This window comes from Manis javanica, chromosome 1 (genome assembly GCF_040802235.1).
Source record: "Manis javanica isolate MJ-LG chromosome 1, MJ_LKY, whole genome shotgun sequence".
In the NCBI taxonomy this organism is placed as follows: domain Eukaryota; kingdom Metazoa; phylum Chordata; class Mammalia; order Pholidota; family Manidae; genus Manis; species Manis javanica.
Window position 1 is genome coordinate 336,050 of NC_133156.1, and position 66,691 is coordinate 402,740.

At 42.7% G+C, this 66,691-nt stretch overlaps 1 long non-coding RNA gene across 1 annotated transcript; it reads left to right on the forward strand.

The window, feature by feature from the left end:
- Positions 1-30,203: 30,203 nt before the first annotated feature.
- LOC140844376 (uncharacterized) lies at positions 30,204-47,693 on the forward strand. Its single transcript, XR_012123301.1, has 3 exons — positions 30,204-30,706; positions 44,468-44,522; positions 47,290-47,693. It is a non-coding gene; the product is annotated as an uncharacterized lncRNA (long non-coding RNA).
- The last annotated feature ends 18,998 nt before the right edge of the window (positions 47,694-66,691 follow it).

Genomic DNA, 66,691 nt, shown 5'->3' on the forward strand with positions numbered 1-66,691 from the left:
GATTGGGAGGGGGGCGAGAGGTGATTGGCAAGGTGCTGGGATTAGGAGGGGGGCGAGAAGTGATTGGGCTTCAGGTGGCGCTGGCGGGAACCGAGGACCACGAAGAGAAGCCAGAAGTTTGCCATCTTACTGGTAGAGGCCCTTCATTCCCCCCTTTCTCCTCTCTGGGGTTGTGGACGTTGCTTTCTCTCTGACTGCTTCCTGCTGAATGGGGGCAAAGAAGGCAGTGAGGGCTTGAGGATCGGGAGGAAAGGGTTGATAGGACTCCCCACAGTAAGGACAAGTAGATGTGGACTTCTTCAGGTTGGAAATCAATGAAGGTTCCCTGTAACTATAGGACGAGGATGTGTTGATTCCAATGGTGCCAAGAGGATATGGGTGTCAGGAGCCAGGCATCTACGGCCATTGTTTCCAGGAACAGTTTCCAGTGGAGAGAGGGTCCATTTCAGCATGTGGTGAGGAGGTCACGTGAGGGTGAGGGATCTTCTGTGGCCAGAAGCTGATAGTTCCTGAATAAAAGCTGGGTGAAAGCTTGATTAGAGATTTTTCCGACTTGGGATTTGATGAACTTTATTATACAGGGTAAGAAGAGACAGACGAGAAGAATGACTATTATGGGGCCTGCAATGGGCCAGACCAAGGTGAGGAGGGGGTTTGTTAGTATTGAAGAGAATGGGTTGGAATTGGAAGCAGAGTGGAGACTGGAGGCAAGGTCGGTGAGTTTGGTGTTGTCAGTTTCTACAATGCCAGATTTGTTGATGTAATAGCAGCACTCTTCCCGGAGGAAGATGCAGGTGCCGCCCTTCTCAGCTGTAAGCAGATCTAGGGCCCGCCGGTTTTGAAGGGTGACTTTAGGTAGTGAAGTGAACTGTCTTTGGAGAGAGGCTAGGGAATCGGCAGTGGATGTCAGGGCTCCCTAAAATTTGGCGTTGAGATCTCTAACTGCCCATAGTGAGTGACCCAAGGCTCCTCCCGAAAACCCTGCCCCAATGGCTGAGGTGATGAAAGAGATATACTGACCAAGATGGGAAGGAAAGCAGCCGTTTTTGTGCGCAAGGGCAAGGGAGGATGGAGCTCAAGAAATTCTGCCATGCTGTAATGTGTAAGCTGTGGGATTAGGGTGATGAGAATGCAGGGTGTATCGTAGTTGAGAGGCAGTGAGTTGAAAAGACTGCCATTACACCAAAAGAAGTGTCCCGGTTGCATAAAAGTCTTAGAGCCGGAGGTAGGAGTGTAGATAGAGAGGCAGTGAAGTGCACTGGGGGGGTGGAGTTGGGCCTACACAGTGGTGGATGGTGAGATTATCTGCATATTCTGGTTCCCATAGGGGTATGTCTGCCAGGGGGCAGAGGGGTTGTCCTTCTGCATGGAAGGAGTAGTTGGAAATATTAAGGGGCACGGCGGCCAGCAGTGGGCGCTGTAGTGAAGCACACAAGAAACAATTGGCGGTGTTGAGGGTGTGGTTGAGAAAGATGGTGGTGTCTTGAATGAGCTGTAACCAAGAGTAGGAGGAATAAGAAGACAAAGAGGTGCCGTCAAGAGTTTGGATAATGACTTTTTCGGAATGTCTGATATCTGATGCAACTTGAGAGATCTGGGAGCGAGAGGGAACATACTCTCGAGAGATATGAAGGGTACCGTGGGGGGTCGAGAACCCCCCATAATAAACTGAGACTGTGACTCCGGCGGCCCATCGAGAGTCCCAGGGATCTGGGATTGATAAGGAGAATGAGCCGTTGGGATATTTCATGAAACGGTTGGAGGAGTAATACTGTGGGTACTGGAAGTTACCCATGTAGTGAATGGCGCAAGACCAGTAGGGACATCCCCTGCAGGTGTCTGGCTATCGCCTGCAATAGGCTTGTTTTTGGTCATAGAGGAAGCAGAGGTAGGGAGAATAAGGGTAGCTGCTAGTGAACACTTCGGTGGAGGGAGGAAAGTGGAGGTATAAAGGCTCAGAGCAGCTTTTCAGAGGGCAGTCTGGTGTGGCAATGAGGGCAGTAACTTTTGTTTGATGCTGTGTGTAAGTCTGTCTGACTTTGAATCACCACACAAAGGAGGCTGGGGTGGTGGGGAAGACAATAGGAATGAGGAAAAAAAGCGAGAGAGCAGTAAAGGAGGAAAAAGTCATGATGGCAAAGAGGGTGAATGGGATTTTGGAGGAAAGAGGACAGTAAGGTCAGGAGTCTGGAGGGAGGGAGAGTCCGTAAACTTTTGTAGGTTAAGAGATCTTTTAGGTGAAGTGGGGATAGAATGGTAAGGGGTGCCCTGAATGTCAGTTTATGAGCTTCTTTCTGCAATAGCTGTCTAGCGGCTAATGCTCATAGGCAGGGGGCTCATCCCCGAACTGTGGGGTCTAATTGCTTGGAGAGATAAGCTATTGGGGCAAAGGATGGGCCATAATATTGGCCTAGGACTCCTAGAGCTTGACTGGACCTCTCATGAATGTATCATGAGAAGGGTTTCAACAAATCAGGGAGATGGAGAGCTGGAGCTTCCACAAGGGCTTGACAGAGCTTAATGAAGAAGTGTCGGGGTGAGGATGATAATGGTTCTTCAGGGGGGCCCTTGCTGAGGTCGTATAGGGGTCTTGTCAACAGGGAGAAGTTAGGCATCCATGCTCTAAAATACCCAGCCAGGCCTAGAAAGGAAAGGATTTCTGTCTTGGTTTTGGGAACGGGCAGGTCAGAGAGGAGTCATTTTCTGTCTAAGGTAATAGACTTTCCTTGTTGAGACAGAAGGAATCCAAGGTAAGTGACAGAAGGGGAAGAGATTTGAGCTTTGACGGGGGATACCCGGTAACCTCTGGAAGCTAGAAGGTTAAGTAGAGAGGCAGTGTCAAGTTGAGACTGTTCCCACGAGGGACTGCAGAGTAGAAGATCGTCCACATATTGTAATAAAGTGGACTCGGAGTGATCATGATGAAACTGTTTGAGGTCCTGAGCTAGGACCTGTCCAAAAAGATGGGGACTATCTCGGAAGCCTTGTGGCAAAACTGTCCAAGTAAGTTGTTCAGAATGTCTCATGCATGGGTCCTTCCAGGTGAAGGCGAAAAAATCTGGGGAGGAGGGGTCCAGAGGGATAGAAAAAAATGCATCCTTGAGATCTAGGACTGAGAAGTGGAATGCCGAGGCAGGGATCTGCGATAAAAGGGTGTATGGATTTGGAACTAAGGGATGGATAGGGACAACGGCCATGTTGATGAGGCGAAGGTCTTGGACAAGGCAGAAAGATCTGTTGGTTTTTTTAACAGCTAATATGGGGGTATTAAATGGGGAGTGAGTGGGTCTGAGGTAATTTTGTTTAAGAGATCTTGAATGATGGGTTGGAGGCCTATGAGGGCTGAAGTGGTTAGGGGGTATTGGGCCTGACAGATATACTGAGAGGGGTCACGTAATTTGATAGAGGCAGGGGGACATAGGGCCACGGAGGGGCTTGTAATGTCCCAAACTTTGGGATTTACAGGGTGTATGAGGGTGGAACTGGAGCTTTCATTGGGTAGAGGGGGGTCATCGGCTATGAAGGCCATCAGAAAGGGAGTACTGGGGGCTGTGGGAGTGGATATAGTTATGGAAACGTGGAGAAGAGAAAGGATGTCCCGTCCTAGTAAAGGAATGGGACACTGGGGCATAACCAGGAAGGAGTGGGAGAAAGGTATGGGATTGTCTTGGATTGTGCATAAAAGGGGGGGGTTTAATGGGAAAATCTGTTTACCTCCTACCCCAACTATAGGAGTAATGGCTGGCGTGGTAGGGACCTGGTATTCTCACAAGACTGAGAAGGTGGCTCCTGTATCTAGGAGGAAGGAGATGGGGCGATCGTCTACTATTAAAGTAACCCTGGGCTCCTGTTTTGTCATGGAAATGATCGGGCAAGAAGCGCCCAGGCCCCCTCAATCTTACTGTACCAGACCCACTACGGCGGGCTTAGGATGGGGGTTGTTCATCCAGCCACCCCTTTGGGTGGTTGGGCAATCAGACCCCCAGTGGCCCTTTTTGTGGCATCTGGGGCATGGGGTGGTAGAAGATCTGAGGGAGGGTCATGCCTTTGACTGATGTCCTTCTTTTCCACATTTGAAACAAGCTCCTGGGGGCGGCTTGTTTGTAGAGGGGCGCCCAGGTTGTGGTTTAATCAGCTGGGCCAACATTTGGAAATTGGCCTGATCAGCCTTTTGTTTATGGCGCTCTTTCTCCTCCTCCCAGTTATGGAAGACTTTGAAGGCTACTGTTAGGATCTCAGTCTGTGGGGTAGCGGGGCTCTGTTCTAACTTTCTGAGTTTAGCTTTAATGTCGGGGTAGCTTTGAGCTAGGAAGTATGTCGTAAGGACATGTCTTCCATCAGGCATTTCTGGGTCATGGCTGGTATACTGTAATAGGGCTTGAGTGAGTCTGTCTAAGCTACGTCCTGGAGGGGGGGGGCGATAATTTTGGGAGGCCCTCAGGACCAAGTCTGAGGGGGACTGAAGGGTTCTGGCTCAGTCTGTGGGGGAGTGACGCGGTCTAGCTGCGCCTAGTAGAGCAGGTCTTGAAGTGCAGAAGGGGGGCAAACAAAATAAAGATAGAATCGGACTCACGTGTCGCCAGCCAGCAGCCTAGCTGCTTGCCTCTGCCACTCTAGTTGGGCTTGAGCTCATGACTCTGAGGTTAAGAGTCCCATGCTCTACTAACTGAGCTACAGCAGGGCTCCAGTTAATTGCTTATGGAATGCGTAAACAGAATGTTCTTTGTTCTCCATTCCTGCCACATCGGCAAGTGGGGGAAGGGCATACCTAGAAGCAGGGGCAGTGTTTCTACACATCTTCAAGGTCTCCCTATTTTCAGAGTGAGGAGTCTTGGCTCATCTTCAAGGACAAGATATGTTTTTGTGGACAGAAAACTTCCAAGGACTGCACCGGTTGTTCTCAAGCTTGTGCTTTCCCATGCTGTGTTCAGACATAGGGGAAGGTGCTTTCCCATTCTCCCTACAAACATGTGAGAAGGCAAAGGTGGTCCCTACCATGGGAGAAACAGTTGATGAGGGCAAAGACGGAGAGGCCCCCGGGACCTAGTTAAATGGGGGCTGAAAGGCTCAGGCTTAATCTGTGGGGGATGAAGGTGGAGGAGGTGAGATGGGGGAGGAGATGGTGGGGGAGGAAGTGAGAAGGGCTGTTGTAGGAGAAGAAGGGGAAGGGAGTGAACCGGAGGCTTGCAGGCTAGGACAACTTGGGAGGGGGCGTGGGGAAGGAGGAGGCAGAAAGCTTCAATATAGGGAATCTCCTTCCATTTTTTCAGGCGCTGGCAATAGTTAAAGAGATTGCGAGTGATGTTAGGATCAAGAGTTCCCTCTGTGGGCCATTGGTTGTTATTGTCTAGGGGGTATGTTGGCCAATATTGGGAGCAATATTTATGAAGAAGTTTTGGTTTTATATCAGGCATCAGGGAGAGGGTAGCCAGATGCTTAAGCAGCCATTTAAGAGGTGAACTTTCAGGGAGGGATGAGGAGGCTCCCATGGCTAAAGGACAGAGAAGGAGACAAACAGGGGAAGATGAACGGAGATCCTCGGACTGGAAGCAGACTGCAAGGAGACAAAGGGCATCCCCAATGATCCTTGGTGGTCTGCGGAAACTCGTATACGAGTCGGAATTTCTTAGGAAGTGTGGGTCATCACCCAGACTTCCCTAAGAAGGCAGAGTGCCGGAGTCACAAGGTACCTAGTACTAGGAGTTTTCGGCAGACAGAACAGATTTCGGCGGATGGAACAGAAGGATGAGGAGGGGGAAAGGGAGCGTTTTCATCTGCAAAGGAGTCACCTCGTTTATGGCTGTTGGAGGGGGAGCCTGAGGGTCTGCTGCAGCTGTGAAGGCCTGAGGTGGGGATTTATGGCTGTTGGAGGAGGGGCCTGAGGGTCCGCCGCAGAAGTGAAAGTGAAGGCCTGAGGTGGGGAGAGTTCCCTCCTCATCCCCGAGCATCAGGGCCTTGCTGGACGATCATGGTCAATGGCACTGCAATAGCTCGGGGAAGAGTGGCCCACTCTGGGGGGAAAACTTACCTAAAGGCCAGAGAGGAGTGGTGAGTGTGATGAGCCAGCGCCAGAAAAAGAGGACGAGGGCAAGCTGCTGCTGGTGTCGGGGGGGAAGATGGGGCCTAGTTGGGGTGTCCCGTCTCCCGGGTTTTGGCACCAATGAAAGGAAAGGAGCGACACACAGCAGCAATTCACTGGAGAATTCCGCTATATTAGGGAAAGGTGCTGGGTTGTATGGGAAGGGGCATGGGGTGATTGTGGTGTTACTTCTACGGGGCTGGTGGCTGTTGGCTAGGTGCTGGGATTGGGAGGGGGGCGAGAGGTGATTGGGCTTCAGGTGGCACCAGCGGGAACCGAGGACCCCCCCAAGAGAAGCCAGAAGTTTGCCATCTTACTGGTGGGGGCCCTTCAGTCACAAGTCTTTGACCAGGACACAGCTGGGGGGCAGGGCTCAGGGGTAGGCAACATATTCTGTTGGGGACCACCTTTGTCTTCTCACATGTTTGTAGGCAGAATGGGAAAGCACCTTCCCCCTTGTCTGAACGCAGCATGGGAAAGCACAAGCTTGAGAACAACCGGTGCAGTCCTTGGAAGTTATCTGTCCACAAAAACATATCTTGTCCTCCAAGACGAGCCAAGACTCCTCACTCTGAAAATAGGGAGACCTTGAAGATGTGTGGAAACACTACCCCTGCTTCTGGCTATGCCCTTCCCCCACTTGCCGATGTGGTGGGAATGGAGAACAAAGAACATTCTCATTACGCATTCCATGAGCAACTAACTGGAACCCTGCTGAGCCTACCTTTGCCCGGCTACCGCTGACGTCAATACTGTGCTTGATTGTCTATTGGATAATTTTGTGTCCTGGAATCATGTAACCCCACTGCATTATATAAACCCTGGACCTTCAATAAAGTGTTGCTGGCGACGCACGGGAGTGTCAGCCCTCCCAGCTCTTTCTGTCTTTCTTTCTTTTCTTCGCCCCCCTTCCGCCCTTCAGGACCTGCTCGACTAGGCACGGATGGACCGCGTTAAGTGGTGCCCGAACAGGGACCTGAAGGAGAGGGAGAAGGTGAGGGCCACCACGTCGAGAAGAGAAAGCCTTGGCCATGGTAACCAGAGAAGACATGCGAAAGAGGCGCGCACACAACGTGGACGTGATAAGTGATTTTTCTGGGAGTCCAATATGGGACAGGCAAAAAGCAAACAGCTTTATGTCTGCGGGTTGAAGAAATTATTGGCTGTTAGGGAAATTAAAGTAGGGAAGCCCCAACTAGAAAGATTTTTAGACTTTATTAAGGAAGTCTGCTCGTGGTTTCCAGAAGATGGGACAGTAGACATAGATTTATGGAATAAAGTAGAAGAGGAATTACAAACTTATTATTCTACCCATGGTCCAAAAAAGGTTCTGGTGGACACATTTGGCCTATGGACCTTAATTAGAGACTCTTACATGACTTAAGGCAAATTAATGCGTTTCTTAAGCCTATGGAACCTTTACTACAAGGCCTCCCTTTTTCCGGTTATGATTCCAAAAGACTCGAATATGTCTATCATTGACCTTAAAGATTGCTTTTTCACCTTGCTCCCCATTCAAAGCAGTCCTCTTAGACTTGCTAGACTTGCGTTACTTCCTCCTGTGTAATGTAAATAGAGCCTGTGATTAAGCTGAACCCTCAGATCAACATGTAAATAGCTCTATTCTATTAACTGCTTTCCTTAGAGGCAGTTATCCTGGAGCTAAGCATTTCCTCCTCAGCAGCCCCTGAAGCCAAACAAGCTTGTGACTCAGATCAGGGCTCTAGTAGTGAAAAGTCACGCAGTCCCTGAATTTATCAGACAGGCAGGGGCCTCTTGAGGAATGACTAAAGCTTGGGCAGAAAAAAACTAGGAAAACTAACTGAGAGCAATTTGATCCCTAAACTCTAAAAAGAAGTATCTTATCTTCTGCACACAAACCTGGGCCCATTACAAACTCTCTGATTAGAGAGGCTTGGCCCCTGAAAGAAGTATGCAATATAGTGTTATGCAGCTAAATATATTTTGCCACAAGGGAAGAAAATAGTCAAAAGTTCCATGAACTACTACAATATGGAGCTAGTTTTCTAAATTCTTTTAGTGAACATCTATTCTATTTATTAAGTTCATCATTATCTTTGAGAATTGAGAAGTCTTAAACTAAACTCCCTGAGATAGAAGAAATTTATCTTTGAAATACAGCCTGGCTTTAAATTACTGGAGCTAGAATTGTACTTGCACTTCATTTCCAGCCCCCTGGACATAGACAGTCCCTATCAGTTCAGAGCCTTCATCGGCCCTGTTAGTCTGGGGCCGTCTAAACCTTAACCCAGTTATGTAAACTGCTTGCCTTTAGAGTGTATTCTTGAAAACTGAAGTACTTTTAATCAAATAAACTAAGAAGAAAGAACACCATTGAGTATTAGAAACTCAAATCTTTATGTCAGTTTGTGTATATGTATTTATATGAAAAGTGTTGCTAACTGTAGTCATTATGTCTCAGTCTGTATGTTTGTGTGTCTAAGTGTGTAACAAAAAAATATTTTCTACCTCCGGAAGGTATTAATAAAATTGATTTAAAAACAAGTGCTTGTGAAAATTGGGCATTCTAAAACTTCCAGAAAATCTAATAAAAAATATTATGCATTAATGTTAATTTAAGCTTAACTGATATGGACATGTCCTTATAGTTATTATCTGCCATAGTTTACTTAAAGTCATGTAAGTTGATGTCACCTGTTAAATATTTCAAGAAAATACTTAAAGAAAAGCTTGACTTTGTCTAATGTTTGGTAAAAGTTTTGTAAGTAATTTAGCATGGTTGCTAAAAATAACTAAACAAGTGTAGTAAATAGACCTTTTAATAATAATACTGCATTAATGTATAACAGTGTATATATCTGCAAACAGCCTGAGAATTTTTGTGGTAACCAAAATTCTTAAAGTTTGCTAAGCTATATAGACATATTTTGTACTTAATGAGAAATTTTGCTATAAGGCACATTTCCAAAAATGATAAAATATGTTCATAAATGTATCAATCTGAAGAATGCTAGTGTAACAGTTTACAATGATATATTTTTCAGTGTTCTCTGAAAGTTAAAGTATCAAATAGTTTTAAGTTCTAATGAAAACTACTTGATATAATAAGGAAAATATTTTAGTATGTTAAAGATGTGTGTTTTAATAAGAGAAAGTATAAAAAATGGAAATTCATTTTGTTGAGAGTAAAAGAAGGTTAATTGTTCTAAAGTATAGGTATTTATTTAAAGGGAGACAGAGACAAAGAGAGAGAGCAGTGTGGTGCCTTTTGTTGTGGGGTGATCTGCTCAGCCTGTTGCTTTGGGGGAGGGTCGGGATGTTTAGAGATAAGGCGGGATAAACCCAGCCAAGCCCCAGGCAAGCCCAGGCATAGTTCTCACGGGCTTGTGTGCTTGGGACCATAGGGCAAATGAAGAATAAATTACGATATTCTTACATATGTAATCATGCTGTGTGAAATTAAAGCAAGTGAGTCTTAATATCGAGAACACAGCAAAATTGGACTTTTGTTTTCAGTTGGAAAGACAAAGTATTCTTTAACTGTTAGTCTGCTCTTAATATTGAAAGATTGCAAAGGGTTCTCTAATTGTTTTATTAAAACAGTTTCTTATGCTTAAAGTCTTAATGAATTGTCTGAGTATTTAAGAAAATAAGATCTTAATATTAAAAAGACTAAGCTAAGTGTTAACAACTATGTAACCTGCATTTGCTTTTAAACTTTCTTATTATCATTCTAGTTAAATAATAAGTGTTATTTAATAACTATAATTCTATTTAGGCAAGTGCCTTAAAAACTTTTGACAGCTTCCCAAAACCAAAATTTAAAAAGGTATTTTTACCTCTCAATGAACTCTGATATTTTCCAGAGGGCCCCTGGAACATATCAGTAGAATTTCTTCTCCTCATCAAAGAAAATATTTGACTAATTTGGCTTATTTACCTGGTATATACTTACCTAAAAAGTGCTGTCAAAAGGAATAATCCTCGATTTTATTACTGAGTGTTTTATGTTACATAAATATCCAAACTTCCATATATCAACTATCTTACAGTAAGTTCTCATCAAATATTTAACCATTGTCATTTGTAAATCTTTTCTTGTTTATAATCACTGTTTAATTACTACTAAACTAGTGAAGAATTAGATTTCAGCAAATTGAGTACTGGTTACTTAGGATTGAGTAAACTATGGAAAAATGATTTTCTAGCTTCTTGTTTCAAGTGTTGCTGATAAAATGTTTTAAGCTTTATCTCTTAAGCTGACTGACAATGCTCCAGTTTACCTCTCCTCTGTGTTTCATACATTTTTTCAGCTATATAACATCACTCATAACACAGGCATTTCAGACAATTCTACAAGTCAAGCTCTTATTGAATATTGTGATCTTATTCTTAAACATTATTAATACAAAGAGGGGGGATTACTCCCTGATATGATAAAATTAGTTGCAAGTTGATGATTGGTGCATGCTTTACATATCCTTAATTTTGATCTTCTGGAGGGTGATAGATGGTCAGTGGTAGAGGTACATTTTTCTGATAATATTTTCTTTTCTGAAACAACAACACTTCCTGTGTGGTAGTCTTCAATGAGTTCTTCACTATGGCATAAAGATCTTATCAAGGTGTGGGGCAAGGGGTTTGCTTGTGTTCTTACAGAGGATCAATGCTTGATCTGGCCGCCCAGAAAATGAATTCAGATACTATATGAAGGAGAACTTCCAACATCAACATCCTCTGGAGGAGTCATTCCAGAAGGTGAACATTAAAAAACCTCAACAAAAGTCTGCATGTCAAACACGGAAAACTGAAGCCCACTAAATAATAGTATTTTTTTTTATTTCCAATGGCACTTATGTATGTACATACTACAGAAGAATTGTATAGACACATGATAGATGAAAACTTAGATAGAATGATATTGCTGATTGGTCTGTTAGAAATGGTGATCATTATGATATTCATGAAGCAGTTTTGTCCCAAGAAGATATTGGCAGTTATACTTGTGAAAAGTTTCAAAAAAGAACTCCTGTCATATTGTATAAGAGTAATTAGGTGTATTTAAATATATCACTCATTCCAGAAAATCATTTTTCCTCACCTAACTTGTAGTTACAACTCGTGAGCCAAAAGTTGCACAAGTTATCTTTTTGTGTAGCAAGAAATTCCTCTATCAGTGAACTGTTGAAGAAGAATTTAATAGGCATAAGTCTTTCTCCTATGGTGTTTACTAATATCTCAGGCATAAACATCACTCTTCCCCCTAAAGTGCTTGCTCCTGATGCCCAATTAAATTTACCTGTTAATATTACTATAATTACTGATTGTGTATGTATTAATTGTACTCATGTAGCCTCTTACTGCAATTGTGCAATCATTGTAAAATGGTCTTCTAGATAGAGACTTCCAAATAGTTGGGTATTTTTGTGTGATAATGAAACATATTAAGCCCTTTCTCCACACTATCAAGGTGTTGGTAGTGTAAGACGCATTCTTCCTGCTCTAATGGACCATCCTGAATATAAGCACAAGAGACTTCTCCAAGGTCTGCCATCTGACTCTGATGAAAACTTGAAACTTTGAGGTCCTGCCGCTGTTGCAGTTGCAGCTGCATTCCTCCTGCCAGTTCCTAGACTTGTCATTGGAATGCTAAAGGAGATATCTAAGCTAGCCTGCACTTATAGCAAAACAAACTTGACTGCTTCTGTATGATCTGAACTCAACCAAGAACTGAGAGAATTGCGAGCTGCAGTGCTTCAGAATCGCACTGCTGTGAACTGTCTGATGTTAAAAGAGCATGTAAGATGTGATCAGTTTCGAAGAATGTGCTGTTTCAATTTCTCAAACTACCCAAATTCAATTCGATGATATCCCTCATATTGTCAGTAAGTTTTTACAAATACCTAAGCTATCTAACTAGTTTTCTTAATTTCATGAGATATAACTAGTAATTGTAAGTCTGCCTTTGTTATGTATCTGTATACCTATTCTGTTAATGTGTGTATGCAATTTAACTAGTAGTTTGTCAAAACCTATATATATATATTTAAGTTATGTCTGTCTTTCAACATGTTCAATCTCAGCCATGTAATGCATATTTCCCACAAAACTGGGATACCATATAATCCACAAGGCCAAGGCATTGTGGAACATGCCCATGGCACCCTTAAAGCTCAATTGGAAAAAACAAAAAAGGGGGAGTTATATCCTCAGTCACTACAGAACCATTTAAATCATATCTTATTTGCAGCTAAAACTGCATCTGATATATTAAATCAGATAAAAGACATGTGCAAAGAACCCCTGAATAGTCCATGGCACGCAGTCACACCTCTCTTAACCCTAAGCATTTTATGTCTTCTGTTGCTGTTACTAGGGCCTTGTGTCCCTCACAGCATGTAGAAACTCATCCAACAAGCCTTGAGACCTGCGTTACTTGAAATTGCAGACGGCCTACCCCCACTTGAAAATCATAAGTTCTAAAGTCAAGTATGGTAGCCAATGATGGGTAAGATAGAGTTGAATTGTAAATACCAACCTAAGACAGGGAGTGGTCAACAGAGGACTATGGCCCCATGATGGGTAAGGATTTACTTCAACCATACAACCTAACACAGGTACATACCTTGACCCAGTCTGAGTTAGGCTGGTTGTTTTATTAAAGAAAAAAGGGGGAGATGTTGGGGACCACCTTTGTCTTCTCACATGTTTGCAGGCAGAATGGGAAAGCACCTTCCCCCATGTCTGAATGCAGCATGGGAAAGCACCAGCTTGAGAACAACCGGTGCAGTCCTTGGAAGTTATCTGTCCACAAAAACATATCTTGTCCTCAAAGACGAGCCAAGACTCCTCACTCTGAAAATAGGGAGACCTTGAAGATGTGTGGAAACACTGCCCCTGCTTCTGGGTATGCCCTTCCCCCACTTGCCGATGTGGTGGGAATGGAGAACAACGAACATTCTGTTTACGCATTCCATGAGCAACTAACTGGAACCCTGCTGAGCCTACCTTTGCCTGGCTACAGCTGACATCAATACCCTGCTTGATTGTCTATTGGATAATGCTATGTCCTGGAATCATGTAACCCCACTGCATTATATAAACCCTGGACCTTCAATAAAGTTTTGCTGGTGACGCACGGGAGTGTCAGCCCTCCCAGCTCTTTCTTTCTTTTCTTCGCCCCCCTTCCGCACTTCAGGACCTGCTCGACTAGGCGCGGCTGGACCGCGTCAATATTTGGGCAGCAGAAATTCCTGACTAGAATACAGCCAGATGACTGGATTCTGAGTCCTGTGGAGAAGAGGGAACGACAGTTGGTCAGGAGAGAAAAGGACCTGGGGCTGCTGGCGGTTGTCTTTTAAGTCTGAAAAGGGTTAGACAAACTAGGTTTTGTCTGGAAGGGAGAAAAAGGAAAGGAAGTTAAAGAAAGCTAGATAACAGCTTTATATTGGGGAGAATTTTCTAGAAAAACAACGTCCTTAAAATAAAAGGGGTTGACTGTAACGGGGTTTGTGGGGGGGGAATTGGTGTAGGGGAGAGCCTAGTAAACATAATATTCCTCTTGTAATTGTAGTTAATGATAAAAAAAGAGAAAAGGGGGATTACTCCCTGATAGGATAAAGCTAACTGCAAATCAATGATTAATGCATGTTTTACATATCCTTAATTTTGATCTTTTAAAGGGCGTCAGATGATCAGCTATGGAAGTACGTTTTTCTGATAATATTCCTTTCTCTTAAAAAGAAAAAAAGCAGTTCCTGTGTGGTGATCTCCAATAGGATCTCCACAATGGTATAAAGGTCATATCAAAGTGTGTGCAAAGGGTTTGTGTTTATACAGAGGATCAAAGCCTAATTTGACTACCCAGAAAATGAATTAAGATACGATATGAAGAAGAACTTCCAATATCAACATCCTCTGGAAGAGTCATTCCAGAAGACGATCATCAAAAAACTTCAGCAAAGATCCTGGTGCTGTTGCAGTTGTAGCTGCATTCATCCCACCAGTTCCTGGACTTGCCATTGGAATGAAGAAGGAGATATCTAAGCTGCCCTGTGCATATAGTAAAACAACAAATTTGACTGGATCTATACTGTTGGAACTCAACCAAGAATTAGGAGAAGTGCAAGTTGCAGTGCTCCAAAATCGTGCGACTATAAACTATCTACTGTTAAAAGAACATACTGGATGTGAACAGTTCCCAGGAATGTGTTGTTTTAATTTGTCTGATTTTTCTCAAACTATTCAAATTCAGTTAGACAATATCCATTATATCATTGATAAGTTTTCACAAATGCCTAGGGTACCTAACTGGTTTTCTTGGTTTCACTGGATATGGCTGGTAATTGTAGGTCTGCTTTTGTTGTTAGCTGTATTCCTATTATGTTAATGTGTGTACACAATTTAATTAGTAGTTTGTTAAAACCTATACATGCTTATGTTACTGTACAAGAACATATGTCAAAGAAATAATCAATCTTCCCATGTTTTCTTCCATCTCCTACTTCTATACCTTTTCTTCTTCCTTCCTAATTACAACCCTTTAGTAGAATTAGTGCCTCATATTGAAAATTACTGAGTATCATAATTCTTCCAAGTGGTAAAGACACCTCAAGACAAATGCTGGGCATAGAAGCCATAGGGCATAAATCTGCAAAGAAGTAAAAAGCTAACCTTTTCAAAGAATATTTCTTCTCTCTCACTTACGAACTTTACATTTCCCTGTATGGCCCTGGAATATGACTGGTTAGCCAAAGACCAGTAAGATTCCTTATGGGAGAAACAACCTAAGATAGGCACAGTCACAGGGGGGCCACCAGGTGATAAATTGGGGATCAACAGAGGTGAGGCTTAGAACCTCACCCCCCCCCCCTGTTTTGAGGGAACTCTTCTGCATCTGTGGATGTTTTGTTGCCCTTGTCTAGTTTGGATTAATACTTAGTCTATAGGCACAGACCTGATCATCTACATTTGCCCTCTTACAGCACTAAATTATGTTTTCTACCTTTAACTTGCATCTACCTACCACTTCAGCATTTTATTAAAAATAATAATAATAATAATAATGGAAAAATGTAGGATTCACATATAAATCAAGTCTAAAAATCAAACGAATAAGCATATCTGACTTGATTGTTTATAGTTCATGATGCGTGATCAAAACTGAAAGTTTCTGTGATATGACTGCCCTTGCACTGTTCACCATGTAAGAACTTATTCACTATGTAAGAACTTGTTCACCATGTAAGAACTTGTTCATTATGCTTCAGAAGATTGGAGACTGTTGAGAATTAGGCTTGGGGTTGATTAATGATTGTGCATCGAGTCTCCTATACAGAATATTATTGTTGTTAACAACCATTTGATCAATAAATATGAGAGATGCCCTCTCAAAAAAAAATCAGATTCACCATTCCTTCTTGAAAAATAACATTTCATGGATTTGTGGTTATGCTATATAATGAAGAATTTTCTAATTTTCCCTCAAGTTTGTAATATTTTCATTACTTATACAAATGAAAAACATTACTTTCGACTGTTCTAAAAATAAATAAAAGGGATTGATTTGTGAGGTAAGGGATACCTGCTACCAAAAGTACTTTAAAAGAAGTTTGCCGTGGGAAGAAGGGTTTCTGTTTGGGACGAGGATGCACTTGATGCTTCTGTGGGTCTCTCCACCTCCCAACATTCTCTTTCCCTGCCTTGTAACTGTTCGGCTCACAGTACTTGAACCCTCTTCCCAGTGAATATAGAACTTCTCGCCTTCATGCCTCTGTCTTTCAACACTTCTTAAGCTGATTGTTCTCTTCAGTTACGATTTACACTTTTACTCCTGTTTTCCTTTGAGGGCAGAGACTCTTTCCCCTTTCCCAGCGCCTAGCCCAGTCCCTTGCATCTAAAGGTCACTGGATGGCTGTTTACTTACTGTTCAACAACATGCTGACTAATGAGCTGACTATCCTGCCTCCAGGCACCAGGAACTTAGTAACATAGGATGGCAGGGTTCTGTCAGAAATACCCAGCTTCTTAGATGACTCTGTCATTTCCAGTCCTCATTCATGTCCCCCACTCTGTTTGCGTTCCCACTTTTTTTTAAAGGAAGAATTATATTTTGCTGAAATTAAACACTTTTGTATGCATGTGTGTGGTCAGAATCATAGACAGGACGAGAACAGATGGCAGAGTTTTAAGGAGACAATTCCAGGCTGCTGAGGCTTAACAAAACTAATAAAGGGTAATTTACCAAAGACTTAGAGAATCGCCAGGCATTTGAGATTCTTTAAAAGCCCCAATCCCACTGCCCTTGCCAACATTCACCCACTACCCTCCCTCAGACCCTCTGTCCTCCCACAGATGTGAGGTTGCCAGGCTGCCACTGATGTTCCATTCTGAGGCTCTGCTCTCCCAAGCTCATCTGCTGGGCTGTCTGGGTAACAGGCTTGGGCACCATTGTCTTTCAGCTGATGATCTTGGCAGTGTTCAGCTGCCCAGGCCATGGCCCTGTGCACCTGGCTGGAATCCCAGAACCCCTGGAGTGAGAGTTGCACAGACAGTATAATGCAGCATTGGCATCTGTATTTCGCTGTGGGTGGAAGGCCTTGTTTGGATTCTCATTTCTTTTTTTCTCCTCCCAAAAGACCCAGATTGATGGTTCCTACATCTGCTCCTTTTAGCATGTATATCCAACACCTTCTTTTAATTCTGTTCCTGATTTTCTTTGAACAGAACACTTACAGAATGGCCCCATCCCATCTGCTTCTCTGAGACTCTGTCCACAGAGGCAACCAGGGCCTATGTCAGCCACAAGGGCCTGTCCCTTTGCTGCTCTGCTCAGGCTGGGATTCTCCCAGCCACAGTCACCCTGCGTGGGGCAGACACCAGTTCTGCCATGACAAAATGCCATGTATGCTTGTTTTCCTACATTAGGGAGAGAAATACTGCAAAACATACATGACTCACTACAGAATATCCAGGGTCTGGAGGGACACTCGGAGCCCAGGTTGGCTGAAGAAAGGCAGAGGAAACATGAAACCAGTGGGGAGAGGGTCTTAACTGCAGGGGGCACTCACTTCATCTAATCTCTTTTGGTTTCACTGATGAAAGGTGCTGCTGTCTCCTGAGGAGGATATGGCTTTAGAATTATGCAGACCCAGCCTCTGAGCTAAGCCCTCATGTGGAAGAGGAGACGAGTTTATATTTGGTTACAAAAGAGACAGACATCAGCATGATGTGAGGATTGATGGTTACGAGGGGGTATGCATGGGAAACTGGGTGCACACAGTAGGGCACTCAGCCCACCTTCTCGAAGAGATGATTTCTAAGGTTGGACTAGAAATCAAATTCCCATCACTCAGGCAATCCAGTGGGAACGGGACTTCAGGACAGAGGAAGGACACATGAAACAGGTCATCTAAGATCCAGAATCATGACCCAGCCTGGTGGGTGCAGGCCCCAGCAGCCAGTTTGGAATTATTAAAAGGTAGAGAAAGGCAGGTTCATATCACAAAAGGCCTCTGAGGTGATTGAAGGGGCTGTAGGTAATGGGGCACTGCTGAAGGTCTTCAGTGAGCAGTGACAGGATCAGGTTTGCAGGTTGTAAAGTTGACTCCCGCAGAAGGATGGACTTAAGAGGAGAGAGGGTGCTGGACAGGGGGAATGCAGGAGTAGGCAGACCGCTCAGGTTGCTTAGCTCTCTACTGTGACTCCTCTGCTTCTCTCACCACAACCCAGCAGTCCTTGCAGTCTTTCCAGGAATTGGACTGGCTTTACGTTCAAAATGTTTCCAGAATCTGTCCTTTCTCACCACCCCAACTTCTACCCTATTCCAGCCAGAGCATCTCTCACCTGCATTACTGCTACAGCCTCCTACCTGGTACCCATTTCTCTCCTGGTTCTCCTCAGTCTGTTCTCAACATGGCAGCCAAAACGATCCTTTAACAACACACATCTTTTTGAAACATACATCAGGTCCCAACATTCCTCTGTGCAAAACCTGTCAGTGATTCCTGACCTATTCAGAAAAAGCTGAAGTTCGTGTAAGAGACTCTGACCCCATTTCTGACTGCACACAAAAACCTCACACACCCCCAGCTCCGGCTTGCTCCATTCCAGCTGTGCTGACCTGGCTGCCTCTTAGCACTCCAGTCACTGCCCCACATGAGGGCCTTCCCTGCCCCCAACACACATTCCCCCCCACACACTCCCACCTCCTCCCCCACTGGGTCTGTAATTATCTTATCAAACAGGCTTGCTCCAGCCATACTATTTTAAATGGCATGCTGCAGCCTCCCTGCCTCCATTCCTCCCAAAGCTCCTGCTCTACTTCCTTTTTTCATATTATTTTTTTAATTTGCTACATAATTTATGCATTTATTATGTTCTTATTGTCAGCCTTCTTCTCCCCACTAGAATGTAAACCTTCATGGGCAGGGATATTTGTATATTTTGTTTGCTACTTGTGCCCCAAGTTCCTAGAATAGTTCCTGGCCTACAATATATCTTTAGCAAATATTTTTTATCAGTAATTATCAATAGTTCAAATGAGAGATGATAAAGGGCAGAACTTGGACAGTGATGTGGGGCAGAAGAGGACAAAGAATTTAGGTACATTGATGAGACTTTCTGACTGATTGAAAATGCTGGACGAGAGAAAGGGAATGGTCAGGAATGAATGTCAAGCTTGGATGAATAATTGGGGCAAAGGGTGACCCTGGTGTCAGGAGGAAAGGGAAGATAATTAGCCCCCATTCAGGACATTTTAAGATGGAGCTAGCTGTGGAATACTCAAGTAGAGACCCAGTAGGCAGTTAGAATTCAAGCAAAAAACTCACTGGAGAGATCAGAACTTGGGTGCAGAATTTGGAGTCATTGGCATTGGCACTGACTTATAAATAAGCTAACTCACTCAAGGGACTACATTACCGATAGCCAGAAAAACCTGTGCATTCTCTTATACACACACACAGCAGAGCGAGGGTCCAGGTAACCTTCAGAACCGTATGCAAAGGGGATGGCTAGATTCATCTGTAGTTTCAAGTTTCCTTCTCAAAGGGGAGTTTTCCCTGTGAGGCATGATCTCTCATGCCCTAAGATGAAGCAAAGCTAAAGCTGAAACATTGTTAGGGTAATTATATTTTATTCAACTGAAGATGCTAAACACACACACAAATAAACTGAATTGCATTGTTTATCTCAGGTAATTACCTAATGTTGCTGAAAGGGCAAAATATCATTTTTCCCTCTGGATAAAAACACAACTTCTGCCTGGGAATCTCACAGATTTTTAAAAGTCATTTTATCAAGGCAAATAATATTATTGCCCTTTACAGAGGGAGTCAGGTCACAAAAAGGTTAAGATAATTCCCAAGGATTGTACAAAAAGTCAGAGGGCAACTCCTGGAACAAATCTTAAAAATCTTGGATCCCGGTCCAGGGTCTCCCAAATTGAGGTCATCCTTCTGGTCACAAAGTATAAGGCAGATTCATGAGACAATCAGAAGTAGCAATGATGTAGGATTCTTGGTTTGAACACTAATAGTTCACTGTTTTCTCTGATGCTTAAAAGCTCATCTTTCACTTCTGTCTTAAAAAAAAGAAACCTAAACCCTCTTCTATCTGCATCTTGCAGTCCTGGATCCTTCTGACACAGAAGGATGGGGACCGAGGATGGAGCGGTCTTCACACTCTCTCTGTCATGGGAAAAGTACTCCCAATTTTTTTCTAACAATGTGAAGCAGTGGGATCAAAAGCCAGGAACCTGGAATTCTGGGCCCAACTCTGGCCCTAAGGATCTGATTGTGGCTGGGAATATTGGCCCTATAGGACCCAGTTTCTTACACTGCAAAATGAGGGAACTGAACACCATATTTTGAAGTTGTTTCTTCCTCCAAAAGTCCATAACTCTATGTTAAATTAATAAGTCTGCTTGAATGGTATATCAAAATGTAGCCAATTCCATTCAAGTCAACCAAAATGACTTAATCTATCTCGGTCACTGTTAGTTTTGTTTTCCAGAAACCTAGGGATTCCACTGAGCAGACTGAACACAGTTGAGTTGCTTCCCAACTGAAGGGAGAGTGCGGGGTGAGGCCAGGGAGCCTGCAGTCATGGCAGGGTCAACATGCAGTGGGGAAGGTCATTCATCTGGTAAATGGGCTTTGGGAGGTGTCAGCAGAGAGACGTGTGGTACACAAAGGGACTTTTCTCTATGACACCATAAAATACATGAGAGATTATATTTTTTATGAAAAATAGAGAAAGGGCAAGGTTTTATGTTCAGCTTTTGATCCCAATTTGACTCAAGGTGGTACACCAAAGAATCCATGGACTCAGAAAATAGAAACAGAGGAAAATGAAAGGAAGATATAGAATTGTGAGGAGGACTCTGATGTGCTCTAGCCCTAGAATAAGAGTTAGAATCCAGATTTACCTAAATTCTTGAGGGGCAAGGTGGCCCTGAGTGATATGTAATGTCATGCAATGCATTGTATGTATGTAATACATAAAGAAATATTTTAGACCAAAACTCAGAACTCTTTGCCCAAAATACTAATATAAATACTGTACCCAAGAAAACTTGAGCCCCAATTTAAACATAAAGTTAGGCAAAATAATTAGTATTAATCACTGCAGCTTTGCTCAAACCTAGTACTAAAACAATGAAACATATATAACGTAAAACATCCCTAAAATCAAATACATGAAGTTGTTAAAAATGTTTATGTATTTCTGTATTTATTGACAGGGAAAAACTACACAAGGTAACGTTGAAAAAAGAAAACCAATACAAAACCAAACCCAGATGGCATTGCAATTACTGTGAATCTATTTTTAAAATACTTGTGTGTGTATTTGCTTTGGAAAAATATTGAGAAGGATTTATAATATATGTATAGTAGTGTCTGTCTCTGCATGATAGGATTTCAAGTTCTATTTTTAACAGGTTATCAGCATATTTTAACATTTTTACTATGTTTATGTTTAGTTTCAACAAGTTCATTGCAATATGAAATAAGTAAAGTTGAAGGTAATTCCTCTTTACTGGCTTCTTTCCAAGGAGGCAGGGAAAACCTTCTATCCCAGCACCACTGCCCTTATAAGAACACAGACAATTCCTGAAGCCAAAAGCCTACAGCTTACAAAAAACACAATATAACCTACAACAGTGTCCACAAAGAGTGAGGAGAGGGGGCCTCTCTGGCCCCAGTTTTTCTTTTCCTACTCGGTCCCTTAAGACTGTAGTTCCCTGCTGGGGACTAAATAAAGTTCCATGTTCCCCAGCATCTCCAGCAAACATCTTGGTTTAAGTTCCCTCGTACATTAGAATCTGTTCTTCACAATGAAAGGAAAGGAAGCCACAGATGGGAAAACTGGATGAAGGTTGTGGATAAAATAAGGATGTGTCTTTGGAGGAACATGGAAAGATGAAAAATAATGCAGCCTTTCTCACCAGATTTTGAGATCTCTCAAGGTCAAAGTGTCTCATGTGCCTTCATGGAGGCCAGGACTTGGGCTTCAAAGACACTGGAAGCACATGTCTTATCAAAACAAATAGAACAAGTGTGATTTGGGGTTATTTCAGGGCTGCAGCAGGGCCAGTAGTGATCTTAGATGAATGTTCCATATGGCTCTCACTTCAAGCAGAGCTAATCCACTTGGAATAAATAGTCAAGGGAATTTGTCAGCAATCAGTGAATATTTATCAAGCATCTTGGACAGAAACTGGCTTTCTGGTTTAAAACATGTATGGAACACTCTAAGGCTTCATCAGAAATGGGTTTCAGAAGGAAATCTCTAAGTAAACGGGGAGATGTAAAAGCAGCCTCAACTCAGCCCTACCCTCAAAGCCTACAGAAGTTTATTTTTTCCCTAAGAATTTCAATTACTCCTACTATCATAAAGCCTAACTCCATCCCTTTAACCCCCTGGTTAAGACTTGGACAAAAATGCCTTTTCTTGGTTCCCTCAATAAAATCTCGACACCCTGATATTGGCAAGAACAACTTCACCAAATATGAACACACAGCAAAATACATTTTATAGCAAGTTCACCAGAGAAAAAGTGGTCATGACCCCAAAGGGAGTCAGTGAGACCACAGTTGGCAGGCACAGCTCTGGAGTCATTCCACAGGAACTTCTTCCCTCCTGCTCCCTGTCAGCAGCCTCCGGCCGCCGCCGAGCATTCCTCGGTCTGCTGCCCCGGCGATGTCCAACAGCCCACTGTTCTTTTGCTTCCATGTTCTATTCCCTGGGGAAGCACAGGGCCTTTTTAATTGAGGCCGTGGCAAGTGTATGATAGTTTGATACGTATTAAAGAACATCGGTCTTGCCTCCTGGCCTTTCTCCTCATTTTTAATGTGTTATACAAGCTGAAGATGGAGATTAATTTTTGAAAGAGGATAGTTGACACTTCTAAAAATCTTAGTCCAAGCCAAACTAGTAACAAATCCTAACCTCAGATAGTATACATACAGTTTTTGAATAGTAGGAATTGAGTTCAAGTCAACAATTTATATAGTAACTGTTCTGTGCTGAATAATGTATAAAAATAGAAAGGCTTCTAAAGATAAGTATAACATAGCTTTGTCCTTTGAGAAATTTATAATCTAATCATGGGAACCTGACAAGTGTTGGCTTCAGTATAACAAGATGTGAGCACCGAGAGTCCCGTGTGTGTGCAAAAGCAGCTTAAAGGAAGAAGAGGAGACACCCAACTGGAAGTGGAGGGAGGACTTCTGAGAAGAATCAGCCTTGGAGTGAGCACTGAGGGATGAGTGAAGAGGAATGAGAGGCAGGAATATCATTAGCCACAGCCCAGGGTTGGACACGCATGGCAGGACTCACGCCGCTGGGTGTGTATGGGAGATTAATCAAAGAAGCATCTGGAAAGCAGATTCAGAGAAAAGAGTTTGCACTTGATTCCACAAGCAGCAGTAAATGGCTGAGGATTTTGGAACATGGGAATGCAGTGATCTGAGCTGTGTATTAGGTGAAATAACTGAACATAAACATATAGGACTGACTGGATGGAGGCAGGACTCAAAGCCGGGCAGTCAGTTGAAGTCAATTGCAATGGTCTAGGTGAGAAGAAATAAAAATCTACAAACAAGGGAGGTGTCAGAGGGCACGAGAGACGATGAGCATGAGGGCCCAGGACAGATAGTAGCATCTGCAGGACTAGGAAACCATCATCACATGTGGGGGGCAAGGCAGAGTAAAAAATCAAAATGAGCCCAAGGTGCCTAGTCTGAAAGGCTGCAGGAGGTTGTCACCAGTCACCCTGACAGGGAAATCAGGAGAAAGGACCCACTTGAATATGCTTTGCTCTTTTTCATTCTATGCAGTGTTCAAACACTGAAAATTTCCTGATTCCAGTACCTTCTGCAGGGGGGAAGCTGGAATGAGACCTTGTAATTGGTAGTTGCCAAACATTCTTTCCATCTGTGATCAGGTTTGAGGCTCTCAGAAGTTTTGATTCTCTCAGTTCAGCTGTAAGGATCCTCTAATTGGTGAAAAAGGTGAAATGCAACCTAGAGATTGGGGAAACAGAGTATATTTAAGAAGTCATTGATTTAGAATCTTTTGTAAAACAAATCCACTGGGCAGAAAGTTAATTTTCAAATAGAGTTCTTAAAGTAAGAGTCCAAGCAGAGAACCAGGCAGCGTACAGAATGCTCCAGATTATGTGCTTTGATGGTGTACTGGTAAATGATGGCTGCCTTCCAGAATGCTCCAAATTCTTGCTCTAAAGTCTGTGATCTAGAAAATAAGCCCCTGTGACAATTTTACAGAGAAAAACTGTCCTCCCAGTGCTCCTTCCTAATATCAGTGACAAGCAGGGTACCAGATGGTCAGGCATTCAGGAACGTCTTTTTGCAATTACAGCAGAGAACACTTCCTCTGGGGCAGCCCCAAGCCAGTACCGGTTTGTGTCCTTAGCATCTCCTTGTCTCATAGTTGCCTTCAATTACTTTCCCTCTTATTCAGACCACCTCAGTTTTCCTAGGACCACCCAGGTTTGGGCCTTTATCCCACATCATTTTTAAGTTGAAAGTTACATATGGGAAAAATACAACCCTTAAGTGTCCAATTCCATAGGTTTTGAAGTATGTATCCATCTGTATAAGCAATAACACAAGAACAAGATATAGAACATATTTCTATGATCCCTCAAAGTTCCCTTATACCCTGGTCCATTCAACCCTCCCAGCCCCGCAACCCCATGCCACACACACTCGTATGTAGGCAACCACTGTTATTATTTTTATCACCACAGATTCCTTTTTCCAGATTTTGGAGTATAAATGATCTTCATATAAATGGAATCACAAAGATTGTACTCCTTTGTGTTTGGTTTATTTCACCCAGCATAGTGTTTCTGAGATTTATCCATATTGTTTTTAATTGCTGGGTATATTTCATTCTTGATAGGCAAGTTCACTGTTTACAGTTTGGGGAAATTGTGCATAAAGCTGCAGTAAACTTTTGATACAGTCTTTCCAAAGGTATATCTCTCATTTATCTTGGATATATATACCTAAGAATGGAATTACTGGATCTCAGGGCAGGTGTGGGTTTAAGTTTTCTTAGGAAGCTGGCAAACACTTACCCAAAATGAATGTTTCATTTTATACACTTACATGTATCATATAGCAATATGTGAGAGTTATAGTTACTCTACATCTTAGCCAATATTTGGCATTATCAGGTTTTTAATTTGGCTATTCTAGTGTGTGTACAGTAGCACTAATTATAGCTTTAACTTGCATTTTCCTAATGACTAATGCTATGTCTATGAGTATCCACATTTTTTAAATGAAACGTATTTTAAGCTTTCGTCTATTTTTAGTGGGTTGTTTGTTTTTATTATAAATATATAGAAGTCTGTTACATGTTATTGATTCCAATCCCTTATGAGATATTAATGTATTGAAAAAATTATCTCCCAATCTTTGACTTAAATTTTTGTCTTCTTAATACTGTCTTTCCAGAGGCAGAAGTTGGTTTGTAATTTTTATTTTGAAATACAGAAAGTTACAAACGTAGTATAGAGATATCTGTGTACTCTTCATCCAGCTTCTCCCAATGGTTACATCTTAAATAACTATAGTGCATACTGAAACAGGAAATGGACATTGCTACAGTGTATGTATAGTTTCATGCCACCTTTATCACAAGTGTAGATTCCTGTAACCACCATCACAATCAGGGTACAGTACTTTTTATCATCACAAAGATGCCACTCATGCTACCCAGTCACACCCAGTGACCCTCACATCCCATCGCTATCCCTTGGCAATTTGTTCCCCATCCTTATAAATTTTTCCTGTTAAAAATGCTATATATAAATCAGATCATATAGTGTAGGACGTTTTGAAATTAGACTTTTTCACTCGGCGTAATGTCCTTGAAATCCATCCAAGTTGTTGGGTGCACTGACAGCTCCTCCTCAGTAACATTCAATGGTATAGGGGTACCAATAGTTTGGCCTACTGAAGGACATTGTTGTTGCTCCTAGTTTTGGGCCGTACAAATAAAGCTGTTGTCAACATCCACGTACAGATATTTGTGTGGACAAAGTTCTTATCTCCTGGATAAATGCACAGAGTATGGCTGCTGGGTTGAATAGGTCTTAAAGAAATAGCCAATTTGATTTCTGAAGTGCCTGCACCATTTTACATTCCCACTAGCAATGTATGAGAAATCATTTATTCACATCATCACTGGCATTTGATATTGTCACTGTTTTTAATTTTAGCTGTTCTAACAGATGTGTAGTGACCTGACACACCTAGTGTTGTGATATTAAAATTTTCATGTGCATCTTTGCCATTTGTATATCTTTTATGATTTTCAAATATTTTCTCCTAGTTCATAGCTTGTACTTTCATACTCTTAACGGAGTCTTTCACTGAGCAAACATTTATTCTTGATCAATTTCTTATTTTATGGATCTTGTTTTTGGTCTGTAAGAACTCTTCACCATCTCTGGTTCTGACAGTTTTCTGATGATTTTTCTCCTTTTAAAAGTTTCATAGTTTTATGTTCTACATTTAAATCTATGATCCATTTTGTATAAGAGTTACATAATGGAAATAATGAGGAGCTAGTGTTCAGTGGATGCAGGGTTCCAGTTTATGAAAATGAAAAAGTTCTGAAGATGAATGGCAGAGATGGTTTCCCTTGTGAATGTGCTTAATGCCATTGAACTGTGCACTTAAAACTATGTACAATGGTCAGTTTTATGTAATGTATATTTAACCACATTTTAAATCCTGTGGTGATCCTAAAAGTGTGGGTTTATTTCTGGATTTCTGTTTTGTTCCATTTGTCTACTTATCTATCCTTATGCCAATATAATACTCTCTTAATTACTGTGTAATACATGTATTTGTGTAGAAGTATGCCAGATAGTTCACATATATTATTTCACTGTATATGTAATATATACGTACATATATAAAATATGTGTGTATATATATATATATATAAAAGTGGAAAGCCTGCCAGGGTTAATCCAAGATAATAACTGTCACTGTGATAAAGACTTATCGCAAATGTCTCATTGAACCTTCACAACATCCCTACGAAGGGATTTCTCTTAGCCCAGGAAAGTGAGAGAGAGAGAGAGAGATCACTACCTTGCCCAAGGCCAGGCAGCTGGCAAATGGCAGGACTGAAATTCAGATCCCCAAAATATGACCCTAAAACATTTGTTTTTAACTGTGATGCTTAACTTCCCATCTCGTTATGTGGAAAGCAGATAGAAAACAATACAAGTTTTTCATAGGAATGTGATCACAGGGATGCAGGTGGAGGAACCTAGATCTCTTATTACTTTAGCCATTCACCTAAGAGCTACCATTTATTGAGTGCTAACAGGATTTTCCTGAAACACTTTACATACTTGCCTATTTTTACTCCTGAAACTGGCTTTTTCCATTGTCTGGTCTTACCTTACTGACTCTGAGCATGGCTTCAGTGCCATCTGTGGCCCATTTGGTGGAGATGCCCCTACTGATGCTTATACTGAAGATTCAGCACATTCACAGTTTCCCTGCTTTGCTCACTCCTGGGTTTCTGAGAATTGTACCCTTCCCTGAGGACAGTCCAGTCCCATCCTGGGTCCTGGGAACCCTGACCACTTGCGTGGCCAAGACTGAGCCCTCAACAGTGCTGGGGAAGCAGAGGGTGAGACAGTGTGTGCCAGCATCTTCAGGAGCATGTGCTGGAAGCAATGTCTGTAAACATGCACGAAGCATTCTGAACTTTGTGCAATGACCTTGTGCTCCTTTCTACACCAGCTCTGGGTGGAATCTGGGTCACTACCAGGTGGGGCAGCAGCCACACATCCAAGCCAACCTAGAAGAGCAGAGCACACACACACAAAAAAAAGCAGAGCACAAAAAATAGTATTATTCAGCGGGGTTATGACAATATAGCCAGGTGCCGAGTGGAGTGACAGAGTCTGAGGTTTAGGTGAGAACCAAAATTCAGGTCCTGAGTTAAATTCATGACTGATAAAATTTTATACCGGTGGGTGACAAAGAAAAGAGAGCATGAGATCACTCAGTGTGCCCGAGATAGAAAACTCGCCAGCTGGGACTTCAGCATCATTTTGTCCCTGATGTAAATTTTATTATCTTGCCATAGTGTGTCTTTATGGATGATTAGAGGCCCCTAATAATGGTTTGCAAACACTTTGTAAGCTGAAGCTATGAGCGGGAAAGTATGTCAGCAGCAGCCGATATGATTTCTACATACTATTTTAGGATTCTTCAGATTATAGTTCCTCGAGCAGCATGCCTGAGTCTCACTTTCACAGGGAATTCTCTCTGAAGTGTTTGTGGGCTCCTTGTAAATTGATAGCACAGAGACATCATGACAAATCAGCCCAATGATTTAGGCACCTTCAGATCCAGAGCTCCAGTAAATGGAGGCTGAGGGGGTGAACACCAGACCTGCCCCTGTCCTCTGGGCAGAAGCTGATTTTTTCCCACAGTCTCCTGGCCCAGACACAAGGCCTTTAGAATGGAGCCAGGAATGTTTCCTGGAGTTTAATGCAGCCTGGAGGTCATGGGTGTGATGTTGCACAATGACTAATGACAGGGAACACTTAGTCAGGATTATATTTAATTTATACTTAGGTGTTGGCAATGTCTCATAGAAAATTATTTCTCCAGAACATCTCTCATCGCCCCTGAACCATACGACTGTTACTGCTCCATATGTACTTGGGATCTGGACCTTCAGGAATAGTTGAATGAAGACAAGCAGGACTGCCAATGTGTCCCCTGCTGACACCTGTCCCCTATTTTTCCTGTGTTCCTCTCTATTGTATTTCCTCAAATGGTGCCACTTTCCTCTATTTATAGAACTGTTCAGCTAGTTGAATTCTATATATATATAAAAAAAAGCATAACAGAACAAAGGGAAAAAAATCAGTGTCCTGCTTTATCTGTGTTCAAAGTCAGAGTGTGAAATGTGCTCTGGGATTGAGTTACTTTACCTTAAAAAGCCATTCCTTGACAGTTTTAGACTTGGCTCAAAATGTAGATAATAGTATCAATCCCCTACATTTAAAAATAAATTTTGATATAAAATCTGAATCTCTGCTTTGCCTTAAGGAAACTGAACGTTTCCCTATTTACTGAAGTTAACTTATTTATTTAAGTAAATAAGCAGCAAACAAAAAATCATGTGGGAAAAATCACTCTAACATGATCATTTTGGCTTGAAGATGGAAATCCTGGGACTTCTATGAAAATATCTGATTAACATATACTTCTATTGTGTTAAATTGTTTCATCAGATTTCATCATCACAATGCTACTATTTTTGGGTGAGAGACCAAGTTGAATGAAACCGTGTGGTGTGGCCGTGATTTATCAGGTTCCTGTGAAGGCCTCCTTTCCTTATGCACATGTGTTGATTGGATAGGTGATCTTCCTCTCAGTGCTGTGGCCAGGCAATGTCTATAAGAATTTAGTCACACACAATACATCCTCTCTTTTATCTTCCCAAGCTCATGCCATTACTTTATTCTCTTAATATAAAGAGGGTAATCTAGGATTAAACTATAATTGATTTAGCTGTTTCCTTGTTCACTGACCTATGAGTGGAGAAAAAAAATCAGTCTCTAGAAACCTGAGTCAAATGTATCTTATCATCTTCTCAGAAGTTAGGTTTGGATCCAAAGCCCTCCTGCATGTGTACTACATCCCGGGGAAAATAAGGCCAACTCTATAGAAATTAGTACTTTAAAACTGGCTATTTTATGCTTGAGAAGAGTTAATTGTCCAAATAGTATCCTAGGCTTAATTCTGAAATTAGACTCATTATCATTATTGAAACTGGAATTTCTGGATTAATTTTAAGCAACTTATTTTAGTGTACCTTGCGCCATGAAAAGATAGACATTGCCCTACTATAGAAAAAATGGAGTACATCTCAATTGCGTTCAGAAACTGGCATATTAGGCAGAGAATCCACAGTACACTGGAACATAAGCAAGACTGCCAAGGTTCTTGGAAAACAAAAGAACTGATTTTTGTTTTTACTTGTGGCCTTGTAGAACATATCTGAGTGATTTAATTAACCTCTCTAAGCATAATTAAAAAATAGAGCTAACTCATTGTTCATTATAAGGATTAAATAGGAAGATGCTTGTACTGGACATATGGTAAGCACTCAATAAATATTAGCTATTAATATTATTTAATGAGGATAGATCAGTTTACAGCACTATGAATAGATTTCCTTTCTCCATTCCAATCTGTCACATATAGGGGTGACTCAAGTCATACCATCTCCCTTGAAATTGAGGGTCATAGGCTTTTATTCCAAAACTGCCTGAAAGCCTTGTAGACTGAAGTCAAAGGGCCATGAGTTCTCAAAAGATTTTGGCCTATTGAAAATGACTCAGCGTGAGCTTTCTACTGAGTCTTGGTAAAGAAAACCTGATCTAAGTTAAGCAGCGATCCATCACAGCTAAAGCTTACTTGCTACTCAGTTCTAAGGCACATTTTTTGTTTTAGACATTTTAGCATTTTATAGATCAGTTTGCCTTAATCAATATAGCTTTTAATCAGTTTTGCCTTTAATCAGTTTAGAGCTTTTCTCTTCTGCCCCACCCTGTATTTGAAATGATGGCATGCCCTAGAATCAATGTTGATGTAAATTAAGTACAGTATGTGGGCATATGTTATCTTTACATTTCTTTATAAATTTTATAACTTCTTTAAAAGTACCAATTTCTTTTGTAATAATAATTCAGAGATTATTAGCACTTATTATGATGTTTGTTATAGTACCGAGTCAATTCTGATGGAAAATCTTAATTGATTACATTTTGGTCCACCTTTGCCTAGTTATCCATGGAAAACTCATGTGGATGAGCTGGGTCAGCGCTTTTCTGAATCACAGGAGTAATGTCTAGGGGGGAAATCACACTTCTGAAATGAAGCCTTGCAGTCCCTGGAATGTTTCTCAGTGCCAGCTCAGCTGATGACCCATTATGACCTCACCAGCTGCTCATGTCAACTCCTGCCAGGCAAAACCCCAGCCTGGTGGGGGACCTTCTGGACTCTGCTTCTGCTAATCCCCTTATGCTGGGGCCTAAGAGAGTGAGATTGGTTTTCCATGAAGGCAAGTATATGAGGACAGAGCAAGATTTCTCTGGCTTAAAATATTTACCATTCCTTTCTTTCAGAATTAACAAATCTTGGCTTTAGATGATAGTAATATGTATGGGTAAGAAATGTATTATCAATGTAAGCATCTTGATAAATATTAGACATAGCAACTGAAATATATCAACTCTGTATATCTAATATATTAAATAATATATTTATATTACTAATATTATAGTAATCACATGTTTATTTTTATACCACCATTAGCAAAGTCAACACTAGATTCCAGACATTACATGGATGGGTGCATTTTGGAATTATAGAATGTTAATTATATATATCAATATATATATCCTTCATCATTTGTCAATTAAGTGAGGGTCTGGCTTAGATTTGTTTTTTTATTAATTTGAACTCAATTTTGAAAGTGAAAGGAATTAAAATTATCATTCAGTATTAAAATAAGAAATATGTTTGAGAATATTGCTCTTATTCTTGACTATAACCTTTATAAGTGACAGGCTGGCTAATTTTATAAGGAGTACAAGGCCCTTGTTAGAATAGAAAGGAGACACCCTTCCTATTCCACTTGGCTTAAAATTTTCACTTTTGGGAGCAGTGCCTTGGGTGAGGGCAAGAAAATTATGGATATGGAAAAGTACTTTGATAGAAAAGTGTAATAAGGGTAAGAGATAACAAAAGGAAAAACACATGTAATGGTCAGTTCATATATGAAAAATGTAAACTTAATAACCAGAGCAATGCAATAACAATTATAATTTAAAAGTATAATTTTTGCCTTTCAAACACAGATGCAAAAAAATGTATTTGCACCTGATGAAAATATTTTTCTTCATGGTAAAATAGACATTCTCATACAGTCTCTAGCCCCTTCTATTTGGACATTTTACAATGATTATTAGAAGGCTTAAAAATCTTTAGGCCCTTTGACCCAAAAAATCCACTTCTAGAAATGTATACCAAGGGGAAAACAAAAAGAGATGCATGTAAATATTTAGATGCATGTAAACACAATATTATTTATAAGAGTCAAGTACAATATTATTTATAAGAGTCAAAATTAGAGGAGTTAACACATGTCCCACAATGGAAAAACAAGCAAATTATAGATAGCATCCACCTGTGACATAATATATAGTAATTTATTATCACTTTTTCAAATATTATTTAATGACATGGGAAAATGTGAATCATTGGTGAACTGATATTTATGTGAAAAAAGCAGGGATATGTACCTATCATACACTCTATTTCAAATTTACTAAACAAACAAGTACCCACAAATTTGCCTGGGACTAACACTGTGGCCATATTTTTCAGGGACACGGGAATTGTCACACAGGTCATATCCCAGTTCAAAAGTCCAGAGAGGCTCCAGGCCCCACTTCAGGAGGACAAAATTGTCGTCCCTAACAAATGTATTCCAAACAGTTTAGGTTTAATAACAACAGCAAAAATAGCTTCTTATTCTTATGAAGCACTTCACAGTTTATGAAAATTTTCAGATTTTTCCCCACATAACAGGGAAACAAAGCATTCCTTTGAGGTTGGCCATACAGTAGCATCTCCATATTACAGATGAGAAAATAGAGGCTGGGGGAGCTGCAGAGCTGGCAAGACAGCTGTACCATTATGCCCCCCACCTTCCCCCCCCCTCCCGCTTTTCTGTATTAGCCATTTCCTCTGGAGATGTGGTTCATAAATACCTTCTGTCACTGGTGGAGCTAGTTTCTATTATGAACGCTTCCTCTTGAGAAAATGCATCACTTACATTTGGTCTGTCATTTTTATTCTAAAATCGCCTAGTTACAGTGTCCATGGTAGAGAGTAGTTGTATAATTCTATAATGTACAATAGACATAAAGTGTAGTAAGGGTGAATCTAATTAGACCAATCACTACCACCAGCAAACATGTTTGAAGCCCCCTCTCTAAGGAACAGTAAGAGGGATGGCAGGAAAAACACCCATTTAAGAGAACTTGGGCTCAGGAGAACTTCCAGGAGAGCACTGAGAATCAAGAGTCCTTGTGAAGATGTGCCCGCTAAGAGTTATAAACCAAAGCTGAATTCGGCCTCGGTATGAGGCACATAGGACGTCTTTTGTCTCCCCTGGTTATTCTGTCCCACCCCGTGGCTGTCTAGGTCAGGCTTCTCAAGTTGCATTGTGCAGATGAAAATCACTTTGGGATCTTGCTGAAATGTGGGCTCTGATTCAGTAAGTCTGGGGTGGGTTCTGGTCCAGACCAAACTTTCAGTAGCAGGATCTGGATTACCAGAACCTGGCATGTTGAAACTGAGATTCCACTTGGTTCTCATTCTGTAGGATGCTTTTCTGTAGCTAATTCCTCTTTGTTATCCTGGTATTCCTTTCTAGTGATTCTCAATCTTTACATTATAATCACCAGGCAAGCTTAGTAAAACTTTGATTCATGGGTCACACATCAGTAAAACTAAATCAGAATCTCTTGGGGTATGATCATGGTTAGCCCCTCATCAGGAAGATGAGTCAGATGGAGAAGAACCCCATAAATTTGGCTGCAATTTCTAATGGATAGTGACTGCGATGGGGTATAGGGGGCGACTTGATAATATGGGTGAATGTAGAAACTACATTGTTTTTCATGTGAAACCTTCATAGAGTGTATATCAATACTAACTTAATTAAAAAAGAATTTGACTGCAGTCTAACTGCCAACATTTTTAAGTCTGCACCTTTCCTTTATCTTTAATGCTGTCCCGAAAGTCAGCTGGAAATAATTCCCTCAGAAGCCTATTTGCAAAGACAAATTCTCTTCTCTAGAAACAGAAGGTCATTTCAAGAAGACACCAGTAGAGGAAAATCCCTATGGGAGGCAGAAGACTAAATTTTTCCTTATTTCTCTGAGTTAGAACTGCATCATAAATTCATTCAGGATTTACCTCTCATTGCTATATGGACCTATTCGTTGAATCATTTTGGAAGAAATGAATGATTTTGTTTTTCTTTAAGAAGGCACAAGCACTTTAAGACAAAAGTCCAACTAATCATCCAGGTAATTAAATCATCACAACCCTTATAGATACCCAAGGAGCACCATGACACAGGGTTTCCATAGATGAATTATTAAGGAGAGAAAAGCCCTTTGCCTTTGAAGTTGGCTCATTCATGCAAACCAGAACAACAGGGGCCATGTTATTTTAAAAGCAAAATTGAAATAAGGAGTAGTTTAAAGAAACATAAAACCATGATATTTATCACAGTTTTCTATCCATCTTTGCAAGTATCTAATGATTCCCTGATTATTATGATTATTACTGCTTGCAAAGAAAAAGAAAAAACTCCTTTTCTCCAAGTCAACCCATATGTGATACATACATTAAATTCCTATAATTTGTTTAGGAGTTTTGATTCTTATGACCTTCCAATTTTTTTATAATGTTCTCAAGATATAGGTACCTAGGACATTTGTCCCCACATAACAGGGAAACAAGACATTGGTAGGGAAACAACCACACCCAGGCTGAAAAAAATAGGCTCATCTCAAGAAATTAGAGGAGAGTTTGCAGCTCTGAGCCAATGTATTGTTCAGCCCACTAAGCATCTCTAGCGATGATTGTCACTTGATCCTTGAAAATCAAGTTTTCAGAAATGCCCCAGAGCATATTCACTCTTTCATCCATCCATGCATTCATTCAACAAGTACTTATTGAGGGCTAATTATGTTCCAGGCACTCTTAGAAACAAAATAGAGAAGTCATTCCCTTGTCCTCAGGAGCATAGAGGGAGAAGCCATCTTAGAAAAGCAAAGAGGCAGTGTGGGATGACAATGAAGAAAGCAGGCACAGTGGTTCCGATAGACGGATATTTGAATCCCAGCTCTGCCACTTTCTTAGCTGCCAGATTTTAGGTTATTTACAGCCTAAGTTTCCACAGCTATAAAATCCAGATAGAAGTACTTACATCAGAGTGTTGTACTGCAGGTTGAATGAAATCCACCCTGTAATGCCTTTTAGCCCGGTACCAGGCATATACTAAGTAAGCCAAGAATGTGAGGCCATGTACAGCTCAGTGGTAGCACACACACAAACAGGAGAGATTGATCTGCCTGCATGGACAGAGACACTTCTATTTCGAGACTTTATGAATATAAATAATAACTGTGTTGAAGCCAGCTATGCAAAAACAGGGGGAAATGTCTACAGTAGCTCTGTAGCCACAGAACATTAAACTTAAGAAAGAGAGTCCCAATTATCTGTGGGGCTAAAAGCAGAGAGGACTGATTACACTCAGGGTGCAATGAGATTTGATTTTTCCTCTCTTCTTTTGAACATTCAAATCCTGATAGTATATACTTCCCGTAATGTTTTTCTTGTTAGAAAATAAATATCATAAGGGTTTTATCACATTGTGAATACTGTCAAATAAGAGAATGCATGTGAACTTCTAAACAGTAAATCATTGTACAAAATATATGATTGCACTAATTATGCAAGACAAAATGAAGTACTCTCTCCTAGAAGCATGCCAGGAAATCCTGATAATGCAGCCTCCAGACCTTTTCCAGAGCCACCCAGCTGACCTCTGCTCTTCCTTGCTTGCCCCCAATTCCCCACCTACACATATCTGAGTTTTAAAAAATCATAGCCTTCTCACCCAGAGAGTCCTAGGCACAGATGATAGAGGGTTGCCCTGAGAATACTAAGAAAATTCACTTAGAAAGAATGAGTCAAGGAAATTCCACAGACTGTCAAAAGTAGAAAGGGTTTAGGATCCAAGAACCTGTTCCCAAAGGGAAAGGGAAAACGGGCAAGGAATGCATGGAATTGCCATTTGCCCGAGGAGGGTAAGTCAGAGATTAGAAGATAAGAAATACACTTGCCTGGAAATGTACAGATAGGCACACACTGGCCAGAGTAACAGTGAGTTAGGATGGCTCAAAGAGCCTATAACCAAATGAATGGGTATGTGACATTAAACACACAGTGCTGTCCTGGACACCATTGTGGACATGGTCCCATATGTGGGCTTTGTCTTCTCTGCCTGCCTGCCATCTGAGTACCTACAGGAGATCTATCATTGAGTGAATCTTGAGATGAGAAGTCTCTAGGATTCTAAGGTGGGAATGAGTGAAACAAAGCAACAAATTTCTTCCCTGTCTCAGTGCTGGGCATACAGTGACCAGTGACAATAATGGTATGTCCTAACCAGCCTACTTCTGTCCTGGACCTGGGCTGAGCCTTCAGCCACCAGCTGCCCTCTTATCTGACCTGGGCCACTGGCCTGCACAAACACACATTTGTAAGAGCTCCCGGTTCCCTCAACCTTTTTGCTCCACCCCCTTCACCTTTAAGGTGACTTTCTAGACTTTTATTACCGCTTAATCAGGCCCCCCACTCCCTAGAATTTTAGTACCATAGATATCCAGTATATCTCTTTATATACTATAGTCCATTGTAGAGCTACAGCCCATTGTGATACCTAAGCTTTTGTCCGCTCCGCCAAAAAGAATGTTCACCTGATTTCTGGGCAATATCGCCCCCACTGAGACTGCATGTAGTCAAGTTCCCTTCTGCTTACATGAGCCAGAGTCAGTCTTTCATATTTGCAGCTATGAACCTTGATAAGTACACCCTACTTCTTGCTGTTAAACCCAAATCCATAAAGCTGATGTTGCTCTCTCAATATCTTACACCAGAGCTTTATAGGACTGTTGAAATTCAAAACTTTGGAAATTGTTTTTTAAATAAAATAACAACAGCTCAGTCTGTGTGTATCAGGCCCTGTGCCAAGTATTATACCTGTTACCCTCATTTGGTCCCCACACCACTCTAGGCATGCGCATTAGCTCTGCTTTACAAGTCAGGATGCTGGAGTTCAGGAAGGTCAAGATCTGAGTCAAGGTTCCTCTGCTTATCGGTGGCAGAGTCAGGAGGTGGGCCAGGAGGTGGGTCTTAAACCACAATGCTGTGTCCTGGCAAGAGGAAACTAAGGCTCGCTCTCCTTACCTCACTTTGTAGGAAGTCTGGGAGCTGGTGAGGGAGTGGTGCTTGCAGAGGAGTAATTGTTTTAAAAATATTCCTGTGGTTTCTGATGTGCAGATCGGTGCCCCTTACTTTCCCCTAGGCACCCTGAGATAAGGAAATGGAGTAGGGGTGAAATTTCAACGGTTCAAAAACTAGAGCACTGCAGGTACTAGACAGTCAAAACAAATCAGTCACCAACCAATCAGAACAGACCGGGAACCAGCCAATCATGACAGCCCAGGGCAGGCACACAGACCTGGGGGCCCCTCTGTGCCTGGTGTTACCCTTCCCACTTCCTCCTGAGGGAAGGGCTTGTGTGGAAGGGGAGGGACATAAACTGGGATTAGAACAGCAGCTGGTCACCTACACATGTGGAAGCATCTTACTATTCACCTGCATATGTTTATATTTATGAGGGAGTTAGGATTAGGGAGACCCTGCAAGGGATGAGCCCCACACCATTTCCATGCCCTTCCACCTCTGCCCACCACCTTCTTTAGCCCTCTGGGTCCTAGTGCTTGTTGGCCTCTTTTAGCTCAAAGGAGAGACTCTGATGTTGGTTATTTGTACTGTATTTCAAATTAGGGCAGGTGCTGTTCTTAATTATTATTTATATACTTTTTAATATTGCTTTATTATTTTATTTGATTATGACTTAGAGGGTTTTATCTAATGTTAAGGTTATACACCCTTTTCAGATCTCCTGAAATCCCAGTGCACAAGCACTCGGGCTTTTAGCTGATTTTTTTTTAGGCTGACCCTTATAAAATTGCCAATATTCAGTAGTTTTTGTCCAACAAAATGGCAGTTTAATAGAGTCCAACCAAACAGCACGCTAGTGTCATGAATTTTCCTTCTAGGAATCAACTGAGTGACCATAAAATACTTATTAAAAGTCAAAAGGCCAATTTTAGATTCCTGTTTTTATTAAGGAAAACTATAGATACGTTGTGCCCTTCCCTCCTCCCGTTGCGCACAGTGATAACTGATCCCACCTATTACTTGTCAAAAGTGTAGAGGGAGAAACTTTTAAAGCACATCCCTTCCCCAGGTCAGCAGAGCCACATTTAACTATTACAGGGGAACAATTTTCTGAACCGTCTTTTACTTCTTTCATTTATCCACTCTGGGGTAGGAATTTTTTTTTAATGAATTTGAGTTCTCCTTCAAGATGGAGTGATAATGAATAAAATCAGACTTACTCTTCTCTGCACAGAGCTGGTTGAGGGAAGACAGAGGGATATTAGAGACCATGTTGTTAACCTGTAAAGCAATACATATGCCGATATTAGGTCAACCACAAGGAGTTACACGTTTCTCCCTGGCTGTCAGTGAAGGCGGAGCCATCACAACTCCCTGACGATGAAAAGTGTGTTTACCATTGATTTTCTAATGTGTTGGTGGAAATCTTGTCAGCCACTGTCAACTTTAATACCACCTGTAATTACACTTACTGCAAGAGAGATTCTGATTGTGTATTATGTGCCAAAGCCTTGTCCCCAAATGCTGTTTCGTGGGAAATAAGAAGGGAGGCCAAAGCAATCGCTAACATAAGGAATGTGTTAGGCTCCCTGAAGAATTTTCCTCCAATTGATGAGTTAGATACCATACGCCTTCAATGGAGGCCGTCTTAATCATTTACTTTTATACCGGAGTGAAAACCTTTCATGTGTGGGACAAGTTCAACATTGGGAATATTGTCAGTGGAATTACTAAAGTTCAAACTCTAAGCTGTCTACCAAGTTATGTCACATTTTTGAGGTTATAGACACAGGATACTCTATTGATGTAACCAGAAAGTTCTGATTCCCTGTGACTCAAGACTGTCTTAGAGATTACACTTAGCATATATTACTATTTCTTCCACTCCCTTGGTACTTAATCAAAAGTACCTTGTGATATATCTTGTTGTGTTAATTTTTAAAATTTCTCTTACATTGTAAATACAGTGAGAGAAGAATCCATGTGCTCTACCCCAGAGCACCTCTTTCAGTGCTGGACATAAATACGTTTCTGTTGAGTAATAAGTGAACCTTCACTCACAATTAGGACTCCCTACAACTCCAAGAACCCAGGATTGGCTGCAAGTTAGCACTCTTGCTAGGAGGTATTGGTTTGAACCCTGGATTGAAATTCCAGGCATTAAACTCGATATTTTTCTCAAAGTAATGGGGGATTTTGAGGAGCAAACACCAAGAAAGCTTCCTACATGTGGACATTACAGACAGGCACACAGGCTCCTTAACCAAGGTTAGATGATTTTCAAATGCAAGAGGAAAAGGAAGGCAGACCACTAACAGTGTGTCGCCTGTGTCCTCCCTCAGGAAGGAGCCCCGGGCTTCTGGCCTTTCAGCATCTCTCCCGCTCACAGTGCCTGCTGTGTGCAACAAAACGGATTTTGCTCTGGTCCCTTGGCAAGATCTCTTCTCGTGAATTCTCTGATAATGTCTCCACAAGGTTTCTGTACACCAAAGAAATAGAAAACCAAAGATATCACAGAAAAACCTAACCCTCAGCTTCACCCCAGGGACCAAACATTCAATGTCAGAGTTTGGCACTTTAAAAAAAGGATGCGTTAATGAAAAGCAAACCAAACCAAACAAAAACAGCCCACTGGTTCTTTGTCCCTTCCTGATCTTTCTTTCTTTGAAATGAAAATTGCATCTCAGAAATCAAAAACAAATAAAATCTCCAAAAAAACGTAAAATTCTCCTCCATTCGCTTCTAGCACTGAGCCTCCACCCAGTGCCCAATGCTGCATTCAGCAGATAACCCCTTCCAGCAGTAAAAAGCTCCACACCCTGAAAAATCAGTCATTCTGAAAGCTGGGGCTTCCCACGGGTAACGTCAGAGATTATCAGTCAGGCAGAAATGTTCACATCCATTTTCCCATTGTTGTGAGGCCTTTTGTTAACACAGCTTTGTCTTTGCAGAAAAGGCACAATGCCCTGCTTTATGGGGACATTTTATGCAAATAGCAGTAAACTGTGTGAAACTACTCATGTCAGTCACTGTAGCCCAGGAAAACATGCCTTATGGAAGGATTTTCACTCCACTACCAAGTCACCTCATGTGGCTGTCAGGCCATTGAAGGGTTGACACCACATATCTCCACCCCAGGTGAAATGATCATGCTCTGAGCAGGCTGAGTTCTCAGTGGTCACCCAGGTTATGGGGGGGGCTCTATCCAAGGTACTCCTTGTCTCCATTCCTGAGGGTGAAAAGTGGGTCAGCTCCTGGGGCCAATCTAACACTAGGAGCCATGGGATTTCAGAGCTGGAAGCACCATCACAGTATCTCCCCTTACATTCATAAGGAATCGGGAAGCCAGGGAAGGTCAGGGCATGGTTCTCAGTGGGAGAGCCCATTCATAGTGAATCAGGCCCTGAATCTTTATTTATAGGCCACATATTGTCTATATCCAGTCATTTTCCTTAATAAGTAAAAATTAGTAAGGTCAGAGCACTATGCTGGGCTCCAGAGAGATAACAAAGCATAAGGTACAATCTCTACCCTCAAAAGATGCTCACAGTCCAGAAGGGGAGGCCAAAGTAAAAAGACAGTTACAGAGAAAGGCTGAACAATGTCAGTACCTATCACCAAGGAACTGGTTAAATAAATTGTGGTACATCCATATTGTAAAATAGCGAGCAGTTGTTCCAACAGTCCTGGGTGGATCTTCCTACCAATGTGATGAGATCCCCAAGTCATATAGCTGGTTGAAAAAAGCCAAGTCTGTATCTCTCAAAGGTAAAAATGAGAGGTTGGGATTTGATCAACAGCTTTTCAACCTGATTTTGAAGTTATGGTAAAATACACATAACATAAAATTTACCGTTTTAACCAATTTTAATTGAGAAGGCTTGAAAACCACCTGACTAGATAACCCCTGGGTACCTCCCAGGTAACAGGCCATATTTACGTGTAAATAAACTACCGAATAAAATATAAATAAAAATACTACCAAAGTGTAATCTGCATAAAGGAGAAGCTAGTTATCAAAAGAAATGTTCATCAGTTTATTTTCAAAAGGCTTTCTGTGATGCTCACTTCCTTCCAGGAGGACCCTTCAGTTTAACATGTAAATCAGATTTATGCAGTACTCTTCTGAAACTCTGTGACGAGTTTGTCTTACTCATGTGTTACTAGATTCTTGTAGTGAATCTGAGTGCTCAGCAGACCCTTTAGTGCTTGGTTAAGTGTGTTCATAGGGTTTAAAAAATAATTTGCTATGGAAGTATTCTTGTAGTACATTGATTGCAAAATTTTCCATAATTTCTCCCCTAAATGTGACCTTGTAGCTCCTCCCATCAAGAAGTGGCATTTGTTTTCCATTCTCTGAGTCTGGGCTGGCCTTGTGATTTGCTCTGATCAACAGAAAGAGGGGGAAATGGTGTTGCCAGTTCAGAGACTCATTTCTGCCCTCATTCTTGGAATCCTGTCTAGCCACAGTCAAAACAAGCCTGGTCTAGTCGACCTGATAATAAAAAACACGTGCTTCTGTCAACTTGTGGCCCCAGCTCATAAGCAGCCACAGCCACACATGTCAGTGAAGACATCCTAGCCAATCAAGCCCCAGCCATCCTACCCAATGACCACAGACATATGGGCGAGCCCAGTGCAGGTCAGGGGGATGTCCATTTTCCCATGGCCTCAGGGGTAATGATGGATGCTTCTTGTTCTGGGTCACTGAGACATCAGGTGGTTTGTTACACAGTGATACCTGACATTATCACCAACTACTTCTTTTTATTATTTTATTTTATTTCATTTTATTTATTTATCTATCTATTTACTTATCTTTATTGAGGGATTATTGATATACACTCTTATGAAGGTTTCACATGAAAAACAATTTGGTTACTACATTCACCCATATTATCATGCCCCCACCATACCCCATTGTAGTCACTATCCATCAGTGTAGTGAGATGCCACAGAGTCGCTATTTGCTTTCTCTGTGCTACACTGTCTTCCTCATGATCCCTCCCATACAATGTGTGCCAATCATGATACCCCTCAATCCCCTTCTCCCTCCCTCCCTACCCACCTAACCTCCCCCACCCCTCCCCTTTGGTAACTACTAGTCCCTCTTGGAGTCTGTGAGTCTGCTGCTGTTTTGTTCCTTCAGTTTTGCTTCTTTGTTATACTCCACAAATGAGGGAAATCATTTGGCACTTGTCTTTCTCTGCCTAGCTTATTTCACTGAGCACATCCTCCAGCTTCATCCATGTTGTTGTAAATGGTAGGATTTGTTTGTTTCTTATGGCTGAATAATATTCCATTGTGTATATGTACCACATCTTTATCCATGCATCTACTGATGGACACTTAGGTTGCTTCCATATCTTGGCTATTGTAAATAGAGCTGTAATAAACATAGGGGTGTATATGTCTTTTTGAATCTGAGAACTTATATTCTTAGGGTAAATTCCTAGGAGTGGAATTCCCAGGTCAAATGGTATTTCTATTTTTAGTTTTTTGAGGAACCTTCATGTTGCTTTACACAATATCACCAACTACTTCTTATAATGAAACCCAAAATGACAAGAAGGTGGTAAAGAAAAGATATCAGTCCTGGGATCTTACTGGATCCTCTACAATTTCTCTTTCTCTCTCTCTCTCTCTCTCTCTCTCTCTCTCTCTCTCTCTCTCTCTCTCATTCTTTATTCTTCAACAGGTACTTACCTTTCACTCTCAAAAGGCAACATTACAACTTGAGTTTAAGGGGGTTTGTATAAACCACAAAAGGGCCTCGAGGTAATTTCTCACTTCAGAATACTTAGAGATTAATGGAAGGAAGATCTGGGTCTGGCAAGGACCTAGGCCTTGGAGGGGTTTGGTCTCATAATCCCATGTGCTGCATTTGATAAGCCACATTTCTTTTCTTGCTTTCTTTTCTTTTTAGCTTGTTGAACAGAATCAGTTCTAAACATCAAATAAACTTAGAATTCAGTAAGTTATATTTAAAACACTCAAACTCATCACCCCCTAATTATTTGAGTACATTGTACTATCAATGTTTTTGAATTTATTTATGTGTTTTATCTGTATGAGGGAAATACCACATAGTGCTGTCCTACTGTGCCTTTCTCCTCAACTCCACATTCAATGATGTCATGCAGGTAGCTTGAAATTGCCCATGGTGGGAGTATTTACACCATAGAAATCAGTAAGCCCCATTTCTCTATGGTATCCTGAAGCTTCACCAGCAGTATTTCAAGAAAACATCTTCTAACGTGACTTCAGGTAATACATGCATTTGTTTCTCTTTGACTATAGTGAAAAACAAAAAGCAAATAAAAATAACATGATATCTAATGCCTTTCCAAATCAGAGAGCACAGGTCTACAGTACATTGAATATTCAACATCCCCAAATATGTGCTGTCCCTGCAACAGAAAGCGAGGATCCTGGAATCCACCTTCCCTGTGGGGCAAACAAGGATCCAGCCTTCTCTGTGTCAGTGGTCCAGTACACCCCCCTGCGGTCACTGCCATGGCTAATTACAGGCCAATGCTCCCCAGTGTCAGATGGTCACCACCTCTCAGGATTCTGGCCTCCATCTTCTCAAAAGCTGGGAGGCCTTCCTTTTGAGAAAGAGTTTAAAAGGAAGAAAGAAAATGAGACTAATCTATGCAAATGTATGTGACATAAATCAGATTGTGTCTGCCAGATAGCACAAATCACTGGGGCAATTTAGTGTGTTCCCTCTGCACAGAAGGAGTTCTAGACACCAGCTCTTTAGTTTGGGGGCTGTGTATCTGCACCACCAGCTATGTCTCACTGCAATTTGTTTCTGTGCCTTTGAAAATAAACAGACCCAATTCAATCTCCCATCCAACTTTAATAAGTAAATCCACAAAGGGAGTTTCAGTGTCTAGAAGAAATTAACTAGGCCTGCAGGAAGGTAGAATCAGGAAATTTTTAACTTAAAAGGTAGATTAAGAAAGAATTTTAAAAGCACGTTTCAAGATTCTAGTAGACAGAGACTGAAAGTGCCAGGGAGAAAGGGGACAAAAGCAGGCAGGGTGAGATGGGATTCATGATTAAGATACAGCAGTTTTTAAACTTACCCCTCAGATGTTCAAATCTGTAACTTTATCTCCTTGTCTGCAATGGAGCCCCCATTTCAACTCATTATCTGTGTCATTTTTGCTGTAAAGTTGGGTCAGTTCACGATTTAAACTCGGGTCATTGAGTAGTAAAGAACATCTTCCCCCCTCTTCCCCAGGGGGTTCTGAGTTGCCCAGAGGTCTTCCTGTGGTCCCGGCACCTTGCCTCTGCCGCAGTGTAGCCGGCCACACCTGGCCATCAGTGTCGTCATGCCGTGGCACGTGCTCCTGGTGTCCGTGGTTCTGCCAGTTTCTGTCTCATTTTCCATTTACTCTGCATTCTTCTCAACTGGACCCCATGGGGACTTCCATACTCAACGACATTCTGGCAGACAGGGGACCCTCATCTGCCCTACGTCAGGCTGACGGGCTGCTCTCATGCCCACCCACCTACTCATCACACCCCAGCCATTGCTCAGCCATTGCACACATATATGTGTGGAACTTCTCTATGGGACTGGTGGAATCCCCAGCTAATTCCTGGTAATCCCAGGAATTGTCCCTTCTGTCTGGACTCCCTTAAACTTTCCTGGGGTCTCTGATGGTCGCACATGAGCCAGCAGATGCAGGGAGGCACGTTCTCTGGCGACCCCCAGCCAAGACACACCAGCTGTTTTCCCTCTGTCCTCCTGCAGGAGCTCCCGTGGCCATTCCCAGTGGGCAGATACTGTTCCTTGGATTTGGAGGAAGGTATGTTAATGGGCTTAGTGTTTTTACTATTTAAAAATATTGACAATGACTAATTATGAATTGTATTCAAGAATCTAGAACAGATACAACTAAATAAAAGGTTGGAAAAAAGGCATTAGTATAAGCAGTGGTCAGTATGTTCACTGCCAGTTCCCATGGGCTTCCTTCAGATCCCATTCACTCGCCCTGGAGACCCTCAGCCATCCTCTTCCCGAAAGCCATGTCCCTATTGGCATCCCATCTGTGTCAACGCGACTGTTAAGTACTGTAAAGAGTCTGAGATTATACCCTCCTTGCAAGCTAACACATTCACCTATGACAGTTTCATGGATGTTCTCAGAAGACAGGAGACTCGTACGTCAGAGACAAAGAATTTTACTACAGCAATAGCATTAGCTAGAGCATAAGCATCTTCTTTATTCTCTAAGGCTTATATCTCACAAAGTGACATGAAGAGGGCTGGGTGTTTCCTTCAAATGCTGTGGATCGAGTTATCAGACAGAAACCCTGAGCTTAGGGAACTCAAATTTTTTATTATGGACCATGAGCATGCTGGCTCTTTGTTCTGTAGGGAGATATTATCTCTGTCTTCCAACACTGTTTACTATACAAACATCCTTGAAAATATTGTCCAGAACAGATGCAGTCTGGGTCTCTGTTCATAAGATGTGCACAAATGCAAGAAACCCATGGAGAATTGTCTCCTAACACGGTGGTCCCTTCTCTACTGTCAGTAAGCTATAGAATTTTTACAATTACATCGTTTCATCATTTCATTGAGAACTTGGGAGAGAAAAGGAGCCAGGAGTGTGTGTTTGGAATGTCATCTTTATCTTTACAATCCTGAAATTTGCCTGAACTTTGCTATTAATGATCATGGTTTGCTCTTCTAACAGAAATTTTTTAAAAACTTGCTTCATTTCCAAAAGAATTATTTTCCTAATGTGCATGGTAGAATTAAACATGTCGCACAGGTTTTACTATTTCATCCTGTGTGCTTATGATTTCATTTTACCTAGATGGCCCTAATGAGCATCACCTATCATCTTTATTGCTGTAACTGGAGGGAGAAGTTGAGAGAAGCTGCTCTTGAAATTAAAAATGTTGTATGGAAATAAAGCAGTCTTGTATAGGCCATGCTATGGGAATGACTGTGTCAGATGTCCCCATTTGAACCAAAATTCTGTAGGAGAAAAGTCTCCCCAGGGCACAGAAGAGAAGCTCTTGTTTCCAAAGAGAGCATCCCAAGGGGAAGTTGAATCTTTGCTTTGGCCAACCTGCCCTTTCACAGGAGCGACTTCTTCCTCCATTTTTAATATGGCAAAATCTTGATTTGATTTAAAGAGAAAAAGTGGCTGTGTTTCCATCATTCCTTCTAAACCATCTGCAGTGGCTTCTCCTCTGACATCCCTGGAATGTTAGGTTCTCTAAGTTCCCGTATCCAGACTCTTTTCTTTTCAGTCTATCTCATTTTGGTTGGACTTAGCTACTCCCAGGCAATCAATTACCTTGTACTGATAGCTAGTATTTCAATGTAGTTGCCCCACTGAGCAAGATACTGACATACCCAAGTCACTCCTACTTCAGATGACCCACCAGGGTTTAGGCTGGTTTGATGATTTGCTAAAGGTTGTGTCATATAGCCCTCTCTAGATAAAAGGTATTAACTTTTCATGCATGAACTTTGGCATATGATGGGCCCTTCATAAATATTTATTGAATGAATGAGTGAATGAGCTAGTTAAGAATTAAGGGACCTAAGCTGACAGTGGTTAATGATAATATGTTCTTATTTATATATAGTGTTTTTATATATTATAATTTGAAGTGAACTGTCCTTCACACATATAAATGTGCTCCTGTTTCACAATTAATGCAATTTTTTCCTCCCATGCTGCTGATGAAATTTATGGCAAGTGGTCTACCACTACTCTTTTACTGGTCATCCTTGTAAAATGAATGGCACATCCTAATGGATCAATAAAAGAAGCTCTCCTTACACACACCAATTCAGTTCAGGACAGGGTGGTCTGGTTATGAAGCAGAAAACAATGAACTGTGTCATGGGGAGCCTGAAATCCTGACCTCATGTGTATAACACTTGTAGCCAGTGAAGAGATGATTAATCTTTGCATTTACAAGATGTAGCTAAACCCTCAGTTGTTAGAAGTATGTCTTGGGAACATGCTCCAAGGATAGACAGGTAAATACTGTAACTTTTTACTCACAGCCAAATTTATGAGCTTTATACTCAGTTATCAGTTGTAAGGAAAATCTTGAAATATCACTGAAGTTGCCTAAATTTCCTGAATCTGTAAATCACATATCAGACAGGAAAGAGAGAGAAAGAAAGAAAGAGAATGTAACTGAACTGAAATTTGCATGCATTGTCTGTATCTTCTACAGTCTCTCTCTTTTGGCCAAAATTGCTGTCAGAAAATATTAGTTCTCTATAGTCAGCATAAAGCCTTCCTGGAATATCATGGCTAAAAATGAATCAAATTCCTGGCTAATTTCATGCAAGACAAGACAGTAGAAGATGACATTACACTGCTTGCTTCTGCCTAGAGCTCCTCCTACCTAAAAATAAATAAGTATATTTGACATGAAAGAAATTCTAACCCCTAAAGAAATCCCGGTTTTACTTGTTACATGAAACTCTTGCGTGCCTACAACCAACTATATTGGTCTTCACTTTGTCGTGGATTGAGGCTTCTAGGCATTCCAGGAACATCTTTCTTAAATTACCTATGTTCTGTGCTTTTAGGAGACACTGGATTAGGAACAAGGAGCCTCAGAAAGCCTCTTCTGCTCTCTCAGCATGGTGAAAACCTCCAGACAAGCTGGCAACTCCAAATGAATGTCAAGTATTTGAGAAAATTGGGTGCCATCTCTTCCCTATTGTGTCACTCAAGCCTTAATATTGAGACATACTTCTTTTAACTATATTTTTTCTGTATTCTTTATATTTTCTATGTATTTTATATAGAGAGACAGATTTTCTATATATTTTTTCCACAGTTTGATATATTAATGGGCTCTCCATTCAGTTAATTTGTACCTTAGTTTGGAAAGCAAGTTGGTACATATCCCAAGTCTTCAACTGTTCATAGCTTTCCTCCCAGTAAATCCATACCTAGGAATCTTTCCTAAACCAAGCATCCTAAACATCCCAAACATTTTTACAGCAGATATTATAATATTGATATATTGAAAAGGATCCAAATGTCCAATAGGAAGCTACTAATTAAAGCATGATCATATTTACATAAGGTATTTAATAATATTAGCAAATGTTTGTTATTCTAGTAACTGAAAAATTAGATGCAAAATGATATTCCCTATATAATCACAGTATACACAATGCAAGCTCAGTCCTCGTACATAGTAAGCATTTTAAAAATATTTGTTGAATGAACAAAGGACTGATTCACAACTATATTAAGAAAGACTGGTGCAAAAAAGAGGCTGAAACAATTGTTTTGCAAATATTATTTATCATAATCATACCTAGCCTTTACTGAGTACCTAATTTATATCAGGTGCCCAGATAATTTTATACCACTGTTGTGTGTGTCTCAGCCTGTTGATAGTGATGCTGTAGGCTAGGAGTGCCTGAGACACTCACCTGAGCCTGAGGCGGCCCCAAAGACATTTCCCCATCCAGAGCCAGTGTTGTGGCTGGACTGGCCCTTGCAATTCTTACTATGATTGCAGGACGCACCTCAGCAAATACCGTAAGGGAAATTTGAAGAACAAAATGTATTACTCACAGGTCCTGGAGGGCCTCCAAGGGCCACACAGCGAGGTCACAGGTGTTAAAGAACACAGCCCTGAGATCTGCCTTTATTTGGGCCAAGGGTAGGGTGCCAGGGTTTCTTGGATTGGCTCTTTACTGATGAATGTAAGGCATAAGAGCAGACATTAGGGCACAGGAAGAGAGAAGCAGGGTGACCAAGAGGTCAGCTGTCTAGGTCATCCAGGGCTTCCTAAAAGGGGACCTTAGTGGGTGGGGTGGCCTGGCTTCCCATCTAGACAGTGTGCTAATAGCTGTGTTATACCACTGGTGATATGTTTACTCAGGATGGATATCTCTGAAATGAATGCATCAGCCATCAAAACCTTAATGTCAGGTACTTCCATTATAGTCAAAGACAGGCACTTAACGCTACAATCACTTAATTTCATTTAATTTTCATTTTTTTCATTCATTTAATACATTTTTTGAGTACCTACTAAATATAAGACAATTTTTTTAAGATAGGAATATAAAAATGAATAACGAAGGGTCTTTACCATGAAGGAAACTAGAGGAGATTTGACCTTAATCAAACAGGACAGTGGTGTTACGGGTGCCAACAGACATTTGTGGGGACACAGGAGGTCTCATCATATCCAGGTTAGAGGTGAGGGTCACAGGAAGGGCTAATGAGGTTAAACTGCAGGATTAAATCAAAGTTGGTCCACCAGACTGGAACGGGAGAAAGCAAGTTGGGGGCAAAGGGCCAGGCTGGAGCCACACGATCTGGCTCCTTCTCCGGTGACCACGGGTCGGGAGCCAGGCTCTCCCCAGCTCCCTGAAGGCTCCCAGTGCAGGCATTCTAGACATTTCCCATTTTCATATATATGCTTTTGTACTTTCACGTGCCACTTTACCAACAACATGCTGTTTTACAATCCTTTCTTCTCTCCTTGTAATCCTCTACGTTTCTATGTGTATTCTTAAAACACATGATTTTTAATTTTTTTTTTAAATTTTGATATTGTTAATGTACAATTACTTGAACAACATTATGGTTACTAGACTCCACCTATTATCAAGTCCCCCCCACATACCCCATTACAGTCACTGTCCATCAGCATAGTAAGATGCTATAGAATCAGCACTTGTCTTCTCTGTATATACTGCCTTTCCTGTGTGCCCCCACCCCCCACCATATTATGAAAACACATGACTTTTTTGGGGAATAGAAAAAGCCCATAGAAACCTGCTTCCATAATGACATCATATCTTGCTGACTAGCCCCTGTTAGATATTTAAAGAAATGGTTTCCTTAAATTAAGGGAGTAGGAGAGAAATGGTGGAAGACAAGTATTTCTACTGGCCCTATGATAGCCTTAGAGTATAGAAAAATTTTAACTTCTTGAGACCTAAGTTTATATTGATTATTAAATATATCTAGCATTGATCACACATTCAAGTTCATTTATTAATGATAATGATAATACTACCCAACATTTAGAAAAAGCCATCTGTATGCCAGGCACTATTCAAAATTCTCTACATAAATGACCACCATCAGCCATTATACCAACCCTGCATGGCAGAAACACCTTCTAATCCTCACTTGCCAGTGGCTAATTGTGAAATCTTCATTCGTGTTAACTGTTTTCATTAGCCATTTGATATCTACAGTAAACAAAATCAGACATGTTATAATGAGTAAAGCAGTTTCTAAAGAAGTGATTTAATTGCACGTCAGCTCAGATCTTCTGCTTAAGCACTGGGGATTCTCCTCCAGTGATCAGAATCCACTAACTCTAATTAAGTACTTACAAGTGGCAAATATAACATACCTTAAGCCTGGGAGGCATTAGCTGTGTCTTTATATATTTGTGTAAAACATTCTGCCTGTTAATGTGCTGTAATAAAAATAGTCTCACAGTGATCCGTCTTCAAAGGACGTGGGCCTCCAGAAGTGACTCGGGCAGAAGCAAGTGAAAGAGGAGGGGTCAGGCACTCCAGAGGGGTCCTCATCACTGCTGTTTGCAGAGATGTTACTGGGGGCCTTCCAGTTACTAACTCTGGGCTGTTTTCAGGGACTGCCAAGTACACAGATTTGAGGCCTCTCCCTGTTCCTATGAACTTGATTATAATGATGTCCAGGATTAATACACAAACTCAGAATTTAGGACAGGAAGCAGCTAACATATTATAAATTGTAATCCCCATGACTTTGCCATCTAAATAAATAATGGTATTTTTCCATGAGATGGATTTTAATAGTCTCAGCAGAATCGAGTTTTTAAGGAATAGAATCCCCTTGCCCTTGGGGGTCCTTCAAATCCTTGAGGCCCTCTCCAGTTCTTACTGAAGGTAGAGGAAAAAATAGTACAGCTCTAAAGGTGCCGAAGGGTCATCCGGTGATGTGCAAGTTCTTCAACAGACAGATGGGAAGCCAGACCCAGGCTTCGAGGAGTCAGGCTGCTATGGAATGACCAGCTTCCTCCTTGATTCTCTTCACAGAGTAATACTACAGGGGATTTAGAATCTGCTACTCTCAGAGCAAGGTCCTTCTGTTAGACCCAGTAACTGGTGAGACAGATGATGGGAAGGGAAATGGAGACTTCAGACTTGGGCAAATGAAGAGCTTGAAATGGTTGTCCATTCAGAATCAGAGACACTGATTAATTTTTGATGAGCAAATGGCAAAAAAAAATTGCCAATCCTGTTAGTTATTTGGACTTTACAGGATGTATGTTCTCCATGAAGGGATGGAAGTTAATAAAACCTACATGTGTCAGTGAGGGATTTTTTTTTCACCTTTACACACAGGAGATCCTTTAAAATCTGTTGACCATGCTTCTAATCAATGAAAATCAAAGATATCCAATGAAATCTATTTGAGAAATCCTAACAGAGCTTTTAAAACATCTTTCCTTCTATAATTCCATTTAGTAGATTTACTTTGAATACCAAGGTGGTACATTTGCTAGCCAGTAACTTACCAGTAACATAATGATCATAGGACTTAGGTTGTCCCTTGAAATAGGAGCTGGATGTCTATTGGTTGGTGGTTCAGCTAGTTAGTTAGTTAAGAAATTTTGGTTAATCCTCATACTTCTCACCAAGACGGTAAAGTGAAGAAAGGTAAATTGAGTTTAAGGCAATTATTTGTTTACCCACTTTGAAAAGGGAAGTTTGTCATCTGCATGCCCTTCACAGCAAACGTGCATTGAGTACCTATGTGCAAGACACAGCTGGCCTAACAGTACTAGATGAATGAGGTCATGGCCAGTGGGGGAGAGAGCTGGCCACCCAGAGAGTGATGAGAGAACAGAGTGAAGACGCCATGAGTGAGGCAGATGGCAGAGACAGCCTTGTACCACTGAGCTGTGGGGAGTTCAGCATGAGGAAGCTATGCTATCCTCAGGCTACTCGAGGGACTCAGTGAACTGGCAGAGTTTAGGTGAGCTTCCTAGCGCTACACCACAAGAATGGAAAACTAGATCTAAGGCTGGAATTCACTGTTCCATAAGTGCTGTAACTTTCTTGGCACCTACAGGTGGTGAGTGTGAGAAAGGAAATGGCTAACTTCCTCATCAGGAATGTCAAGGAGCACTTGCTAGTATATATAGTATGATAAAATAGGTGGCACTTATTGAGAGATTGCCTTGTGCTTTATATAATCCCCCAAATTCACTTAACCTTCAAAGTAATCCTATGAGGTAGGTACCACTATCTCCGTTGCGTAGATGAGGCAACTGCACCAGAGAGATAGTAATTTACATATTGCAAAGAGCATGGTCTTCTTCAAAGTCTGCTTTGTGAACCTTTCTGCTGCTCTGCACATTATTAAGACTAACAAACACCTTCTGTACTGTTATTAAAGTAATATTCACACAAGCATCTTCTATAACCAGGCCTTTCCGAGGCCTCTGCTTACTAACTACTTATTTTAAGTAACAGTAAATAAGAGAATGTTGTAATGTAATTAGAAAAGTCTATGATCTTTGGGTGTTCCTAATAATGGGATTTGCATTATGGCCAACCTACTGTACTTGTTTAGGAAGAAGTCAGGGCTTGAGGTGTGATTTACTTTTTCCTTGGACAGCCGAGGCACCCTGACTAAATGTAAACATCTAAACTTCAAGTCAGGATGTTTGACAAGCTCTTCCTGTCTCCTCTGAAATGTAATTTGGCAGCAATTTTTGACAGGACATCAATTCAAATACATAAATAGAAGGACATGGATTATCAATCACAAAGAGGACAGCTGTGAGCTCAAATATTTCCTATTTATATCTGCAATAACTAAAAATGTTGTGATTACACTTTCAAATTTATGTACAGTGGGCTTTTAGTTTCTCTTTGCAGCTTCCTCTGTGAGGAAGCAAATAGCAAGGGGACCCAACCTGGTGCAGGGGAGGGAGTATTCCTGGAATAAGGAACAGCGACACAGAAGGCTGGAGGATGGGGCGGGCTGGGGAGGGCTGCAGCTGCCATGGCTGAGGGTGCCGGGAGGGTGTGAGAGTGGAGGCAGAGGCTGGCTGGGGAGGGATTTAGCCCAGGGCAAAAGGACGGCATTGAAAGGTGTCAGTGAACATTAAGTGTATCTACTAGTTCCCAGGAGCAGAAAGCCTTGGGTTAAGGATTCATGAAGTAATGTTTGTAAAGTACATTTGCAGCTTTTAAAAATGGGTAAGAAGGAAATGCCAAGTGTTTATATCTCCACCCCCAGATGGTAAGTGCAAAACATCATCATGAGGTCTTAAGGGAAGGGACCCATGGATCTCCTTCAACTGTGAAGGGAACCCCCGGCATTGCCTCATGGCTAATCTCATCAGGCCCAAGCCGTAGATTCAAAGTTTATGCAATTTAGTTTCACACTGCCTTGGTAGAATCCTACTTCCACACATGCTTTTGCTCACAAATCTCTGTAAAATGACATCACCATATCCTGTCTGTGAATTAATTCTCCTGGAACATCCCCAGTCTACCCAGATAACCACCACCGAGGGTTCTCACCAAGCCCCCGCAGTGACTGACTCCCCAGGCACACAACAGCAAGGAGCAGTAGCCATGACTCAGGGGCCCCTGTGACCCAGTAAAGGAAATCTGTAGCAGCTACGAAGCACTTGGGAGACGTGTGGAAACACCCACTGTTGGAACAGACTGAATAAAACCCAATTGCAAGACCCAATGGGCCCTGCTGCAGCATGCCCAGGTACTCATGGCTCTTCCAGGAAGTACACACAATAGGCACAAATGAATCTTCATCTCTCTTTATCCTTTTCTAGCCTAAGGACAAAGATGGGTGATTATGACCACTCTCTCTGGAACTTATAATCAGTATGCCTTTTCATCCATTCAACAGATTTTATTGAGCCTCTGCTCTGTTCTGGGCACTATGTTGGGCGCCAGAAAAGAGAAATTAATAATACCTGGTCCCTGCCTTTGAACTGCTCCCAGTGAGATAGAAGAGGTGTAGGCAGGTTTAAAAGACATACATGTTTTCAGTATAGAGTGAGGGCTACAAAACATTGAAATAGACAAGGCATTATTTGAAATGATGGGACCTATGTTGCCCCTGTACCAGGGTCAGAATAAAAAATAAACAGGAATTCCCAGCTGCAAGGTCTTACCAAACAATCCCTTCTACACAGTTAATCTCTAATAGGAAAAACAGGAAGCATCCTATTCAAAATCCTGGTTGAAGGATGCAGGCTGAATATTCATTAGCATGGGGGTGAAGGGGCGCAGGAGTGAGGAAATCACAGGAAGCCAGGCACACCCATAGCATGAGAATTTCTCAAACTGTTGAGATATGTTTCCTAGACAGATTCCACAGAGGGGAGATGTTGAAAATTTCCTATTGTGAGACTAAATATAACAATGATAACTAGATTGATAATAAAATATTCTTTAGTTTCTGATAATTGTCAGTTCACAGACTCTATATACATTTTAACATTAAGGCATATCAGAGTAAAAGTATCATTTTCTTTCTGTACTGTCACCTGTAGTCAGATTAGAGGACTATAGAGGCAATATGAAATGATGATTACAATGTGGTGCAGCCAGGGAAGCTAACAAAAAAGAATACTTTCCCTTTCTCTATTTGTTTCTGGTATTAAGCCACACTTTTCTGCTACTGACAAATACAATTGTTGGGCTGGCTGAATGGTTGGTGGACAGGTAAGCCTAGAGTCAGACTGCCAGAGAGGGGTTCATATATATGCAGTAGTGCTATAAACACAGGACAATAAAATAACTCCAGAAGAATGAGTGTCTTTTTCTCTCTACTCTCCAAAAAAGGAAGGAGGAAATGTATATTGGAATTATAACTAACAGTCATAGGTCTTGCTGAATTGAGACATCACCACTGAATGCAGCTCCTCAGAACCACAGCTAGGAAATTTTAAAGGTGACCTAAAAAGAAGATTTTATCATAAGAATTAAAAAATACTTGCTGGCAATATTTAAGTGGAAGCTAAATGCATTTGGCTGCACTGTATAAAGGAAATCAATGTTCTCTACAAGCTAAGTTTGAGGTCACTTGCGTTTGCTTTCCCAGCCCCTGAGCATTTATAAATTTAGACAACACAGTTCTTTCAGAGTGAGTCACAGCTCTCTCACCTTCCTTCCCTCCCACCCACCTTACACCACCTCCCAGCCGATATTCTTCTAACTCTCCCACAAACACACGAAACTTGGCAGGATCAACCTTTTGTGTTCAGGTTTTCTCACACCTCTTCCTGGGGGAGGGGAGGGTGGGAGGGGGCGGCAGCAGCCCTCTGACACCAAAGCCTCAAAAGGGTGTACAGAGGGCACCCAGCCTCAGTAAGGGGGATATATATAGGAAGCAAATGATACTATGTACTCCAGTGTCATCTCCCCTTCCTCCCCACGAACCTTGAGGAAGAAAAAGAGTCCCAGGAAGGCAGCCTGCTGGAGGGGAGGGCATGATAGAGTGTTCAGTAAGGTGGGGAAGACCAGAAGAGGGAATTATTCACTTAACATGGTTTGATTTCATTTGATTGATTTGATTTGATGAAAACAGGTATCAAGGCTGTTGCATGTATTTCTTTTAAGGTGCCCAGCTTCTTTCCTCCCTCCCATTTTACCTGGACACCCCCGCCCCCCACACCATTTTTAAGAATGATGAGTGGCCACATACCCCTGTATCCATGGATTCTTTTCCCAGAAAATGAAGCTACATTCATTTTTGAAAACAAAAATTTCAAATTTGGCTGTCCCAAATCCTTTCTACTATCCAGGTCTCTATGTCAGAAATCTGCCTCAGAGCTGCTGAAAAGCAGCTCCAGCCCCATCTCCACGTGAACTCAGTGATCAACACCAGGGTGCTCCCCTTTGCAGTGCAGCCTTGGAATTATGAATTGTCCTCATACCACATCTTGTGCTACTTAGTGACTTTGCCCTTCATAAAGCACCTCCATATACGTTATTCCGTTGGAGCCCTCTGGAACTTGGTGAGGTTGGTCATCCCTCGTAGAAGTGAGACCCAGAGGTGTTGAATACATCTTGCCCAACGTCAATCCCTCATAAAAGCAGAGCTGGAATGCCAACTGCATCTTGGCTCCAGGGTCCTGCTCTGTCCTCAGTACCTTGTAGCCTATATTCAGAGCCCTGTATGTTTAATCCCCCACGGCTGTGCTCTTAATATGTGACTGTGATCCAGATACTTGCATAAGAACTGGGAACCCAGAGAGTCCCACCTTCTAGATGGAAAATCCTTTTATAAGATAAATTCTAGCCGAAATAAGCAGGCGAAGAGAGGCAACAAAGGGCCAGGTAGTTTATTTGAACATAATTCCCGGGCGAGGTTTCCCAGTCTATAGAAATGGAGGCTGGGGAATTCGCACCTAAGTAGACAGGCAGCGAGTTTTTAAAGAAGGTAGGGGCAGGCAGAGCTTAGATTTACAGTGGCATGGGGATTGGCTAGCCCAAGGCATATTTCTCAGGTTGGGAGGGGGCAGCAACTGGGGACTTTGGCACGTCATCAGTGTCCAATGTGCTCGCTTCTCCCTCCAGTGCCTCCAGCCTTACGTTCCAGCCTTTTGGTTATAATGGGCACCAACTCGATCTGGCTACTTCCGGCTGAGGGGGGGGCAACGTGGGGGGGATTTAAGGTTGGTTGACGGCTGGAGGCTCAGTCGGGAGGGGCAAATACTTGTGCAGCAACCGTTGATTGATATTTATGTGTGACATTTCTGCTATGCACTGTTGAAGGAACTTAAAAACACATGTACCAATAAGAAATATGAATCAGATTGCTACAACAGGACCTAGGAGAGGCACTAAGCAGGCCATAATAGGTGATTGAAACCAGCTGTATGGATTATTACCTGATATGCTGGTACCTTGGAGTTCTTTTTTTAGTTCTTGTAGTTTGTGAACATTCTGCTCTATGAGTCCCAAATCATTGATATAGTAACAACACTGATCCCGGAGGAATAGACAGGTCCCTCCCTTCTCTGCAGTGAGGAGGTCTAAAGCGCAGTGGTTTTGGAGGGTTACTTAGGCCAAGGAGGTGACCTGCCTCTGGAGGGATGCCAGAGAGGCCGGAGATGCCTGGACAGCTGCCTCGAGCTGTCATTCCAGTTTTTCTAGGGCTGTAATACTGCAACCCAGGGCACCAGCGCTCACTCCCATGGCTAGAATGGAGGAAGTGAGGGAGATCCCCGCCACTAAAGGCAGAAGGACTGCTCCCTTGTGATGGGAATCTAAAGCCCATTAGTTGGCGAATTCAGCTCCCCCGTCCAGGGTCAGCCTAGGGAATAGGGTGACCAGCAGGCAAGAAGCATTTGGAAAGTTGGTTTCGTATAAGGTCCCATTGCACCACAGGAAAGTGCCTGGCGGGGAGCAGAGAAAGGAAGGCTGCTTATAGTGATGTGTCAAGGTCACATTCGCTTCAGGCGTTTCAAATAATGGTACCTATCCATAAGTTTGGGCTCTGAGGGAGGGCTTGGAGGGCACAGTATGCTCTCTCTTGGTGGTATCTGAACTGCCACCACAGGGGTTTCTATAGGGGAAGAGCAGAGGAAGCATTGTGTCAAGGAAGTATTTGGGAGGGTGTGCCAGAATAAATCTAGCCCATCCTGCGGAGACTTAACCAAGAAAAGGGACAGGTCTTAGCATTTTGTTGTACGTGAGTCTGTAGGTGGGTTTCTTGGATTTTAATGGCCTATTGTACTTCTTTGAGATGTTTAGGGGCACTTACCTCTAGGTATCGGCAAATTGTGATAGTCTTGCAGGGGTATGCTTGAAAATTATTTAAATAAACACCTCCTATAATGCCCTCATTCCAGCAATTATATAAGGGGTCCTTGATGTTTAAATACCTCTTTGCCTGAGGTGCCCAGCGTTGAAAAGTAAGCATATGGCAGCTATTGCCCGGGCAGCCTTCTACCATCCAATTCATGACACAGGAGGCCCAGGGCACCCCAAATTTTCTTTGAACCACTGTGTTCTGTACTTTCCTGTTTGCTGAAAGGTGAAGCAGAGGGCCATGTGCGTAGGTGTCTCTCCATCAGGACACCAAAGAAGGGAGGGAGGGCAATTACAGGCTGACAATTGTTAACTTCACAAAAGACTGTCCCAATCGTCTCTTCTACCCGCCCATTTTTTATGGTGTATTTATTGCTGGGTGGCTTCAATACCTGACGGGAGAGGGCGAGGCTACTTCACTATGTAGGAGGAGGAGTAGGACGAGGAGCCCTTTGGAGTTGGATCCGTAGAGGTCCAACTTGTTCTGCTTGCCAAACATCATCGGGAAGGTGGGCTCTCTTTAGTCAGGAAATGTGGTACCACACAGGGTGTCCTGATAGTCTGGCAGCAGTGGGGGTTGTGAGGATTACAGTGTATGGTTCTGTCCAGCAAGGCTGGAGTGATCGAGACTGGAGTTCATTTACAAGTACCTTGTCTTCTGGCTGAAGGAGATCCGCGTCCTCTGGGTTGTCAGATGACGTGGGCTGGGGTAGTTGCTGGTCTGCGTGTTCTCTGAGAAGATGTCTCAACAGTGAAAAATAAGGAAGGTAGGAGGCTAAAGGAGGAGAGGCAGCAGGCAGGCTTGTATTCAGTAAGAAGGGCCTCCCATACATTAGCTCAAATGCGCTTAGCCTAACAGGTTCCCAGGGGGCAGCACACAGTCGAGCGAGAGCGATGGGGAGAAGATCAGGACATGAGAGCTTTACCTCTAGAGACAGCTTAGTTAGTTGGTCCTTTAGGAGACCGATAGCCCTTTCAACTTTACCTGATGATTGGGGGTGATAGGGTATATGGAGGTTCCAAGTGATGTTGAGAGCTTCGGTTGTTAGCTGAGTACCAGAGAGACAAAAGCAGGCCTGTTGTCTGACTGTAAAACAGGATGATATGCGCCGCCAATGTCTGTGCCACTACCGACTTTGTTTCCTGGCTGGTGGGGAAGGCTTCAATCCACCCTGTGGATGTTCAATACACAGGAGGTGGAATTCTTGTACTCTTGAAGGACTCAAGGAGGCCAGGGATTTATGACTCAAAAGATCTTGTAACCAGTGTGGGGAATACACTGTAATGGGCTGTTGGAGTATTAATTTCAGGGCTTCTAGGGCCAGACTTCCAGGAGCTGCCGGGGCTCAGAGGCGAGGTTGCCACCTCCTGGCAGTGGTATCCAACTGTTTGGGGAGAAAGGCAACGGGACGGCACCCCAGCCCCACTGGCTGTACCAGCACTCCAGTGGCCACCCCTGCCCTCTGTGCTGTATATGGAGTAAAGGGCTTAGTTAAGTCAGGGATCATTAACAGGGGGGATGAGAGCAACGCATTCCTCAATTGATTGAAATCAGAAGCTACTTCAGTGGGTGTATTTAGCGGCCCACTAGGAGTCTTTGTGGCAGCCTCATAGAGCGGTCTTGCTAGAAGGGCAAACAATAGGAGTCTCTGTGGCAGCCACATAGAGTGGTCTGGCCAGAAGAGCAAAGTTAGACACCCAGTGTCTGAAAAACCCCACTAATTCTAGAAAGGATAGTATCTTGGCTCCTGAAGTAGGTAGCAAGAGTGCTCTAATTGCAGCCGCTCAGTTTTCCATTAGGGCTTTGGTGGTGGGACTTAGAGTTAGCCCGAGGTATGTATCTTGGGGTAGAGATAGCTGTGCTTTGGCAGGAGATACTCTGTATCCCATGTCTTCCAGGAAATTAAGAGGAGATGTGGTGTCTAGAACTGAAGTCTCTTTTGAGGGGCTGCAAAGTAACAGATATCTACATATTGGAGAAGAGTACTCTCACCCATTGAATGTTGCAAGAGGTCTTCTGCCAGGGCCTGTCCAAAAAGATTGGGGCTATCTCTAAAACTGTGAGGTAGAACTGTCCAGGTCAGTTGTCTAGATTGACACGTGTCAGGGACTTCCCACGTGAAGGCAAATAGTGGCTGCAAGTCTGAGTGGAGCGGTATAGTGAAAAAGGCATCTTTAAGGTCTAGTACAGTAAAATGAGAGGTACCGGAAGGGACCTGAGACAGAAGAGTATATGGGTTAGGCACTACTGGGTGTAAGGGAATAACAGCCTCGTTAATTATTCAGAGGTCCTGAATGAGGTGATACGCTCCAGAAGGCCTTTTTACCGGGAAGACAGGAGTACTACCTGGAGAGTTAGTCAGTACTAAAAGCCCTTGCGAGAGTAGATGATTAACAATAGGCTGGAGACCCCTTCAGTGAGCCTGCAAAATAGGAAATTGAGGCTGAGAAGGGAAGCAGGATGGGTCTTTAAGGCATATTAAAACCGGGATGTGGTGGTTTGCCACCACAGGGGTGGAGATGTCCCACACGACTGGATTGACAGCAGTCCAGGGAGTTGGGAGACCCAGGTTTCTGTCATCTAACCCTCCTTCGCGGACCAGAGCAATGAGGGAACCTAAGTGTTCAAAAGGTGGGAGGGAAATAGAGGCTCCTAACTTACAGAGCAAATCCCGCCCTAACAGAGGGGTAGGACAGGAAGGCATGACTTGAAAGGAATGGGTAAACGGGTTGCTTTGAAAGGTGCAGGCTACTGGGCCCATCTCTAAAGGCTTGGAGGGCATTCCCATGGCCCCAACTATGGATACTTTGGCAGGGTATAAAGGCCCTTTAAAGGAGGGGAGGACAGAGTAGGTAGCCCCCATGTCCACTAAGAAGGAGATGGGCTTACCCACTATCCACAGCTTAGCCCTGGGCTTGGCAAGGGTGATTGGGGTGTCTGAGTCCAGGTGTCTTCAATCTTCGAGGATGCCCAGCAGGTCTGAAGGGTAGTCCTTTGAGGGCATCCGCCCCCCATGGGGCTCTGCCGCCAGGGTAGAACCACCCCCTAGTGGACAGTCTACTTTCCAATGACCTCGCTTACTGCAGCTGGGGCACGGTTTGCCCTTTTTGCGTAGGTTGGGGCACTTCCGTGCCCAGTGCCCTTCTTTGCCGCACTGAAAACAAGGGGCCAGAGGTTCAATTCTATCTTCAGGGACACCCCGATAATCACAAGCCAGCCACAGAGCAGCTGTTACGGCGTGAGTCTGTTCTACCATTTGGGCAGCTGACTTCCTCTCGCTCTCGTCCTCTTGGGCATGAAAAACTTTAAATGCCATAGCTTCCAGGTCTCCTAGAGTGGTCTGTGGACCATCTTCAGCCTTTTTAAGCTTTTGCCTGATGTTGGTAGCTGACTGAGTTATAAAATGCATGGCCAGGAGAGAGGAACCTAACGTTGAGGCTGGGTCAATCTTAGTAAAAGCTCCTAGAGTTTCTTTCAGGCACTTGAGGAATTCTGATGGGTTTTCATCAGGTTTCTGGGTAATTTCTCTTAGCTTATTATAATTGATAGCTTTTTGGGCAGTTGAGTTCATACCTGCCAATAAGTAGTGAACCATGCGATCCCAGCATACTTCACCCTCGGGAGAATTACAATCCCATAGGGGTTCTTGTAGAGGAATAGCTTTTCTGCCCATAGGTTCCTGCTTATCTGTGGTGTGGGCCTCATTGGCACAGTGACAGTGGCCACATGTGCCGCTGTAGTGACATGGTCATATTCTTCTGGGGTTAGAGTGGATTGGAGGACTACATGTACATTGTGCCAGGTGAGCTTGTAAGCTCGAGTGAGATATTTAAATTGTTTAGTGAACATTACGGGGTTGTAGGTAAAGGACCCCAATTGCTGTTCTACTTGGGACGAGTCTGCCATGGAAAAGGGAAGATGAACCTGCACTACACCCTCAGCTCTTGCTGCCTTTCTCAGAGGGGCCATCACATGAGCTTGAGACCGCTGTGACTTAGAGCGAGTTACAGGAAGGCTAGACCATTTGGGCACTAGCCGAGATGAGTAAGATGGCGGTGGGTTTGAAGGAGGGGACGGAGGAAGCAACCTTAGTAGCGGGGGATACAACCTGGGAATAGGCGCAGAACTTGAAGGCAGGGGACTAGGATACGGGGGAGTGTTATCTGTTTTATCCAAAGTGGAGTTAGCACCTGTGGGGCAAAATGGTGGCACAACCGGTAGAGAAGTGGAACAAGGTGGAGGAGAGACTGGAAGAGAAGGAGAACAAGATGGAGGAGAGACCTGAAGAAAAGGGGAACAAGGTGGAGGAGAGACCAGAAGAGAAGGAGAACAAGATGAAGGACATGAACACTGAGGAAGGGAGCTGGCCCCCGCGTTGGGCCTGGAGGAGTGGGAAGGGGGGTAGTTGAGATGCTCCGCCGAGTCCATCAGAGAAAAGCCTCCCAGTAATAGGAGTGGTACAGATCGGCGGTCCTTGGCAGAGTCCTGGGCTAACAAAACATGGGAAGGAGTACACATAACACATAGATCTGGGCAGGTGTGCAAAGTCCAAAAGGCCTGCACATAAGGGATTTCACTTCACTTTCCTCTCTGGTGGCAAAAATTAGTTAAGTCGGTGAGGAGGCCAAAATTGAAAGTTCCCTCAGGGCCAGTGGAATTGGTTGTCCAAGGGATACTGAGGCCAGGCCTGAGAGCAAAGGAAGACTAACTTCTGTTTGCGACCTTCCTGGGACAAATACAGTAGCCAAATTAGAAATGAGACACTGCCATGGGGTCTGAGCCTCTGCTTTTGAGGGCTGGTTTCCCATGTCTGTGCCACTTCCCAACTAATCCTGCTGAGAGGAGTGCCCAGCGTCCCAAGCGAACCAAGTCAGGGGAGACTGCCTGGGAGCCTGGGTGAGGGATGTCTCCCACACCGCAGGGCCAGGGGCGGGTATCCCGGATACTCGCAGTGGATGGGCTGGATGCCCAAGCCTGGATGTATATACAATTTCGGAGGGACCAGGTGAAACGGAGTTAGGATGGGAAACAGACCGGGGGAAACTGAGGGACTCACCGGAAAATAGTCCACGCAGCGGAGAGCAGGCTGAGGTCCTGGGTCGGGAAAGGAGTGGGCAGGGCCGCCGATGGCTGGTCAGGGACCCACGCTCACGCTTTCTCCCAGGTTTTGGCACCAAATGTAAGATAAATTCTAGCCAAAATAAGCAGGTGACGAGTGGCAACAAAGGTCCAGGTAGTTTATTTGAATGCAATTCCCAGGCAAGATTTCCCAGTCTATAGAAATGGAGGCTGGGGAATTCACACGTAAGTAGACAGGCAGCGAGTTTTTAAAGAAGGTAGGAGGAGGCAGAGCTTAGATTTACAGCTGCGTGAAGATTGGCTAGCCCAAGGCACATTTTTCAGGTTGGGAGGGGGCAGCAGCTGGGGACTTTGACACGTCATCAGTGTCCAATGTGGGAGGAGGCAGCAGCTGGGAAGATTGGCACGTCATCAGTGTCTGACATGCTCGGTCCGCCCTCCAGTGCATCCAGCCTTATACCTTTTTTTGTTGTTGTTAAATCCAAAGCACTGGTTGGCATTGCACAGCAGGAAAACAAATACTTAATGGTGCACACTCCGTTCTCTATTGGCAGGTTTGACATAAATGGTCCCTTCAGTGTCCTCATGAGACTCAGCTCAGCATGACTCTTCATCACCCCTGGACTGGCTCCTTATTTGTGGCCACTCCACCTCCAAGAGCAGGGCCAAGGCCACAGCCTCAGGAGGGCAGGGACATTGGATGCTAGCTCACAGTCGGCAGACAGTTAACATGGCAACAGAGTTAACTTTGCTCAATTTCATTCTTTTAAATAATTTTGTAAGAAAGCAATTTCAAATGAATCTCTCTGGGCCATGTCTGCCCATCTATGAAACCGGCATGAGTCTGGTTGGCCTTTCTGTATAAAGCAGGTGTGAGGAGGACCCAGGGTTCTTCCGGTGGGATGGCTTCTGCTTCTGGGGGATGCTGGGAGCATTAGTTTTCTAGGGCTGCCATAACAAAGGACCACCAGCTGAGTGGCTGCAAAGCCAGAAATGTATTGTCTCCCAGTCCTGGAGGCCATCCACCCTGGAGGTGTCAGCACGGCCGTATCCCCCCGAAGGCACTAGGGCAGGCCCTGTCCAGGCATTTTGTAGTTGGCTGGCTTTGTGCAGCCTCCTGGCTTGTTCCAGTCTTCCCGCAGTCTGTGCTCTCTGTGTGTCTCTTCACATGGCATCCTTTTTATAAGGACACCAGTCATTATGGACTAGGGACCCACCTACTCTCTCATGACCTCATCTTAATGAATTACACCTGCAATGATCCTATTTCTAAATAAGGTCACATTCTGTACCTTGATAAGATCCTCTTTCCATGTATCTGAGAATACAAGAAAACTCTTCATCCTCCCCACCTTTCCCAATCCCCAGGAATCCAGGTTCCTTTCCGTCAGTCCACCTCAGTGAGTCACACACTTGAGCTGGTCACTCTGAGGGTGACCATAGCTGCTGGGGAGATTTGTTCCAGAATCCAGGCAGGTCAGAGGTCAGAGAAACTCAGGGGACCACCTGAAACAAGGATATGGCCATTCAGCTGCACCCTGTCACCTCCTAGCATAGACACACACACACACGTCTGCACTCAGATGAGCCACACACACACGCACACATACACACACCCCTCTGCACTCAGATGAGCCAGAGAAGACTTTTGGTATATGAGCTGCCATCTGCTGTAAAGCTGAGATGTTAGAGGCCGCTATGTGCAGTGCAGTGCTAAGAGCACTCTCCCTAAACTTGCTGCCTGCTAGGATTTGGAAGCATATCATGAGTTAATTTGGTAATTCTGTTCTAAGAAACACAATTGTAGAAAATAATTCTGTATATACACACACAAAATATAGTTGACCCTTGAACTAGGTGAGTTCACTTACATGGATTTTTTTTCAATGAATATATTTAAATCATTTCTGAAGATTTGTGACAATTTGAAAAAATGTTTTCTTTTCTCTAGTTTATTGTAAGAATACAGTATTTAATACAGATAACATGCACAATATGTATTAATTGGCTGTTTGTGTTATCAGTAAGGCTTCTGGTCAACAGTATCCATTAGTAGTTTAGTTTTTGGGGGTCTAATATTATACATGGATTTTCAATGGCACAGGGGTCAGTGGCCCTAATCCCCATGTTGTTCAAGGGTCAACTGTATGTATGTATCCAAAGGTCAGCAATATGCATATGTACAGTATGTATGTACATATACCATATGTATGTGTCTTTCTATATATGTACAAAGGTGTTCACTGGCACTTTTCTTTAATGATGGGAAAAATTAAAATTCTAAGTGTTGACAGTAGGAAATGATTTAAAAGGAAATACAACACAGCCAATTTAAAAATGTACTTTTGCAGATTTTGCAATGTTTTTGGAAAATGCCTACAAATAATTAGTTAAAAAGTATCCTATAAAACCTATAAAACTATACTAAAACAATACAATTCTCCAAAAGGTTAGTGGTGTTTGTGCTTTAGAATTCAAGGACATGCACACTGCACATTCATTATGAGTGTTTTGGTTTCCTTCTTTAGAATCTTCTGTGTTTTCTAAATTTCTGATAATGTGTTGTACTCAAAGATATAAATTAACAATAATGGCAGCATAGAAGATCCCATGGGTCTTGCTTTCCCTTAAACCCTCCAATCCCTGCCCTAGGTCTACTGAGGTGGAATTTCCCAACTTCTTTTCCCGAGGCCCTCCTAAAAAGCAAACATCTCCGCTCTGATACCAGCCCGGGTCAGACTGGCCTTTCTGCAGTAAGAGGAGATGCTCTGGCGGGATTCCTCCCCTCCCACTGCCGTCTCCCTCCAAGCCGCCACCAGAGCACCCTGGCTGCCTCTGTGAACAGCAGCCTGCCCTTGGCACCATGGCCCTCAGAAGTCCAGGTTGTCTCAGCCAAAGTTAAATCCCACTAGAGAAAGACAGGACATGGGGGGAGAGAGAGAAAGAGCTCAAGTGCAAGAGAGAGCCAGAAAGTGCATCTGGGATTTGGGTTTCCAAGGTGGAATCTCTCTATTGGGCCACCTGAGCGTGGAAGACAGGCCTTGTGCCACCATCCCTGGGCCCAGCAGCATGTTCCCTCTGTCCTCCTGGTGGGTTGCATGACGGAGGGTGCCTTAGACAAAGGAAGTGGCATGAGCTTATTTATTCAAGTCACAGGGTGTATTTGTACCCCCCCTACTCTGAATCAGCTGGATTGGTGAATCAAAGGCACCTCCTGGCAGCTGGGGGCCTGGTGTGGATGGCTGGGTGGTGTATGGTGTACGTGAACCTGCACAGCTAGAGAGAGGAAAGGCCAGGGATTAGCACTCAGATTTCCACCTTCCCACAAGCTTTAGCCCATCGCACAGAGCAAGACCCATTAAAAGAAACCATCCCAAAGGCAGCTCTACACATTCTTGTTTCCTTTCTCTGCCTGCACCCACCCCTCTCCCTGTCTCTCTTCCCACAGACCATAAACCACTGAACAAAGAACACAGCTTTGTAGTATCTCTCACCTGTTCAAATATGTCATAAGCTGAAATGCCACAGGGCCCATCTCTGATGAGTATTAGTATTCAACCTCTCTCCTCCCAGCATCAGTGTCTCCTCCAGACCTCAGAAGTCAGCCTCCTCTCCCTGCCACACTGCTCCAGGTCCCCTTTCCCACACCCCCACAAAGGTCTCATTCCTGCTTGCCTTCCTCCTTTCCCAGACAGAGGCAGTGTGTTCATGCGTCCCCACCCAAGAGAGTGGTGCCTTTGTTATACCTGCAAGATCCTAAATATTACCATCATTTAATTGCTTCCATTCTTCCAGGCCAGCTTCTTGGCATCAAGCTCCCCTCTAGTTAAATAGGCTTTTATGTTTTCCCAGGGAGGCTGCTTTAGAGGGAATTAGTGAATGGAAGCTAATTTGGGGTGTTGCTGCTACTTATAAGGAGGGAACTCCAAGGTAACCAGCCTTAAAAGAAGAACTGGGAGACAGGTCATGCATTTCCTTGAGGCATACATCATCTTTTGGAAACAGTGGCTACTACTCTTAGATCCAATGTCTTGGGCACAAACCAGCAGACTACATTATTAACTGGCCCAGACTCAA